The 72089-nt window shown below is 41.6% G+C and overlaps 1 protein-coding gene across 1 annotated transcript; it reads left to right on the top strand.

Annotated features, from left to right (window-relative positions):
* Positions 1 to 28648: 28648 nt before the first annotated feature.
* On the top strand, positions 28649 to 56019 carry LOC127013124 (interleukin-1 receptor type 1-like). Its single transcript, XM_050891786.1, has 13 exons — positions 28649 to 28690; positions 29874 to 29955; positions 32615 to 32884; positions 33989 to 34055; positions 35760 to 35991; positions 38072 to 38261; positions 39327 to 39501; positions 40714 to 40779; positions 44789 to 44909; positions 47945 to 48090; positions 49714 to 49857; positions 50912 to 51076; positions 52572 to 56019. Exons 4-13 carry the CDS (start codon positions 33995 to 33997, stop codon positions 52946 to 52948), a joined length of 1677 nt encoding a protein of 558 aa, XP_050747743.1. The 5' UTR covers positions 28649 to 28690; positions 29874 to 29955; positions 32615 to 32884; positions 33989 to 33994; the 3' UTR covers positions 52949 to 56019.
* Positions 56020 to 72089: the final 16070 nt, after the last annotated feature.

The raw sequence follows: 72089 nt of genomic DNA, 5'->3' as shown, positions 1-72089 counted from the left end.
TAGGAAACTGTTCTTACTCACAGTTCCAAATCCTCTTTCAGTGAGTTTTATTAGATAGTTTGTTAGACTTATTCTTGAACTACAGATTAAATGTAGTTTAATTTAATTTAATTATATGCTGCATATCTGCTATATAACTTCTTAACAATTAGCTGAAGTTTGATGGTCATTGTGTTTGAACAGTTTGCAGGAAAGAAGAGTTTTAGACCGGTCACTACTACTGATCACTATTGTGACCCAGTGGGCTCACAGAAAATTGCTTCAAAACAGAAAATTGCTTCAAAACAGGAAAGCATCTTTTGCAAGCCTGTGAAATGAGACTGCCCGAAACAATGCTGTGTCATGGAACAGCAGGCGCAAAAGCACAGGTTGTCATCTAATAGTATTTTGTTAAGGCAGAAAACTAGCATGCCTGCAGCACTGAAACTGTTGTCAGAGTCACCAGGAATTGGCTGCAGAATAGAGAAAAGGCAGAACAAATGGTCCGCCTTAACCCAGTAGGATTTGGCATCCTAAGAGCTACAGGCATTTCCTGCAAATGACGGAGAGGGTATCTATTGCAGGAACTGATGGCTCCAGACAGCAGTGTAGACCTGACTTACTGTCTTCTGTTTTTATAGAGCTGACACCTGGCAGGGAGATACATTAGAGAAGGGATACTGAGTCTATCTGTTTGTCTAAGAAAATCTGTACAGCGGCCTGTAGACATCAAACATTTCTAAGGCTGACAGCTGACCCTTCCAGACAGACGTTGTCTCCACTTTGTTACCTGGATTGCTTTTGTGGTTGCTTCTTAACAGTCTGAGCTCCATGAGCTGTTCCCACAGATTTTACGCCCTGCTGCTTGTGCGACAGTTTCTGCACGCTGTGTGGGATATGACCATACAGTTAAAAGCATGACTATAGTGTTTGCTACATTGTCCTGCAGAGCTCTTCTAAGAGACCTAGCTCTCTGTCCCAGCTCTCTCCTCTGAAGAAGAGACATAACGTAGGACACAGAACTGTGGGACAGTGGAAAGTAGTCTTCCTGTGCTCAAGCTCTGCCAAAAATGGGTAAAATACAAGAGCTACAAAAAGGGATTAGGTTGAGTCCCAGAGTCCACAGTTCAGCAGGCCTTCCAGGCTTGGGGTGGACAGCTGGCAGGGGTCAGAGACGTTGTGACCTCAGGGACATTCAGCAGACACAGATTTGAGGGCACAGGGTGTTAACAGAACGTGGGAGGGATGCTATGGTGCTCTTGCAAGTGTATATATCCTGCTGAAACTGGAGGCAGAACGGAAGAGAGCTCTTATGGACTCCTAAGCACCGAGCGTTCCCACCATGTGGGCTGTGAACGTATTTTCCTGTGCAGTACATACACTGCAGAACCAGGATTGTGAAAGAGAGTGGAAGAGCTCCAAGGATGAATAATCAGAGAACTTCAAGTACATGCTGTCCAACAGGAAACTCCAAATCTGCACCCTGAACAAATTCTGGGGGAGGGAGGGACTAAAATCATGAGTTTTTAGCTAGGAGGATAGAAAAACCTGTTCAAAGGTCAACTTAAAAAGGGAAAGAAGCTCAACATAGCATAAAAACAATTCTCCTTCACCCTCTTCTTCAGTGGGGCTTCTGTGAGCAAAACCCACGCGTGCAGGCTCTAGGGAATCATTGGGCATGGCAGAGCAGCAAGGGCTTCTTTTTGCTGAATGACGCCCCAGCGTTTTCAGAAGGAAAACTCTGAGTCTCTGGATGAAGTCAGAAGAGATCAGATGAAGTACTAATTGTACTTAAGAGATGAAAGAAAAGAAACGAGATGGAGTGTTGCAAAATGAAAAGTGAAGCACCCCATGGAATTCTCCACTAATTTTCAATGGGGTTTTGATTTGGGATTTTGTGAGTTCTTCAGTTCACCTGGATTCACAGGCGTGGGGGCGGAGATGCAAGCCCTGCAAGTCCTGAAGTGACTGTACGCTCTGTACTTCCACTTCTTGAGATTACTGTTTTCTTCCAAATGCCAGAAGGCTGCCTGCCTGCCCATGCTCTTTCAAAGCCTCTCTCTCCCCTGTGTAAGCAAAGGGAGTCTAGTCATCACCTTGAGTTATTTTTAACCTTTAGCAAGCAAACTGCTAAATAAGTTTGAAACACAGTGTCACAGGAAATGGAATAAATGGGGCAGATTTAAAAAAAAAAAGTGCCTAAAATGATCTCATATGGTTTTTCCCTGTAAATCTTTCTTAGGCTGTATTTAAATATAAAGTTCAATATGTAAACTATATATTATAACCTGTATTATTGCTATAGTTTCTGTTTATGTATTATAAGGTTTTGTTAAAATTAGAGAGAGTTTACTTTGCAATGTTCAAATCAACTGATGGACTGGAACTCAGAGTCTTTGAAAGACACTGGAATAGTTTTGTTCTTGAGAAAATGACATTTCTGGCTCAGCCTGTAGAGACTTACATAGAACTACGACAGTTAACGCAAGGGAGCGTGGCCATGGCAGTAGGTAGGTTTGCTCTGTGCCTGGCTGAGGGCTCTTGAGAATGCACCGGACTTGGAGGAGATGCCGACATCAGTCCTGCATCTTATAAGCACTTTGAACTCAGCCTGAGCTCAGGCTTTGGAGAAATATTGCACATTTCTATGGAGGGTATCTGGAGATGCCTGAACCCTTTCCAAAAGGACATTTCTAGCCAAGAAAGGTCCCAAGCCATCCTTTTTGTCTGATTTTAAAACAAAGGCAGATAGAAACCATACACTCTGCATTCTGGGAGGCTTGAGCACTGGTCACACTTGACATTTCCTCTTGGGAATACCAGCAATTTAACTTTAAACCTTCTTGCGTTACTTTCATATTACCTTCCTTTCTAAAATTAAGGTAAAGATGGTTTTAGGTGAATACTCAACAAACTTTCACAGTGGTGCACTGCAGGCAATGAACTGGAACTGAAGTCAGATTTCAAGTATGGTCTATGACATAAATCCCAATTGAAAGGGTGAGAGGCAAAAACAATGTAAAATGTAGAAAAAATTATGAGGTTAGTGAATAAGCTGTTTTACAAGGATTAGGCTCTGATTCTGATCAGCAGGACACTGATCATTCAAAGATTTTTATAAAAAAGCTTATTGTGCTGAATGTCTTCAAATTGTTAAGCTCAACAAGAAAAATAATAAGTAAGTGAATGGTTCACGAGCTTGTCCTGTATAGGCAAAAATTCATATTATAATTTATAATTCATTCACTTATATTGTGATTTGTATTAGCTCCATGTTAATAGAAGTTTCTTTTCAAAATGTAGAAATAAATCTAAAAAGAAGAAAACTTTAAATTCATAGCAATGTACAAGGATGCAATTAAAAACAGATGTTATTTCTGATGAGATGATGCTATCACTTACACAATATAGTCCCATGGCTCACATGGTTAATGTACAGGATTTCATGATTACTTCTGTAAGTGTTTTAATCAGTGAAATAAAAAAAGATGACCATAAATTATTTATGATTTCTGACTTTCATTTCCAGACTATTCCTCCGTTAAGATGGTTCAAAGTTCTCCAACTTTCATTTATCTTGCTGATCTCAAGCAGTAACAAATCAGTCCAGTGACTCATTTCAGATAGCTGTTTCAGCATCTAACTGGGGAGATCAAGGTCATTCAAATCGTGAGTGCCTCTGTTACAGATTTGGATTTGTTATTTCTGCTGTATGTGCATGCCAAATTAAAGTTTTGATATTGCAGAAGCAGCTTTATACATGGCATCTCATTTAAATCTGTTAAAATATCAGACTGATGTACTCTTTGGCTGTGGAAGCAGACCAGGGATGATGAGATTTCTTCCATTTCTTTGGGAAAGGGATTCATTGGTTTTGCTTTGGAGTTTTTTTTCACAGTTTTCATGAGGAAGAAATCAGCTTACTTGGGAATTAGATTATGTCACGCGCAGAGCAAAAGTAACTGGTGTATTGCTCGGAACTGAATTGATAATGATTTTTTTCTAAATTCCTCCTGTTGAAGGAGTACAAACAAGTAAGTCTTTTTTATGCTCTGTGTGTGCTTGTTTAAGATGTACAAAGCTCTTGGCAGAGGATGAGGAGGACATCAGGTGTTTTATCACTTCCTGACATTTTTCATATTAAACAAAATTACTCCCTTCCCGCTCCATTTTTAAACAGGCTGCAGCGTGACCTTACTCCTGGTTCATTACCAGCCTGCAAGAAACACACGGGCATTATTCTTTTGATTTGTGTTTCTTACTGCATTTTTCTGTTTGTTACTTTCTCTACTGGTACAACACAGAGTGTAATTGCTGCTCGTAGCAATAAGGACATGGCCGTAGCTTCAGCTGCTATGGCTTATCAGACTCTAAAAATCCTTTTGACATGCATCAACAAACTTCAAAAAGAAAAAAAAAAAAATCTTAAAAATTCAGTACCTGCCTATTGCTCTTTCTTTATTTTTCATTCTGTTGTATATGGAGGAATTTCAGGTAAAAGCCTTTGTTTGAAAGGTTATCTGGTGGTGTTCAGAAATCCCTTTTGAGATAGGGAGCCTACATATGTGCTCATGAATGAAAGTGGTTCACGGCAGAGGCACAAGCACTGTCCCACGACCGTCACTTCTACCTGCATGCTCCCTGGCACACTTCTGGCTTGTGCCAGCTAGCACTCTGCTAGGAAATACCCGCTGTGGTACAGGGACTAGCCCAGGCTAGGGACTTCTCCCAGTCAGAAGTGAAGCTGAGGACACCCTTTTGAGGACACCCTTTGGAGTTTAGTTTAGCCACATGGAGAGAGAACTCGGACAACCTGTTCTGTGGCCCATTCATTTATTTGTGCTAAGATAACTGGAGATTGTCATGGTCCATCTGGATCTCTCTAATTTACAGGACAACTTAGCCTGTAAATTAAACTTTATTTCATGAGCATTAGGAAAGAAAAGAAACAAACCCAACAAAAAAGCCTCATTCCCATTTGTGCAGACTAGTCTCCCATGTGAATTCACTAATTCATCACTTAATTCATGACGTTTTTAACTCACAAGTTCTCTAATTCATAACTCACAACTCGTAACTCGTGCACCTATGAGCAAAACAGTTACCTAGCCGATGGTGAGAGTGGTCATCCTTCCTCCTCTGTCACGGTGTGGACGTCCCCTGTATCACACTGGGAAGCATGAAAGCCTCAGCAGTCCAGCTGCTGTTGAATCCGCTTCAAAAGCTTTCTTGGGGTCAGCTGATGTATTTATACCTTCCAGCTTGGAAGTTTGGTCTATACAGTTTTCATGAGTTATTGGATTCTGAAGAAACTGCCAGACAATCAATACACAAGGAGGATGGCAGCAGGAGACAGCAAGCTGCAGGTGACAGTGGCTGCACAATGACCTTTAGTCCTTCCTGGCCACCATATCATGCCTACATGTTGCCCTCGCTTTGACCTAGTGGCACTATTCCCAGCATATATCAGGCCTTAGCATGAGCTGTGTTTTAGCCAAAATCTGAGCAGGAGTTGAGTGAACAGTCACAGGGCTGCAGGTCTATGGAGTAGTTTTCAATTTTGTTGTGAAAGCTGTATTTTCTTATGGCAGAAAAGATAAAGGGGCAGGGCAAGAACATTGTAAAAGGTAAGAAACACAGCTTTGAAGCCTGTAACACAATGTTCCTTCAGTTGGAAAAAGCTGTAACTCCTAAGTAGGGATGCAGAAAAGTTTTTGCATCTAAAAAGACTTTGTGCTGTGTGCTACATTGCTAACATAGGCTCACCCTCAAATTCTACACCATTCATTACACCGGCATCCACCTGCAGCAACATAAAGTGCAATCTGTATCTCTCTCATTTACAGTAAGTTCATCCTTTGTAGTCTTCATAAAAGATATGACGACCTTATTAGCCAGTCTAGGTGTGGTCGACTTTGCCAGTATTGGGCTACCAAGGCACAGCAGAGATTTTTGCTCGGCTTCTTAGGGTGTGTATACACATACCTGCTAGGAGGTGCAAATATTCTCACCAATTAGATGCGGTATTTCGTAGGCGGTCTCTGTTTCTCTCACGAGGCTGAAGGAGGTTATGGGGAAGGGCGAGCTGATGCATGCCCTGATGGAGGCAGCTGCACTAAGGAGCAAAGACGTGCCACTCAGTTGGCAACTTGGGGACACCTCCAGGCACCCCCATGGAGGCAGAGATGCAGTGCATGAGGGGACAAGGAGCACTGAGCCACTTTCCCAATTCTGAAGCTGTTAAGAGGACTAAAGAAATACCTGTAAGGGATGTAAATGTTGTGAGAATTTGGGAAATATTTAGGCACACTGGCAATTTTGTAGGCAGCTAGGGAATTGCTCTCAAGTTGAAAGCTATTGTTCAAATCTAAAAATATGGAGAACTTGAAAACAGAGGAAGATGGTTTGGCAGCAACTTCTCTTTTTCCCTGCTACACATGAAAGAAGGAGATAAAACAGGAATCTCCAGCACATCCCTTTATTGTTATATATTTTTCCGATTGCCTGGAAATGAGGGAGAAAAGCACAAAGAGGTAGAGCCAACACCATCTCAAGAAACTTCAAAACAATCTTAGTCACTCATAATTTGATATACTTGTACAGTGAAAATGACAGTTTCCAACTTCTAAGGGACTTGTAAGTTTTTCTAAGTAAGTTATGCATAGGTTAATAAACTCTAAGGCATGAAAGAGAGAGGAAAAGGATAAGGTGGGGAAGGAAAAGCATGCATAAGGAATGGGATGATGACAGACACTTCAGGCACACGTTTCAAGGTTTAGCCAAAACTAGTTGAGTACTGGCAATGTCACTGCATGATTTAAGTAGTGCCTATTATAGCCTGGACAAAATCCCTCTCTGTTGAACAGCTGGATTTTATATTGTACAAAAATGATCTCATTTAATTACCTAGAAGTATTGTCTAATGTGGTTTGCTGTAATTCTGGAAGAAAATTCTAGATTAAAATGACCGTCATAGTTTATGTTTTAATTATGGAACTTTGACCTTATGTTCACAGAGCTTTTGAATCTTTTTGAGCAGACCTTTGCTGTCCTCCTGGGTTCAGAATAAGTGATGCCATCTTTCACAGCTATTTCTTGTAAAATTAAGGTAAGAAACCATTTGTATTTGAAGTTGGCTCAGCGGTTTATTCAAGATTGACCTACTCAAAATGAACAATGAATCTGATCCGTAAGACAAAAGACTTCACAAAGCATTTCACCTAATGAAAACACAGTCTATTATTTTTAGTAAAGACTTTGTGAAGTGAGCACTTATGCAAAACTACTGGCTTGTTTAGCACTATGTATAAGAAAAATGCCCCAACAAGCCATGTTCAATAGAAAGCACCATCAAGCATCAAAGAAGTCACAGCTATGTCATTAAAATGGGTAAAATACCGATTATATTTAAGACAGTGATTTATAAAAGCATATCTCCTGCTTACTAAATCGGGTCAATATTTCCATCACTAATTAGGTCAGCTAACCACAAGGCACATGCTTCACTTCCTCTTCAAGCACGTCCTTTGGTGGTTTCTCAGAAAGTGACAGCTTGTGTACTTTACGGCAATACTTTGAAACACTCCAGAATCATTAACGTTCCTTTTGTAGCCATCACCTTCCTTCTGTTCTGTTTTTCTTCTCTTTACCTCAGCTAATTCCCCTTTTCTTTTTATCATCTTAAAATAAAATTCCCTTTTTTCATCTTTCATGTGTTCAGCTGCTACTTTATACGAAATTTTAAATGTTTGGGTTTGTTGGGTTTTTTTTACAAAACGATACCTTTTTCTATAACTTCTTTAGACAATTTTTTGTTTCTGTCTATTCTTGCTTATTTCTCTTCTATGTTTTATTTTGCTTCTTTGATAAAGCTATGCACACATGGCATTTCTCCGCTCGTATCCTCAATTCTTTACTAGTTCAAATACTCCTTTTCCCCTCTTCTTTTTGACATCAGGTTTAGCTTCCCATTCTCTTTTTCTAATTTGTTTAATCCAGTCCCAATAGTTTTCATCATTATGAGAAATTAGGAACTTTGAAACTAAAATGCCATAAAATATTCAGTGTTGATATCTCATTTATGAAGTGCATTTGAGAAATATGGTGAGATGATGTCAGATGTTAAATGTCAAATTCCTGCTTTTATAGAAAATGGAAAATCCTACAATACAGTGTTCAGGAGAGTTTTTTGAGGTTTAGCAACCTCCAACTCTGAAGATTTCAGCCTTACTGAACACGCTTCATTGCTTTGTGGCTGTTAGTGCTGAGCAGACAGAACAAGTCCGCAGAGCAATAGGACCCTCCAGTCTAGAAAGAAAATTGGACATTCCCTGTATTTACTCTACTACCCTACAATGAAACTGGACACTACTACTGAGAGAGGGAAACCTGTCTCTCCTTGGCTGTCCATGCCCATCCTGCAGCTGGTAAGCGGGAAGCAGAAATCAATCATCTGCACAACTGCACAGGGAACTACACCTGGGCCAGAGGGAAAGGAGTGGAGAAAAGAAATATGTGATGCATTCCAGAGAAGAGGTTGAGGGATGTGGCTGGAGAGTGTGAGAACTGGGGCAGGCTGGACATGGAGCATAAGACTGAGAAGTGGACTAACTACCATTAAAGTTAGATTAGGAGCAAGTGGTTCATACTCTGGTGAGCAGTTTGAAGGAATAACAGAGAATAGGTAAAGTGGGTAGGAAAGAGAATCTGATAAAGAGAAGTTTTTGAAAGAGGTGGAGATGATTGTCTGGACAGGGAAACTGGTATTAGCCACTTTTGTAGGAAGAAAGAAACAACGTGGGGAGATTTTGACAGGAGATGGGTGTACAGGGAGTGGGAGACAAATAAACAGGTGTAAGAACTAGAGAAGAGGAAACTGGAAACTGGTGAGAATACAGGGAGGGTGTGGTGAAGATGTTGTTTGAAGGAGGAGATCAGTGGAGAGACTGGGAATGACAGCCACTGGGGAGGAGCTCATGGACAGCTGTACTGTGGGAGCCTCCAGAAACAGGGAAATGACAGGGAGACTGGAGGCGTCTGTTTTGGAGGAGGAGGAGGGAATGAGACTACATATGGAAGGAGACTATGAGTGGGGTTAGAGGTCAAAGAAAACAGAGACCGTGGCTAGTGGGGGAGAAGAAACGTATCATTGGCTTACAAAATTTTGAAGTCAACGAGTAAGATGAATGCAGAACTTTTATTCACCAAATCTTATGGTAATAGGATGAGAGGATTGTTGTTTCAACTGGCACTTGGCTTAAAAAAAGACAGTACTTTGCACAGTCAGTACCGACCTTCTGGAAATGGTTGCTCCAGGTGGCTGTGGAGGCAGAGAGTATCAGCAGGTTCAAAAAGGAATTAGACTAATGGTCTAGATACTCTTGGGAAAACACACCAACATGCCCTCTAACTCCACAGCGGCATTACCCCCTTGCCTGACTGTCACCCCCATGGCTGGTTCTGCCTGCTGGACTCTCGTGTGGGTCATGGTCAGGATCCCCTCAGATGTGTTGAGGAGGCCTCTCCCATCAGAGAGGGCCTGGGCCTGTAATTTATGCTTGCCCCGAGGATGGGATTGCATTGCCTGCCAGGGTCTGGGCCAATGGTCTCAGCTTAGGGGTCCTGGGTGGCAAGACTCGACGAGGAAAGGTCAAGGGAGGGAGCTGTCTGCCCTTGTGAGCAGCTTGCTCTCACTTTAGGGTGTCTCTTGTAGCCCCCTCCCCAAGGACCCTGCTTCCTCACCACAAGTAGTTTCAGTTGAGTTGGCCTGCTCATGCTGATCCCATTACCTGGATAGTGGCACAGAGTGAGGGAATGCCTGCGTGTGAAGGGCCACTGCCAGTGGTGTATCTGGGGCCTTCTTTTGCCAGTCCTCCTTCCTGCATCAATGGAGAAACCCAGAGGTGCCATGAAGCCCAGCAGAGGAAGGTGGACAGTGGTGGTAGCACCCCACCCACAGGCAGGCACCCATTTGCCATGGTGCTGGGAGTGGGGTGATCCCAGGAGAGGGGCAACATCCATGCACTTTTTCCATGCAAGGCAGGAGGAAAGGAGGAGACGGGTAGGACGAGAGAGAGCAATTACCAACAGCTCCCAGCAATTCTGGATGCAAGGTTATATGAAAGGAACGGACCATAGCTAGTGGCCAGATTTGCATGATGTCTCTTGATAGCACCTCCCATGGCCATTGCTGGAGACAGAGTGCTGGGCCAGATGGGACATTTTGGTACGGTCCCGCTGGGCATTGCTTTCATTCTCAGATTATTATCAAGATTAACATTATAAAGATCGCAACATGAATGATTCAAAATTATTTGTTGCTTAAAGTTGCTTATGCAGTCCTAAAATTTTTTCCTTTTACATGCATTACAATTATTTAGTCACATATTACTGTACCTTCTAGGAAGTCTTTGGCTCTATTGGCGAGAAAGAAGGTGCTCTCTTTTAATGATCATGTCGTCAGGACATTTTTTTTCTCCCTGGTAATTCAGTGAGCATCCCCATGCCTTATTTCTTGTCTTCTATTCAAGCCCAGCTCAGAAAATATTTGTTTCTACATGGATTTCTTTTTGGTGCTCGCCATTCTTTTTCCAGCACTGACTTTGCAGTCAAGTTCTTTTAACATAGTGAGTTCACGCTATAAATTCAGTCAGGACAAGACCCTGACGTGCAGCTGAGTGCAATTTTTGCTCTTTATAGCTGCTGACAACACTGACAAAGAAAAGAAGAGTACATCATAAATCTGCCAGTAAAACTTACATATTTCAGGTATCTTAGCATCAAGAGACTTATCAACTAAACAGTAAAAACTAGGAGAGGCCAAGCAAAGGTGAGATGCATGAAACTCAGGGACTACAGGTGGTTTCCATCTCATCAGAATGGGGGATGCTCGAGAAATATGACTTTAGGAATGAAAAAGAGCATCTGCCCATGGGTCCCAGCTGCTAGTCCTCACATTCATATTGCATATGTGGACCCAGAGCTGAGCATAGATGTGAACTAACATGTATCTATTGTAGACAACCAGGGAATTAGCATCCTGTTTGACCAAGACTGCCAAATATTATCAAATATCTGAAAGTGTGGAACAAAAAAAATTGATAAAATTGTATCACCTCTTCAACAGAAAACAAACTTGCAAATCTGCAAGTGCTGATGCTACTTTTATTCGTTGTGACTATTACAGTTCTTCCTTTATTGAGTGTTACAGGGAGAGGCAGGAAGCCTGGCAAACCACAGAAGTATAAGCACAGTGTGCTGGTACCTTTTGAGTAATGTTCCAGTTGCAGTCTAAACTGCTGTAGTGCTGCACTGATTGCTACTATGCCCTATATTTGATGTAGTAGACATTATTGCCTTTGTGTAACAACTCCACTTGTGGCTGAAAACCTCTTCAATGAGAAATTCAAAGAGTGTTCTGGTGACCTCTGTGCAAAATTACTCTTACAGTGAGGAGCTGTTTTCCCTGTAGTCTGCTTTTTTCTAGGTTTTCGAAAAAATGTTTGTAATCAATAAAACAGTATTTTTAATCTAATCAATCTCCTTTGAAAATTGTTATTACAGAACAAAACTAGTGACCACTTCAACATTGCAACAAGCGTAGGTTCCCAAAAGCACTGTGGGAGACTCCTTCAACTACTTGCATTACCAGGATGAAACAACTGTTTTTTAAGGAACAGAATTGCTGTCTAGCTTACTTCAGCGCAGGCTTTCCTAAGAATGTTTTTCAAAGACTGTTTTTCAAGTAGCCATTGCAATGAAAACATACAGAAAAACCCATCTAATTTTCATATGCAACTGATTTGTAAATAGAGTGTGTTTTGGCCAGTTTTATTTAAGTTGTTATAACTGGCTGGCATTAGACTTCAGAAGGGGAGTTACAATAGCAATAGTAATTAATAGGTAGTACCATGGATGGAATTGATGAAAACACCATAAGTTTCTGAGTGAGCTCTTATTAATATTGTTAAAATTATAGAATCATAGAATCATAGAATTGTTTAGGTTGGAAAAGACCTTTAAGATCATAGAGTCCAAAAATTAATGTAACACTGCCAAGTCCACCACTAAACCATGTCCCTCAGCACCACATCTACACATCTTTTAAATACCTCCAGGGATGGTGACTCAACCACTTCCCTGGGCAGCCTGCTCCAATGCTTGACAACCCTTTTGGTGAAGAAATTTTTCCTAATATCCAATCTAAACCTCCCCTGGTGCAACTGGAGGCCATGTCCTCTTGTCCTATCGGTTGTTACTTGGGAGAAGACACCGACACCCACGTCGCTACAACCTCCTTTCAGGGAGTTGTAGAGAGTGGTAAGGTCTCCCCTGAGCCTCCTTTTCTCCAGGCTAAACAACGCCAGTTCCCTCAGCCGCTCCTCATACAACTTGTTCTCTAGACCCTTCACCAGCTTCGTTGCCCTTCTTTGGACACGCTCCAGCACCTCAGTGTCTTTCTTGTAGTGAGGGGCCCAAAACTGAACACAGTATTCGAGGTGCAGCCTCACCAGTGCTGAGTACGGGGGGATGATCACTCCCCTAGTCCTGCTGGCTGCACTATATCAGATACAAGCCAGGATGCTGTTGGTCACCTTCTTGGCCACCTGGGCACACTGCTGGCTCATACTCAGCTGGCTGTCGACAAATACCCCCAGGTCCTTTTCTGCTGGGCAGCTTTCCAGCCACTCTTCCCCAAGCCTGTAGCATTGCATGGGGTTGTTGTGACCCAAGCACAGATCCTTTGGACAGAGATTTTCTATGCTCCATAGTCATCTAAGTTTGTTTTTAAAAAAGGAAAGTCACTGTGGTGGGTTGACCCTGGCTGGATGCCAGGTGCCCACCAAAGCCGCTCTATCACTCCCCCTCCTCAACTGGACAGGGGAGAGAACGAAAGGCTCGTGGGTAGAGATAAGGACAGGGAGATCACTCGGCCATTGCCATCACGGGGAAAAGAGACTCGACTGGGGAAAAAAGTAATTTAACTTATTACTAGTCAAATCAGAGTAGGATAATGAGAAATAAAACCGAATCTTAAAAGCACCTTCCCCCCACCCCTCCCTTCTTCCCGGGCTTAACTTTACTCCCAAATTTTCTACCTCCTCCCCCGAGTGGCGCACGGGGACAGGGAATGGGGGTTGCAGTCAGTTCATCACATGTTGTCTCTGCTGCTCCTTCCTCCTCAGGGGGAGGACTCCTCTCACTCTTCCCCTGCTCCAGCATGGGGTCCCTCCCACGGGAGACAGTCCTCCACGAACTTCTCCAACGTAAGTCTTTCCCATGGGCTGCAGTTCTTCACAAACTGCTCCAGCGTGGGCTCTTTCCACAGGGTGCAGTCCTTCAGGAACAGACTGCTCCAGCGTGGGTCCCCCGCGGGGTCACAAGCCCTGCCAGCAAACCTGCTCCAGTGTGGGCTCCTCTCTCCATGGGGCCACAGGTCCTGCCAGGAGCCTGCTCCAGTGTGGGCTCTCCATGGGGTCACAGCCTCCCTCAGGCCTCCACCTGCTCCGGCATGGGGTCCTCCACGGGCTGCAGATGGATATCTGTTCCACCGTGGACCTCCATGGGCTGCAGGGGGACAGCCTGCCTCACCATGGTTTTCACCACGGGCTGCAGGGGAATCTCTGCTCCGGCACCTGGAGCACCTCCTGCCCCTCCTTCTTCACTGACCTTGGTGTCTGCAGAGTTGTTCCTCTCACATATTCTCACTCCTCTCTCCGGCTGCAATTGCTACTTCCCTAACTTCTTTTCCCCTTCTTGACTATGTTATCCCAGAGGCGCTACCACCGTTGCTGATGGGCTCGGCCTTGGCCAGTGGCGGGTCCAACTTGGAGCCAGCTGGCATTGGCTCTATCGGACATGGGGGAAGCTGCTGGCATCTTCTCACAGAAGCCACCCCTGTAGGCCCCCTGCTACCAAAACCTTGCCGTGCAAATCCAATACAGTCACTCAAATCCATTCAGAAATTTCTAAAATGAGGTTAAAGAAGAAAAACACTGTGTCTATATGCTTTAAAGCCAGGAACAGGAACACAGTCTTTGTCAGGAACGTGTAGCTTGCATTTCTGTCAAGTGCTATATGGATTTGGCCAATATATAAATCACTGCATATTTCATCTCACACATGCTCATATATGCTAAGAGTTACCAGCTAAGGCCTTTGAATAGTTTTCTTTTAGGACGTTTTATCTGATTTCTGTCTATGCTCCGGGAGCTCGGTTTCTGTGCCATGAGAGCGGAAGTGCTACGTTACTGCAACATCCTCTTCATAAATCATTGATGCCGACCCTTTCCAGAAAACCTTGATAATTCTGGGTCCTAACTGCTGTAGATACCAGTGCAAGGAAGGTGAGGAGACAGCCTGCGACTGCTCTGTCCAAGGCTGGCTGGGGCCACAGGCTACTTACTCCCACATATTAGGGTGCCTCTGAAAGCTGCCCTAAACTGTAGCTCCTTCAGAGCAATCTGTCAATGCCACTAGACGAATCTGTTTTGCTTATGCTTTTTCTTTCCCCTTCTCTACTCTGGCTTTCCTAATGACTGGATCTCTGAGGTTAACTGCTGGGATGCACAGCAAAGGTCATGGGGTTCCTCCAGAGGAGGAACCTACTGGGCACAGAATCCCCTGGAGGGGCAGGAGACCTCCTCCAAGTGGGGCACAGCCTGCTAACCATGCTCCTTCCCCTCCTCACCAGTTGCATTTGAGCATTGATAAGCAACCTCACCCTGTTGGCATAAAAGTATGTGTCAGATTTGTAATGTTTTCAGTAAACTGAAACATGTCCTTGAAAAGCTGCTCTTGAAGAAAGCAAAACAAGCTTTGAGAAGTTTCTGCTAAGTGAAACAACAAGGGAAAATACCAGTTTTGTAACTTGTTGGACCTGTGCACTTCACTATCTAAAAATGGAGACAAGGTCTGTTCTACAATGAGATCTATGTTGGAGACAGCTTATCTGAAGTACAGGTTTGGCTTCTTTCCTTTAGCTCTGTCCTTTCCCTTGTATGCTTTGCCTTATTTGCTCCTCCTCCCAAGTACGCCATCATTCTGAAACGGTTCCCTGCAACACTGCCAAGCAACACAGCACAAACACTGCACAAATGAAGGGCAGGGAAACAGAGTGCTTACTGTTGAATCACGTGAACAAAAATTATTGTTTCCAGCTTGCCTGCATGTAATATGAGTTTCCACCCTTGGCATGTCCTGTTTAAGAAAAAAAAATAAAAAGCGTAGTGCTGTGGTCTGGCTCCTCTTCCCTCCTTCAGGCTCCTGGTGAAGCTCAAGAAACTGAAATCAGGAGGACGTGAAGCTTGCTCATCACCTGGCAGTATAAGGGAGACTGAGAGAGTTCAGAGCTCAGAACTACTTCTCCCATTTGCTCCAGGGATGGATGAGAAGTTTCCTCCCATGGTATCACCTTCCCAGCTCTCAAAAGAGTGGCCAGAGACCCGGAGGGGCCAGAGGGGATGTGTGGGTAGAAGCCAGTCATTACAGTAAAAGTTGAACAACTTCATGCATCCCAAACAAGCATTAAAAAAGCACAGCTGTTTTGTCCGTTTTAATTCACTTTCAGACTCCATGCTTGGCACTCATGAGAGGTTTATGTTACTAATTTAATAGCTTACACTACCATCAGCTCAAACTATCAGTGTGATACCAGTTAAATGGTAGCCCTAATCCAGATTTTGTGCCTCCTTGTATCAGACATTCTGGTCATCCACTTTGTTTAAGCTAACACCTTCTCAGACAGTGATTTAGCACCAGTTTTAGGGAATGCTCCAAAGGAGAAAGCCTTGAAGTGGCTTGCGCATTCTCTTCTGTTGTTCTCTTGAACTTGTTATATTGCTTAGTCTCACAGGCCTGGACCTTCCTCATCTCAGTGTGGTTGCTTTGAGCTGGAGAAACATCAAGGCTGCTGTGAGCAATGGTGAATGGGGTGGCTCTGAATTCATTACTGAGTCTTGCAAAAAGAGTTGAATCAGCAAAAGTTGATTTCATAATAGCAGTAAAAGATAGCAATTATTGCTGAATGAAAGAACGCACCTAGCTGGAGGTTATGAGGTTGCATCCTGTTGCAAGCTTTCTTTGCAAAAAGAAAGACAAAAAAACCGCCAAACAAATCCACACCAACGACGATCTCCTTGAAGCTGCCTTGGATCCTGTAAATAAGGCCAGGCCCCCTCAAACAGTATTTGCTCTGGCTGGGTTCCCCTGATTATTTAACAGCTTTTTGATACTTCATGTAGACAAATAGTAACACCCTGTGCCCCAAATCCAGAGAGCCCAGTTGAAGTGAACAAGAAATGGAAAGAGTAACAAAGCTCAGTGACGTTTCTCAATCTCCAGCGACACTCGCTTCTAGAACAGTGGTTAACCTCTGAGTCAAAGCTGCGGCTGCTGTTCGTACCGCTCCACCCCCCTGCCACAGCAGCCTGATGACATTTGAATGATGGATTTGAATTAGGATTCCAGTTCAAACATTTGTCACAAACTTGTTCTTGAAGCTCTTGGTTGCTCTTTTGCAGGGGATCATGAGGAAACTTTTCGCTACTGGCAAGCACGGCCTTGCTGTACCTTGTAATGATATTTCATTTCACTTTTCTTAATTTTTCTTCTTGATGTGGCCCCAGAAATCTGGCCTATTCTCCTTTCTTCCACTCCTTTCTCCCTGCTGATACAAACTCTCTTCTCATCATTCACTCAGCACCATAATACCATTGTTTTCAAATGGCTGTCTCTGACTGTCGATGCAGGTCCTGCTCAAATTTTCCTCTTCTTTTTACAAATCTGGCTGACCTGATGAGCTTTGACGGTCTAAGACAAAGGCTGAGACAGTAATACCTTCTACAGAATTAAAATTATCAAAACATAAACAGATTTATCTCAGAACAGGGGGCTTGGAACAAACTGCGTCATCTCCTTTGGAAGACCATAGAGAGAGTCCTCATTTATTGTTATTGCCAACTTTGTCCTCCCATATGAAAATTTCTTGGTAACATCCTTTAATTTTACATGTATTCCATGCTCTTTTGGGCAAAGGTGTACATCACAGCTGTTTGCCCATTGCTTTGCATAATGGGACAAGACATGACGGGGATGAAATATTATAAAAACGATGATCATAATACATATAATGGTAAAGCTCTGTTAAAAAGGCAAGGGGCACTAGAATCAGAAAGCTGTATAATTAAGGGGACTCCAGCACTTGAATCTCTGTTACTTTCTGTTACAGTGTTGACTTAAGCTCTACACTTTGTGGCAGAAAGGTCTGGGTGTTTCAGAGGGAGCTGTTTCCTTCGGTAGGATGCTGGGAGGCAGGAAGGCTGGCAACAGGCTTCTTACAAGATCACCCTCTATTGTGCCTCACATCTCATGAAAAAAAAAGCTTCAGCTGCAGTTTAGACAAGTCAAATTATTTGAAGGATCTTCACCTGTTGTCACGATGAATTATTTGAACTCAGGATGCATATGGGATGTATATTCTCTTTTGTTCCTAAAACTTGTGCAATATAGGAACCTGGTACTTTACTTGGGGCATGAACTGACTTGATATACCATGAAGAGAAGAAGAAAATACTTTAGTATAAAATATGTTCTTAAGTTTAACCTTAACCCTGTAAGTTCACCAACAATATTCAGCTGGTTAGTTGTTTTACTACCTTGAATGCCAGGCCATAGAAATAAACCCACAGATTTTGTATTTAGTCTGATTTACTGTAAAGAGGTAAGCAGCCTCTGTCCGGCTCATTGAAAGAAAAGGTTGGCATTAACAACACAGATGACTTCTGGCTCAGGATGTTTCTTAGGGGCTATGCTTTTTTAAAATACAAAACAGCAAAATCAAAGCCAGAACTTCTCAGGAAACCACAGCCTAAGACAGCCCCAAATGGTTCCCACTTTCCTTACCTCTTTGCTCAACTGAATCATCTTCAGCATTTGCTTTTTTTAGCCAAATACTATTTATCTATCATATTAATTTTCCTCCTAAAAGCATTATCAGAAGACATCCATCACATGTAATTTACTCCCATCAGACAATGACTTGTTTAAACCAGGCACATGAGCTGCTGAAAATTGTAGAACTACTCTTCATCTGTGTGGACCATGCTAGTTTGGGACATGTTTTGGGGGCAAAGTAGCATGGATACCCCTTTTCATTGTTCCCAGCTCTCAGCTGATACCAGAGCCATCCAGGACATTTTTTAAAGTCACTTTCTGTGGGAGAGGATTGAGAAACGTAATGGGACTGTTTGCTGTTGTTGGTATCCACAATAGCACACCACCAGTTTAGGCTGAAATATCTCTGACTGGTTATTAAACACTCGTGAAAAAGAGTCTAATCATTGCTGGCTGGTTGCAAATAACGCTTAGGAAGTGTATTAGCAAAAAGGGTATATTTATAAAGCTCTGAAAGAGAGATATCAGGAAAGGCCATGAGCACAGCACACTCTCTCAATTAATTTCTTCGTCATTCTGTCATTCTGGACAGCCCCTAGATATCCCTCTGAGTTTACGTAGGAGCATCTAAAGGTACTGTGCATGCTTGGTCTTGTGTGCTCTGGATGATGTCCTCCATCTGTGCAAGACACCATGCTTGACGTGGTTATGGTCTCCACAGACTGGGAAGCTGGTCTGGAGGATGGTCCTGACAGGAGCCATAAGATGTAATATTAGATGTACTCAAAGAAATCTTACCATAGAATCATAGAATAGTTTGGGTTGGAAGGGACCTTTAAAGGTCATCTAGTCCAACCCCCTGCAATGAGCAGGGACATCTTCAGCTAGATCAGGTTGCTCAGAGCCCCATCCAACCTGACCTTGAATGTTTCCAGGGATGGGGCATCTACCACCTCTCTGGGCAACCTGTTCCAGTGTTTACCACCCTCATCGTAAAAAATTTTTTCCTTATATCTAGTCTAAATCTACCCTCTTTTAGTTTAAAACCATTACCCCTTGTCCTATCACAACAGGCGTTACTAAAAAGTTTGTACCCATCTTTCTTATAAGTCCCCTTTAAGTACTGAAAGGCTGCAATCAGGTCTCCCCGGAGCCTTCTCTTCTCCAGGCTGAACAACCCCAACTCTCTCAGGCTTTCTTCATAGGAGAGGTGTTCCAGCCCTTTTAGATCATTTTTGTGGCCCTCCTCTGGACCCGCTCCAATCCACATCTTCTAATCTTCTTGCTGGAGAAGCTTTATAACTGGTTTCATCTCCCTAGTACAGACTAAGTGCCACCTTGTTGCAGGTGAATTATTAAGAGAAGTCATCATTGTGGGGTTAACTAAAAGGGGTTTATTAATGATTAAACGGTGATCAAATGATAATTAATCGATGATTGAATTAAAATTAAATGGTAATCAAATGGTGATTAAGCAATAATTGAATGGTAATTAAACAGTGATTTGATGATGACTTAGATGATGACTTAAATGATCATTTAGATGATGGTCAAACACTCTACTACTTACTACACTTCTGTTAAGCTATAGCTAGATATATAAATGTCGCTAGCATACAATATATCCTTAGTCAGAGTCCCAAGATCCCTGATAAGCTCAGCCCAAACCTCCTTGATGGGGAGTAGTCGGCATGACAAAGAAACCCTGATGAGTGCAGGACAAAGAAACTGTGATAACGAACTGACCTTCCAGGAAAACAGGAGTCAGCAACAACTATTCCAGGAACTGATGTCCTACACCCACTTATGTATCTACCAGAAAGGTATTTATGTCAAAAAGGTATAAAAAGTGACTTGCTACCTGCCCAAAATGAGCTTCTCTGCAAGCGATCTCCCAGACAGACCAGACCCTTGCCGGGGACACCTAGCTGACTCCAGACTCCGTGATGTGGATAATCTTTGAAGTGAGACTTCTTCCGTCATCGATTAGCCCCACTCTTGGGAGCGGTTTGGTGAGTGTCATACCGGTAACACCTCGCATAATATATTTATAGGCGTGCATACAGGTAAAGGTTCATAAGTATATGCTTGCTTCACTAGTTGGAATTCTGCAATAACTTTTAATATACATATATTTGCTTTACTCCTGTACTTTATATATACTTGTTTTCATAGGGGTAATTTTGTAGTGGCTTGTAGAATATATTTATACTTTATATTTATATTTATTTGTTTTTACTAATAGTAGTTTTGTAGTGATTTGTAACAAACAAATTCTCAGAAACTCTGACCTCTGTGTACTTGTGTGCTGCAGAATCCTGAGAACCCCACGGTCACCATCTTTACACACCCATGGGTCAGGTAACCCGTGCAGGTCGTGACCGTGACCGCTGCAGTACCCATCTCTGTGGGTACTCACATGCAATCTAGAGAAAAGACAGAGGACAAAAAGAGCACATGGAAATCCAGAGAAGGAAAGCATTTGAATTCAAAGAATTTCAAAAGGAACTTCATTTATTTTGGAACATAGCAGCTTACTGTGCCATCTGCAGCTGTATTTACTGTGGGTGGAGAGCTGGTTTTGATTACCAAAATCCAGGCAAAATATTATCTGTAGCACAATAATTCAATCAACACAGCACCAATATTTTACCGTAACTTTCATATCACAGGTCAGTTGCTAACACAGTTAAGCAAGGACCACGGGAACAGAGGTAACTAGCTAGGCAAAAGGACAGACAATATTTTTTCTTCTACTCCCATAACAAGATAGTCTTTCAGTGACTGCCAATGGGAAAAATGAAGAAATTTTAATGAAATTCAGCAGAAAAGCTCTCTGTGGCTGTTGAAAATAACAATATTGGGTTTTTTTCCCTGTTTTTATTCTTCTTGATTTTTTCCCCCCATCTCCAAAATGCCAATTTATAGCTGTGGTCCAGTTGTGTTTTATAGCAATAAAAACCACACAGAATGAATGTCTCCAAGGGAGAAAGCATAATGCTAGTGGGAGCTGGGATTGGTTAACACCACTGTCAGCATTTGCCAACTCATTTTTAAAGGTTCCACTGACAGAAAACCAACTCATGAACTACTTCTATATTCCACATTACTGTTTGCTTTCTTTTGGCTGAGGAGAACACCAGCTCTTCAGGCAATGAAGTTTCAGCAGAGAACAAAAAACACTCCTGCAGGTACTTTCGGAAGCAACAAGACATTATTAGTTCAAAATGTAATGCAACCCATGAGGGAAATTGTCTTCCTTCTCATCTGTAACATGATCCAATAATAGGAATTATCATAAAATAAATAATTAATTAAAAATGCATAAAATGTATTAGAGATGCTGCAGGTTGTTCAGGCAGGTCTGAGGACTGGATTCATCCCCTCCAGTGTAGACATCTACAGTACAGATAGATTTCTATGGCTGAGATAGATAGTTTTCAAGCAGACAGAGGGGAGCAGGTGAGAGGACTGCTCCCCGCAACTCTCAGTGACCACAGATGGATCATCTGCTGAGATGAACTCTGTCCTAAGTGCTCAAGTCAGGCTTTGCGAAAGCCTGAGAGTCCTGGGAGCTGAAAGTCCTGAAAAGCTTGCCCTGAAAGGAGGGTTATAAGGAGGAATGTGACATGTACAGCTGGGGAATGGAAAGAAGGAAAATCTAAGGAGAGGAGTGTGGCAGGGGGACACCCTCACACCTTGGCAGCAAGAAAGCTGGAGACTGTTTTAGTTTCTGCTGAGGGCTGTAAGACAAAGATAGGATTTAGGAGAAGCTGTGGTGCTGTAATGAGTTAGTCTCCTTGGGGTAAGATGAGAGAGAATTGCAAGGTTACTCTTACAAAGTCTAAGCTAATGTTTGTGTTTGAAGAACACGTGGAAGGAAAAGGAAAGAAGCAAAACCATCTGGGTAGTGTTATGTGTTATGAATGCTGCTGATGACTAAAAGCCTACTGAGAAAATAGGTGTGTCCTGACAAACGTGCTACAATGAATGGCAGGGATGCCACAGGGAGGGCTCTGTCATAGGTAAGCTTTTGTTTATATGTGGGAACAGCAACGAAAATCTGCCTTATAGGCTTTAAATCTGTCCATTTTTAAGTGTCCTGGTTTCGGCTGGGGCAGAGTTAACTTTCTTTTAGTAGCTGGTACAGTGCTGTGTTTTGGATTTAGTGTGAGAATGATGTTGATAACACTCTGAGGTTTTAGTTGTTGCTAAGTAGCGCTTATCTTAAGCCAAGGACTTTTCAGTTTCCCATGCTCTGCCAGCAAGCAGGTGTGCAAGAAGCTGGGAGGGAGCATAGCCGGGGTATTCCATACCATGGAATGTCATGCCCAGTATATAACCAGGGGGGAGTTGGCCGGGAGGCGCGTATCGCGGCTCGGGAACTAACTGGGCATTGGTCAGCGGGTGGTGAGCAATTGTATTGTGCATCACTGGTTTTTTTTTTTCTTCCCCCCCCTTCCTTTTTTTGTTATATTCCTTTTCATTACTATTGTTATTATATTTCATTATTACTATTGTTAGTATTATATTTTACTTTAGTTATTAAACTCTTCTTATCTCAACCCACGAGTTTTACTTTTTTTTCCTTTGCTTTCCTCCTCCTCACCCCACTGGGAGGGGGGAGGGGGAAACGGCTGCGTGGTGCTGAGTTGCTGACTGGGGTTAAACCACAACATTAAGGTGGATCAATCTTAACTAGAGCTAACATGCCGGCACTGAGCAAAAGCTATAGCATGACACAGCCATAGCAGTCTTCTATTTAAAGTGTCTGTGTTCATGTCCCTCCACATCTACTGCTAAGTAGATGACTGAAATCCAGTTTCTACTTCTTATTTCTAATCTGACTCTTTCTACTGTCCTTCCTCTTTGCCTTTGGCTCCTCTTTTTGTAACCTAGGTTTATGGTAAGGGGTGAAAAATCACGGTGTCAAGAACTGCATTTTGGACTTTACAACATGTACTAAAGAACAATGGATAGGTGTTATTAATAGAGAAATAAAAATCTAGTAATAAGTGTAAGTTATGAGCCATTTTCCCTAAGCAGCCTGAGAGTATCAAATTTTTGAGTGAGGGAGCATGTTGTAATTCCAGCTGTGTTCACCATTCCAGATTACTTGGGCTTTTCCTAAGACTTCCTTGCAATTAGGCTAGCATTGGATCCCTATTCAGTTTGTGCACAAAGCTTCTGATGACTAATCAATTACAAACTACTAACAATGGCACTACTGCTTATTTGTTATGACACTTTAGCAAAACCAAGGTGAGCAAATAGGAGAATCAAAGCTTCTGCAAGAACTCAGTGACAACGCCAGCACAGGACCCCTAAACATGCATACAGCAGACAAAAAACCTACTGCTTGGCAAAATATTGATCAAGTGTTGTGCCTAGCCTCTGGAAGCATTTGGGGCAGCACTTAGCACAGTGATTTATGTTCAGCCAGTTAGACCTCAGCCCTATGAAAGACAGTAAATTACTCTCCAAAGGCAAGGGGTTCATGCTCCAGTCATGGGAAATCAATTGACATGGAGAATTAATTATCTTATTTTATCATGAGCATTATCTTCCACACATCTGCTGCTTTGATTTTCTTGCCTTTTTGCTGCAAAGAATGTCACAGCTCAGGCAAAAGTAGCTGTATTTTGTTTCCTATGTCTTGTGCTGTTCTGAGGCTACAGCTTTTACAGGTGGTAGGAGAAAGCAGCAGTACAGTCATTTCTATGTGCTTCTAAGGCAACTAATCCTTCCTTCTAATCTAGGGTGAAATCACCAACATACCCTAGTGTCTCCTGAAACAGAGGTTTATTTTTCAAAGCTCAATCCACTGCAAATTACTGCTCCTAAAGATTCTTTCTTTTTCAGTCACCGTATTTCAGGGTCTGCCATAACTGTGTGCATCCTTTTTGCGCTTTCCTAGTAATTTAAAGAAGAATATTCTTGTATGGGTTTCCTCAGGCCACTTTGTTACTCCATCTTACTTGTTGCTTTTGTTCATGTAATTTTAATGGTATTCTAGCAAGGCACTGGATAATCTCGTTATAGACATGCAGCCATTGTACAGTTTGTCCAGATTTTATTGTGTGCTGTCCCTTTCTGGCTGGGTGAGAAGGCTGAATTTAGGATTCCTTTGCTCACAGTTCCAGGTCCCTTTCCAGCATGTTGCCCTTTATTGTACAACGTTCAAGAATAATTTCTGAGCGCACATTGTACATAGCAAATTGTAAAAGCAGAAGTTAGAGAGCTGCTCCATGATAACAGCAGACAGATCGTAGTCATTACAGACAAGGACATTTCGAACTCACGCTAGCTATATATGAGGGATAAACCACTGCATCCATCTTACAGACCTCACTGCAAATTAATTGCAGCCATTTCAGTTGCACTTCTGCTGACTCCAAGAGCTCTAACCCACAAAACAGGATAAGATCTTGAGGTGGCTGTGTGTCAGGCAGAGATATCAAGTTGTGAAACTTGATTTTCATTTCAATGACTCACCTACTGGCTAGTGAAGCCCTCGCTTTGGCTCTGATGAGTACTGTTAGTGCCAACATACTGTCTCCACCTCAAGGAAGTCCTAAGGAGACCAATAATAACCTTGAAGCCATTCCGGGATCTGCCTTGAGAACTGCTTCAGTTCAAACCAGAACTATTGAGGTAATGTCAGTAATACAAGCACTACTGATTTACTTAAGTAGTAATGCAGTAAAGCCAAAAAAGCAGGGGTTTGGACCTGCTTAGTCACATTGGAAATGAACAAGGCTATAGATCTTCTGCGTGCTGAAGGCAAAAAGGAAAAATCTGCAACAACTGTCAGCATTGCTCTCAGGAGGTATGGAGAAGAGACGCAGAAAAGACAGAAGAGAAGCACCCTATAAAGAAATCCACAGTGATTCTGGGTGGACAGGAGGAGAAAGGCACTCCTAGCATGCATTCCTGGTTAAGTGTTGCAGTGGCAGTCACATAACTGCAGAGCCCTCCTCCACTTAAGCTGCAGTTGCACATAGGAACATGTAGAACTGATGAAAGATCTAGCTTTTTTAAAAAGAAAAATTAAACATCTATTTTTATTTTAAATGAGATTCCAATTATGAAAGCTGTCTTTTGAGATAACTGGTATGTTCTGGTTTTTCACTTAAAATGTCAACCTGAGATCAGTTGCTTTATCCAGTACCTGGATTTAAGCGCAGATGCACTTAAGTATCTGCTTTAAGTGCAGATGGATATACCTGATCAAATAGGAACTCTCTTTGCTTTGTGTGGAAATCCTGGACAGCGTGACTGAACAAGCCTCAATACATAAAAACATGTTTCAGGTTATTGCCATGTGTACAAAATAGGTCTGACATGCCTTTGAAGGAGTAACACTAAAAGCACTATTATGAGTGCAATGTGATGTCTGTGTCTTTGTGTTTCAGTTGCTACCCCGTCCTCTCCAAGAAGAGTAAGCTTTGTACAAGAGGGCATTAAGGGAAGGGATCTAGTGGGATATGTAGCTACTCAGTTTTGATTTATACTTTGGACTTGGCTGACCAGAAAATCAACCACCCCTGGATTTAAGATTTTCTGGAATGAGGATCGTGGTGGGCACAAGCTCTGTTGTTGTGCTAAAACACGTGTTCAGACTGTAGCAGACTCAGAACTGGTTTGTTTTCAAAGATCTATAGCTTTTGCTGCTGCAGCAAGCTGTAGCAAGATTTAACTCAGTATAAATAGGCTCTCTAGCATACATTTGTGTTTCTTGCTTGCTTTCCACATTAACCTATATTAACCTACAAGTCCAAAGAGCCCTGTGGAGAACTTCAGTGGAATTACCAGACTGCCTTTGAATTTACTAGCGTGACATAGTCATCACTTCCAACATCAGTGATCGATGTGTCAGGAGCCGTACCTTTCAGGGCCAACTGGGACAACTTACTGTGTTGCTCTGAAGTTCACCCTGGCCAGTTACTCCAGGATACTGAAGGGGACAAACCTCTGTCTGGCTTCTTGGTGCTGACTGATTTCTGAGCAATGCAGTCTCGCTAGCAGCAACCTGGCATCGGCCCAGAGGTTTGAGCCCTGACACATGCCTCAGAGGCCTGCAGTTGGAAGCAATGACAGGCTTTTCCCAATTACGTGTGAACTCGGCGCCTAGGTACACTCACAGTTGACTGTGTAATTGAGGTAACAGGTTGGGTTGTAAAACTCACTTGGGAAAACAGCTCTACAGTGGAACAAGAACAGAAATTCGTGAAATTAGTCCTCTCTAACTGGAGTCTTACTAGATGTTTCATGATCACTTCATTCATAACACTCTTAGGAAACTCTAGGAAACATCCTCTGCTCTGAGAAAAATGCATATTTTGCCCCTGAATCACAATTTGGCAGTGCTGACACTTGCGTGTATTCTTTTGGAAGTGTACTTTCGGTTCGGAGTGATTAGTGCCTCCAAAATGAGTGCCAGAGAGTACTTCAGGTTTTTACTTTAAAAGTGTGGTCATGACAGATATGGGATATCAGAATTATGGAAATAGTGATGTGTGCCAGATTCTACAAATGACCATTTTATCTTCAACACTTATCAAATATTATATACATCCAATATATGTGTTACTCTTCCTTCATACTGCTGAGTTTCTGGCATGCTCCCTATTCTCTTGCTACATAGTGGAGAGCTTTCCTGGTCATTGCTAGCTACTGGGAGACACTTCTTTCTCTTAACCTCCCTGTGTCACCAACTTTCAAACTTTGTGCAGCTTAATTGGAAGCATTGCTGTTATCCTTTGGATATCGTGGAACAATATATGAACAATTATATCATCGGATAAGCTGGTAAATATTTCACAGCTTTCCTCTCTCAGAGCTCCGTGGCTCAAGCCAGCTCTTCATCCTGATATTGTCAATGTGGAAGAAGGCCAGTATGAAAATCCCTTCTTTCCTCTAACTAGCGTTAATGAAATGAAGAGGGAAGCAAACTAGCTGTTCTACCCAAAAAAGCCCGAGCTTTCCACTTTGGAAAGAGTAATGGTTCTGTGAGTCTGGAACAGAGGATCTCCTCTACCATTTAATAAGTTAAAACATGCCTTCCCACGTTTTTCCAAACGCTTAACCAAGTTGACAGTCCCTTCACATTGGTTTGGAAATTGTTCAAACCCCAAGATGAAGCTTCTTCTTACACTACATTTTCATAATTCACATTAAAATGTATGTTTACTGCAACTGGAATGTAAATAAAGTTAATGCATGTGGATCTTGAATAAAAGCAGGGATGGGGATAAGCAATTACTCTGAGTACCCTACAGTCATGTCTTTGAAGAGAGACTAGAAGTAAGCTTATGGGAACCAAAATGAAGGACATGAAGGCAAACTCAAGGAGGAAGAGGCACTGAATTGAAAACTGTGGACACGGAAACAATTCCAGAGAAACTTCTCCCTGTCTGGAAAAAATTGCATTTCTATGTTTGAACATGTTTAATTTCACCATCAAACTAAAGAATGAGAACTATATAGAGCTACTACCCAAACCCTGAAGGAAGAATCTATTGTTTGAACTGGAAAAGTGATATCCTGGCTCAGTGGAAGGGACAGCTGACCAAACCAGATAAAAAGTAAACACTTAGATGATGGAAAACAAACAAAGCTCTGCTCCGAATAGAGAGGTTGAGCAACTTCAGGTGATGGAATACGGGAATGGTGACTCCAGGCACTCACATGTCTGTTCTGGTAAATACCAGACAGAAGTAAGAGTCCCTGCACTCACTTCACGAGTGGGGTGCCGGATTCACCAAGGACTGGTTTCACTTGTGCTACACAGGTCCCCAGGGCAGGTACGGTTACGTCCGGCACGTCCTGGACGCAGCGCGGTGCGCGGGCAGCATCTGGTTATTTGAAGACATGAAACATCTCCGCTCCTACCGGGCTGCCAAACGGGCGTCAGCCCTGCACCACGGCAAAGCCCGCACACTGAGCTGGCCGCAGGGCTCTCGTGCTTTCCAGGATCAGCCTGGTCAGGGCTTGCCGTGAAGGCAGCTTGAGGGAAAACTGGTGTCCGCACAGCGCTGAAGTCAACTCGGCTGCCCGGGGATCGCAGCCTGAAGGGGAAGTAAACCCAGGCGTGGCGGCTAAAGGAAGTGGGTTGATGCCAGCGAAAACAGGGTTAGCTCAAACGTCGGGGAGATGCCCCAAAGGGGGCCACCCAGGAGGCCACCGTGAAGGCCAGCTCGCCTGCGCCAGGTGCTCGCACGCCCTCGGGGGGTCGGTGGGGGCTGGCCGGCTCGCCCGGCTCTCCACAGCCATGCAGCCCACCTCCAAGCAGCCGGCCGGACCCCGACCCGCCGCCAGCGGGCAGCGGGCCGGCCCCCGGGCGCTGCAGGCGGTGGGGCGGGCTGGGGGCGGCCGCTGGGCGGGGCGAGGCGCCGGCCTCGGCCGCGACTCGCCGGGCGAGGCGGGGCCTGGTGCCCGCTCGCCCGCCCGCTGTGTGGCGCGGGCCGGGGCGGCAGGGCAGGCGCGGGGAGCGCACGGAGGTGAGGAAGGGCGGCGGGCGGCGCCGGGGCAGCCGCCTCGCTCCTTCCCGGGGCTCGGCTTCCAGCGCCGCCGGCGTGACGGGGAGGGCAGCGGGGTGTCCCGTCTGCGGCGGGGGGGGGGGGGGACGACGACGACACACACGCGCAGCTGGGCTTTTCCTTCCCCGCGTGTCTCCCGCCGCTCCGTGGCCCGTTTGCCTCGCGTTTGTCAGCGTGGGGAGCGGGCGGTGGCGGGAGGGCCCCCTCCGGCCCGGCGTCCCCCGGCCGGTCAGGGTGTCCGCGGGTTGCGGCGAAGGCGGGGATCAGCTCCTCGGCAGGTAGGCTGCGGTGCCGGTGGTTTCCAAGAAAACCAAACCCCAGCCCCTCGGTTCCTGCTAGATTTCAGGCGCGTTTTGCCCCCGTTTGTTTTGATGCGCGGTGTGTTTGCACGATCCCGCCACCTCGGCGTGTGGCTGCGGGTTTTCCAGCTTTTATGGCACCAGATAGCTTCCTTGGAACTCACTTCTTATTTTGCGTTTGTGTCTGCTTCCTCGTTGCATGTCGCGTTATACAAACCCAGGTAGGAAGTACGGTATAAAAATGAAGACTGTAGGAGTGCTGAACGCTACCACATTTTTTAAAGTACTTGTAACAGGAAGCAGGATAAAGCTTGGCATAAATCTTCTTGACCCGGTAAAACACTACAGAAACTATTTATTGCATAATCGCGATCAAACAGGGGCTCTTTTTTAACTGTTCGCATGACGACAAGAGCAAGGCTTTGGGTGAAAGAGATGCCTGTAGAAATACCAGTATCACACCTAGCGAGCAGCTGGTCTGACAGTCCCGGACCTGTGCTGGTCGCAACCGAGACGGTGCTTGGCAGCGGCCTGCGGAGCCACAGCTTGGTAGGAGCGAGCGACCCATTAAAAGCTACTGAGCTGAATCAAGGTTCCAGTTTGTTTCCAGCAGCAGCTCTTAAGTTTGGAGAGTTTTCATCAGGGACTCGAGCAAAATGCTGGATGTGTTCTGTTTTTCTTCTCCATAAGTTCGGGAACTGCATGCTTGTTTGACTTGGACCATTTGTATTTGCTTGGATTCTCAAAAAACGAGTTGGAGTTGCTAAATGAACACACTTGCCTTTCATATAGGTTGCGAAATTGGAGTGCTGTAAAAGCTGAGAAATTGGCATAAAACTTGCACAAAAATTGTTTTATAATGCAGGATCCTTAATTCAGATATTTTAAATTAATCCTTAAATGAGAAATAAATACCCATTACTTTTCTTTTGTAAACGATGTTATGGATTTCCTCCCTCCCCACCAAGAGTAATACATTAATTTTTTAATACTTTGCATTGCTGTATTTTCTATACATACAGTTTTATCTGCATGAGCCCTTCTGGTCCTTTTAAACGCCTCTTAACTGTACTTTGAAAATGTTTGTGGAAAAGTAATAACTTACTTTGGACTGAAATAAGAAATATTCCTCATTAAAGTCCACATTACTTTATATTAACAGGTATCAGGAGTTGAAATGACATAGAAAAGTCTTCAAAGCGCTGACTGCGAAATGAGCTCCCTCCACTTGATGCTGAAAGGAGGTACTGTTTTCGGTTGATTTGAATACTGATAAGATCGCTCCTTTCAAGGTGGTTTGGCTGCTCTCGTTGCCTCCAGTTTGACATGAGGTCGAAGTGGGTGGATAGGTAGCTCTTCACTGTGCTAGCATCAACCGGTGGTGGCCAGTTATGTAGAGCTACAGATATCCATCTTTTTTTTTTCTCCTTTCCCCCTCCTCCTGTGCTTTGGTGAAAGTTGAGGCAGTACCTGTAACAAACACTTTGTTCAGATTTAGAACGGTTAATACTTTGTCTCACAGTTGAACTGGAATTTAGCTTATAAAGATTTAACTATTGCAGGCTTCTTTGTGAATATTCTTCTTTGATTTCTGTGACTTCATTTTGGTGTAGCTTCAACAGAATGTCTTGGATAATGGGTTTTCCTTAAAGGTATGGCTTTTCTGTAGTCCTGCAACTTGCAGGATTATCCAGAAAGGAGGCATTTAAGGACTAAACTTTGAGGTCATCACTTCAGTGTCAGAATACCACAGCGGATAACCAGATCCACTTCCAGAGGGTGCTTGTGCATCGTCTTGTGTGACTCAGCGTTCATGCGTGCCCCTGTAAAATGATCAGCTGCATTTTGTTTATATATTGAGCATGTCAGACAGGAAAGTTGGGACCTCAGGAAAGTGATAGACTGGAAACAAGGTATAGTCCATTAGAAATTTTATCTTGCTTTGCTGTCGTGGTTTAACCCTGGTAGGCAGCTTAACAGCTTATGCCTGTTGACAGGAGCAAGCACAACAAGTAGCAAGGTGTGAGCCGTATGAATTGTTGTGGTGGGTTGAATCTTGTCTTGGTGGTTGCACTTTGGAGCAAGTGGCCACACATGGGTTTGGTTCTCCACACCCACTCCCCTCCCCCCCATTTTAATTAAACTGTATTAAAGTTTTACTTAAAAAGTTAATGCAGTTCTTTCATATAGGTATGCCACTAAATTGGGGCACTTTATACCTCTATGCTATCGTGTTGTTTGCAGAGATGATAATGAGTTGCCTTTGAACCACGATTTCTGTGTTCTTCTCTATGGCTCAAAGGCTAAGGATCTGTTGGTTGCCCTTGCTGTCGTGAGTCCCTATAGACAGGGATCAATATTGAAAGTCACTTAAATTAACAGTGACGTGCTGATATGCAATCGAGGGGCTTAGATGCTTTTATGCTACTGTCTTGAGCATTTTGTCATTGTGTTGGCCTTTGCAAGGATCTGTCGTGTCCATGTATTTATAAATTATTTACAAGTAAAATCTTTTAAGAATTGGAGACAGAAAATTTGGAAAACAAAGATACAGGTTTGTGCTTTGCACAGCTTCCTGAAGGACAAGTTTGCTAATTCCGCTGCGTGCAGACGTAGGGACCCAATATGTCTCTAAACCTGTTCTTATGGCATTTAAAGTTGGCAGTGTGCCTAAGGCAAGTAAAAGGGCAAGTTCTGTGAAGATAGACATCCTGCAAAGAACAAAATGTCAGTATCTTAAATTCGGTCCACATGTTTTCTATTTCTGTTTTCAAGATGGTAATTTTAGAAATTTGAAGAAGCAGTAGTAAGTTGTATTTTGACTATGGGAAGATAAATATTGGGAAAGTAACTTGGAAACCAAACCTCTTCTTTTTTAGTAGCTTGAACCACAAAAAATGATTGGTTGGTGGTGTGGGGTTTTGTTTGTTGTTTGTTTGGGTTTTTTTTTTCCTTATTTCTTAAAAGACTTCACGTATGTTTTTGCTTTGAGCCCAGCAAGCTTTGAGCTGAAACGTTTTCCAAACTAAGTATGTAGGCAGTGTCATCAGTGAAATTGCCATTCTCTCTACATAAGTGAGATTTTTGAGCTTCTGTGGTTGTATCACAGGGGCATTTCTTGTTGCTGAGACTGGGATAGAAGGCACTACAAGGCTAAAGTTGTTAGGTATGTGAACAAACATCTGCTTTTTAAACAAAGGTTGCTGTTTCACATTTGTGGATTTTGGGTAGTGTTTCTCTGTATATTCTGCTTAAGAAAAGGTGTAAAAACCTTGTGTGGTCACTTGAAACCGTACTGACCAGAATAGAAATGCTCCGTATACTGTGAGGTATTGCAACTACAAAAGCTAGAGGCTTCTTCCCTTCTTTCCGGAGTTTTTAAGCTTTACCGCTGCAATATGTGAAAGGTGTGTGTGTGTGAATTTTGAAAGAATAGAACTTTAAAAAAGTTGAGCTTTAGCATACAATATTAGAAAGACATCCACCCTTGGTACTGGAGACCAGTAATGGGTGCAAAATGTAAAGCTTAACCTGTTGGATTGCTTAGTTATTCTTATCTTGCCCTAAATTTAAGTATTCTTTGTTTCCTTTCAGTGGTTAAATCTGTCTTACGAAGTGGCTACTTACGTCTGGTTTTGTTGCTTGCTTGACACCTGCGTAATGTTATCTTGTTTTTGACAGAAACTTCAATTTCCAAAGGTCTTTGCTAGAATTCTTGGTCAGTCTTTACTGCAAGTTTTGTTGTTGCTCTTTTGTTTTAAGTCATCTCTCTAGTGTAGGCAGAGGGATGCTCTTGCTTTTACATTTAGGATGTCTGTAGGAAATTTGGTTTTGTATGTGTATGCTGCTGTCCAAATGATGTGTTTTGTAAAAGCCTTTTTTCCCCTTCTCCACTCTTTACAGGTAAACTGAAACTCCAAGAATGATGATCAGCTCACTGGCAAGTTACAGGAAAACCACATACAAGGCAACTAAATAAAGACTATGATATGAGTGCTTTGTCAGATAAACTGTCCAAAAGAAGTACATACTTGGAGGCTGTTACATTGAAGTGTTGAGCTCTGCTCTGTGTGTCCCTCCCTACTACCCCAACACTTCTGCGTATGAAATGTTTCAAAAGAAGGAGCTGGTGTGGCTTATTTGTCACTAAAGTGAACTACATTGGATATAAAAGTAAGTCAAGGCCATGTGTGTTTTTCAGGGAATACCATCTCTTCTTCCAGACATTTCTAACTGGGTAGAAGGCAAATATTAACTGGGACCTGTGCAATGAATGTTTTGCAATGGACTGCTGTGTGGGAAACCAGATTGCTTTAGAGTGAGAGGCAGCAGTGTGCAAAATAGTCAGGAACTGAGGAAAGGCAAGACAGCTAAACGCAGACCTTAACCTATAAGGAGCTGTCAGAAAGGAAAGGGGTTAAATGTTTGCCAGCTGGCTCACAGTAGAAGGCTTGGGAAGGGCTCTGATGCCATCTTGCCAAGGAAAAGCAGGCAAATCTGAGAGGATAGCAGACCTTGGTTAAGGTACAAAGGTTTCATGGAAGCGACTTGCGGGCCATGAGGGCAGTGGGTGTCTGTTCAGTCATGTCTTTGTTGGAGAAAGCTACAAAGAAGACCTGAGGTGTGAAGTGAAACTACAATTCTTCAACACTTTGTTTGGTGTCTGACCACAGCAATTCATATTAGCTGCGGTTTCCACACGTTTGACTTTAGATGCCAATTTAAGTGCCAGATCACACCGGAGTTACAGTGTGCTTGTCCTCCTGCAGAGAACTACAAGTTTATCTGCTCTTAAAAGCAGTGCTGCCTCAACTGTGCAAGAACAGTTCAAAGAACAAAACCTCATACATCTCTGTGATTGTGTCTCTCGTAAGCATGTGAAAAGAGGAGTAGCTTAATCAAGCTTGGTTTCTAAATTATACAGTATAGTTTAAATCACTGTATCCTAGCATAACTTGTCTCTGCTAGAGGGTTGGTTGGGTTTTTTTGGCTTAACTATGCTGGCAAAAGAAAATTACTCTTTATGCAAGAGTGATTCCAGTAGAAATTTGGAAAAATTCCAGAAGAAAGCTGAAAACTGAGCAGCCTTCTGTGGAGGCCAACAGTTGCTGTAGATGAAATCTTCAAAGGCTGGGGCTAAATTACCAAACCCATTTTTTCCCTCCCCAAGATGACTAATGCTTCTCCTGATTTTTTTTAAGGAGTAATGCAGGGTGCAGAGGACAGTGCAGCTTGAACACTCTTACCACACTAACAGAAAAAAATTCTTCTTTGCAGCAGAAGATGACATCTACATTTTCGCTCATTGGTCGTCTCATTCTACTGATACCTCTGTTCAGTGCTGGTAAGTTAAATACGTTGTTGAAGTTACCATTTTAAAAAAGAAAACCTGCAAGAGACGAGTTGTGTGTATTTAGTAGAAAAGAGTTACTGGGAGCAAATAGTGGATTTGGGGTTTGTTTTTGCTTCAGCATATTGAAGATATCCTGAATGCCTCTTCTTGGATTGAAGTTGCACTGGGGATGGAATGGACAAATTGACGTAAATATTTTTAAATCTAGCCACATAAATTTAGGGTACTGAGGCTTTCATTGGGCTCTCCCTGATTCCTGTGAAGAAAGTGCAAAGAGATTGGCTTCCTTGACTTAAAGTTAGTTGTTGAATGCCTTCTTTAAGAGACATGCTGTAGCTCTAGTCCTGAAAGCAGTAGGGCTCAGTTTCCTTTACAATTAATTAGTAGTATTTTTAATGGTAGATTTAATTTTTCAGTAAAGTTTAGGACTACATAAATCAATAATGCTTGTCTTGCTGCTCTTGGCATAAGCAGTCTAATATTAATGTCTCTGAATTAGTTTAAGCTCCATAGGAACCTACTTGGAAATCTTTAAATTAGGTGATAGGAAGGTGGTAGGACTGGAAAGATTACTGAAGACTTTTTTATTTTGAAATTGAATACATTAGCTTTGTATTTATACAAATCTTGCTGAATGACTGCAAAATCAGTTCAGTCAGATGTTTTGCAGTTTGATAGGAATTCAGTGTTGCGCATGTATGCAAAAGTTTGGAAGCTTTAAAAATCTGCTTTATAGCCAAATGGCCTGCTCTGTTTGTGCTAAACTGGTATTCTCCAAGTAGTTTTCACTTGCAGATTTGGGATCATGATGACTTCTTGCAGTATCTGTCCTTCTTTCTCTGGTATTTTTTTGGCTGATGTTTAAAAAACTGCTTGCTAGGCTGCATGGTTATGTCTTGTCAACCTGTTACACAGCCATAATTATAAGAATTCTGTTTATGCTCGCCTCTTATGTGATGTTCAGAATAATGTTCATAATTTAAGGGGCCTTCTGGATAAAGATGACAGAAATTGCAAATGCAGTAAGGAAATAATACATTATAGTCAAGACTTCTTAATCTAAATACTACGCCTCTCCAAATTTTCTTTGTATTATGACATGTTGGTTCACAGACTTCTTTGATGTGTTGAGATCTTGATCTCATTCCATACTGTCTTGTGCTTCAGGTCAAAAACAATCTTCCCGCCCCCCCCCCCCCCCCCCCCCAATTTGTTTTTGGCCCCACAGTCATAATGGCCAGAGTACTGTGAGGAGCTCTGCATTGCTACTATTTGCACCATGCTTTTCATAGATAGTATCTACATTAAGAATCTGGTAATTCTGCAAATGTACTAACATGCTCAAATAACCGGGACATGGCAAGTGAGTTGTGAAGCTTGTGTTGCCTGGTGAATCCCACGTATCTTCTTATACCGTGGTTTGCACTGAGGCTATTGGACTTACACGTACTTGTTGCTGACTGCCTTAATAGAGGGAAGTTGTGGCTTAAGCTTTGTAAAATGTGTGTTTTAGATCCTCAAGCAGAAGGTGCTAAACAAACAAAAAATGGTAGCCTTGCAATGTTTTAATGGTAAATTGTTACAGAAAGTTTACTTTCTAATTCTGTGTAACTTGGAATGGATATTAACACTTCTAAAACATAAAAGTATACAGATTAAAAGCATTGCTAATTTTTTTCTTATTTTTTTAAATAGAAGAATGCATTATTTGTGATTACTTTGTGCTTGTTGGAGAGCCTACAGCTATTAGTTGCCCAATAATTACATTGCCAGTGCTTCACTCTGATTACAATCTGACGTGGTATAAAAATGGTAGTGCTACACCAGTAACCACAGAGAGAGACGCCAGGATCCATCAGCGAGAGGGCTTGCTTTGGTTTATTCCTGCAACGCTGGAAGATTCTGGACTTTATGAATGTGATGTAAGGTAAGGAAGGGAGGAGGGAAACAACTGGCTTGCTAATGCTTACAAGTGTGATAATATATTTTGTGGAGCTTGAGTGTACAGAATTTTTTTTTTTAGGTAGCGAGCTTAGAACAGTTAAAAGCACTGTTTTCACCATGCTTTTGTTTCTGTGCTGCCTTTTTTTTCTTTTCTTCCACATATGTAGCATTGCAAAAGTGGGTCATACAGAAGACTCTGTATCTTAAAGCATGATAATATTAACAATGGTCTGTGTGGGTTGTTTGTTTGTTTTGGTTTGTTTGTTTGTTTTGGATGAAGTGTAAGATCACAGGGAAAAGTCTTAACTACTTCAGCTTTTCCTGTGTTCCGATTGCTGTTTGATACTGACAGATCAGAACATTTTGCTTTCTTCATTGGACATGGTTAAATGGAAGAAGGGTCTAAGAAGAGCAAACTCTGCATGTTATGCAGTATAACCACATACAGACTTTCTGGAGAGCTTAGCAACTTTTTGGGAATCCTTTTAGAAATTTACAAATTAAAAGGCAGAAAACCATTCTTATGTTTTATTTTAAAACATTACCAAATGTTATTGGTCAAAAATGAGAATGCACATGAAGAGCAAAGCAATGTGCTAGACAGCTTTAGAGACAGTGAAAGTAATCTTTCCCCAGTACTGCTCAAAATATCTGGGTGCACAGAGAAGAAGAAAAAAGGAATAGGTTCTTTTCACCTCTTCAGTACTTTAAAGCTCTTGCCATATTTACAGCTCAGATTAGTGCACTGGACTTCACCACTTCAGGTGGTCAGATCTTAATTATAATGGCTGAAATTCACTGTGTGCTGAACAGGAGATTAATTTTGGGAAGGCACACAGAAATTGTGCTTTTCCTCATGGTCCTGCCACAGCACACTGAGAACAGCCAATGCGGGCTTTTTGGGTGACCCAAAATTTGTTTTAGTGGTGTGTAGTTATGTGTACTGGTGTGCATACAGTACGTCAGTTATGCTGAAGGGGTTTGGGTTATGAATGTAGTAACAGTGATCAGCAAAAACTTCCAGTGTAGGCACAGGTCGCAGGCCTGTGTACCTTCCTGCTCCAGAGTCAATAATGAAGCTAAAATTGGAAGTCAGAAGAAATGTAATCCTTTCAAAGCTAACCAGTTAAATAATTTTAATTTAGTCTTTCCTGCTATGTTTCTAGTTACTCTAGCTATGAGACGTGTTCCCGTGGGCACCTCACATCCCTGGCTTGCATAGTGTCAGCAGGACAAAAAACTTGCTAAAGTTCAGTTGTGTTAACTGTAGGCTACATTTTGCGCATCAGTCACTTAAACCGTAATTACAGAGCTTGTCAAGGTGCAGTATATAGAAGTTGAAGCCAGGACTGTCAAAACATGCAGTTCACTCTTCTGGAAACTTCTCCCTTAGCATAGCATTGAGAAGTGAAGAGTTGAGCAATGAATTAATAGAGAGTATTCCTTTACTTCTGGCATAGGCTTCTGGTTTCTAGTGCCATCTCTCCTCTGCAGAGCTACTGTACCACAGGTTCTTGTGAGCTCTTGGTGTGAAGTGGTTTCACATTGATATTGCACCTTGATGTATGTGTTATTCAAAAGGCCTGTCTCTCTTCTGCTAAGAGTTACAGCCTGTTTTTCTTGATACGTCCCTCCAAGGAACGCTGAGATGAACCTATCTTCTCCTGTTCATTTGGCACCGAGGGTGTTCCAGTGCAGATATGTTTTGGGTTATGCTGCAGTACTGTGTGTTGGCAAAAGTAGCACTGAAAATGGCAAGGCTGGGTTGGTGCTGGGGGCTCCGTAGAGTGTCAGCTCTGAGAAGTCCTGGCATCCCCTCTGGTGCTTCCAGAGCAGACCCTGCTTCTGCTCACAACACAAAATCAGAGCTTATTCCCATCTCTCGGTCTGGAACAGGGGGTGAGGAGCTGAGGATGGTGTTTAAGAGCTGGGGGGGCTGCAGCAGGGGTGTTAGAGGCAAGGCTGGTGGAGATGCTGAAGTCCCTCTCTGTAAACTCCCTGACTTGCTGGAAACAAAGAGCCTTGTTGTTAATGACCTGATTTGTCTGCTGTTCTAATTACAGGAGCCTTAACCACTCTAACCAAAAAACTATACATTTAACAGTTTTTAAGAACGATAACGGTTTGTGTTTTAATGGAAAAATGAAGTTTGAACAAAAAGTGAGGAGCACAAATACTGGAAAGATTATATGCCCTGATCTAGAACATTTTAAAGATGAAGACAATAGTCAGCCTGAAGTACACTGGTATAAGGTATTGTGCACGTGTATTTCAGATATACAAGATATGAAATATTCTGTTTAAAATGTGTTATGAAGTAACTGTGAAAAGCAGCTTTTGGAGGGGAAGGTTTATTTCCTCTACAGTTTGAGTAAGGCGTCTGTCTTGCTACACTATTGGGGAGGTGTAATGAGGTATGGGAGGCATATTTTAAAAAAACAGTTGTCCATTTTTGGACTGCAAGTTTTTTCAGAGTCAAAAACGTGTTTTGGTTTGTTGATTTGTGAAAATCTAGTTTATCTTTCAATTATTTTATGTAGATAATAAGTTTAAAAACTTAATGTTTCCTTAAATACAAGGCTCTGCATAATTATTTCAGTTTCGCAGAATATTAGGCTTGTCCTATCTGTTGATCATGGTGTGGTGTTCTTATGCCTCTTGCTCTGATTCTGCCAAAATACTTTGTAGACTATGCAAGCTTAGAAACATGTATTTCATCCGCGTTAAGGTAAAATTCTAAAGTAGTTCAACTCTCAATTCTGATGCTGGTATTAAAGTAGCTACATGGGCCTGTACGTGTAAAATAATCTTGGTGCTGCACCTATACATCTTCTTTTGAGGTGAAGTGATTCTACACTCCTTATAGGTCAGAGAAGAGAAGGAAGTTTTTCACTGTATTTGCATTGCCACAGGAATGGTAATACACCCAACAGCACGAGGTACTGCTACAGCAGCTCTCATTCATCTCAGTGAAGTAGGAGTGCAGGCATGTATTCTCATAAACTCTGCTACATGCGTAATAACTTTTATTACACTCGAGATAGATAACTGTCGAGCTATTAAACGAAGGCAGTGAACTAAACCACAGCATTTGAAAACTTAAAGGATTGGCTGCAGTGATTTTTAAAAAGTGCAAATGCAGCAAGATGTCATCAGGCTTCATGTTAGAGCATAGTGATGCTTGGATAAGAACCCACATCGTGGCTTTCAAAAAAATCAGTATTTGGCAAGTATTTTAATAATCAATAGAGTTCAGTAACTTATTTAATTATCAGATTATTAGTTCCCTTAAATCACAGGTACTTTTGATATATTTAGGAGTGTAAGCCTGGATTTCTTGAAGACAAGCGACTTCTTTTGGCAGAGGGTGAAAATGCTGTCTTGATTCACAACGTAACTGTACAAGACAGAGGAAACTACACATGCCGTATGGTATACACATATATGGGAAAACAATATAATGTTTCACGAACCATGAGTCTAGAGGTTAAAGGTGAGTGCATTGAGGTTATTCTCTTCTCTTTTTGGCTCTGCTGTAAATATTTATATGCAGGCGTAAGCTATTTGGCATGGTGCTTTTCAGCTCTGTGAAATTAGAGTTGCGTATCTTCTTTAATTAATTTTTTCCTGAACGTAAAATTAAAATACAATAATGCATGTTGCTACCCTTGAGCATTGCTTCTCAGGAAGAATTGTCATGGGGAAAAGAGAAATGCAGGGTTGGGAATGAGAATTAGAAGGCAGCAGGGGTTACTGGGGTGTGGGGGGGTTGTTTTTGCTAAAACAAATAATGCACCATTGAATTAAATTAAAAAAAAAAAAAAGAATTTTTGCTGAGATCATTACAGCAAAACACCAGCTTGTGGCCCTGTTGGTGAACTTGCTTGCAAAGTTCACTAGAATCTCAGTTGATGGGAAAGGAGATGTGACAAGCTGTATAAATACTATAAAGTTAATAAATCTTCCTCTGGAAAGGATTGGCTTGCTGTTGGCACTTGGTTGTGCTTTTCTGCACACGGGACTCAGAACTGGCTCTCTCACTCTCCCAGTACTGTCATTTATTGCTGTGATCATTGTGATTGCATCTTTGTAGGCAGCGTTGCTGATGCACTGACCAGTACCGTGATAGTAGTTCTATCAGAAAAGTTGGCTGGAGGTAGAGTGTCCATCTTTTTAGATTAAATCGAAATTCTGACTTTAGGTAGGTGATACAAGAACAGTGGGTTGTTAGCAGCGAGTCCATACATTGTGCAGAATGATACAATTCCAGCCTAGTTTAAGTGTGTGCTTGTTCACTCTTTTACTTAAACAGATATTCACCTGATCTAGGTGTTGATACAATCCCTCTTTCTCTTCCTTATCCATCTCTCTGACAAAGTTAATTGTGTTTTTTGGTTTTGTTTTTGTTTTCTGGTTTTGTATTACTTTTATATCAACTGCCAGTAAATTTGAGATTTTTTTTTTTTTTAAGTATTTTTAAGGTAAGCGAAAGCCTCTTGTTAACTTGGAAGCTAAAATAGAATAATTTGGATAGAGTACAGCAAATCTTATGAGATATTTTCTGTTGTAAATTTGAAACTGGTAGTAAGTATGACACTACAATAGTACCAAACAGTAAAACAAAACCATTGTAAAACTATCAGTTACAGTAAGTTGTGGAACTCTTCTTGCCTGAAGATTTTATTTTTCTCTTTGTTTCTGTTAGAAGGACCACTGCAGATGAGACCAGAGTTTATTTATCCGAAGAACAATACAATTGAAGTAGAACTTGGTAAGTAGTGACTATTTAAGAAGTCATTAACATTCAGTAAAACAAATAAGCTCCTGGTCTTTCTGAAATAACATGTGAACTGTTCCACTGACTTCAGCAAGACTGGGAGATAGGCACATGGATTGAGGATATCTGGAAGACAGATGATAGAACATGATTCCCGCAAGTAATTTACGGGGGGAATAACTGTGTGCCTAAGATTGGAGTCTCTTGACCAGCAGTGTTGGGTGGGATGCATTTATTTATTTTTTTTTTTATTATTATTATTGCCATCTGTCCTTTGTACCACTTCTTAGTGTCTATGTCTTGACATATCCTCAGTATCTGTGGAAATATGGTTACATATATGTAACATGTTAGGATGGTTACCAGTTGACCAGTTCAGTAGTTTTTCCTCCTCCTGTATGTTTCTTGTCTCCCTTCTCTCTCCACAACCTGGATTTTATTCCTCCTTCTAGGGTATTACAAGGTTGCAGATACTGATCTTTTGTGAAAGAGTGAGCTGCTAGTTGATGGATATCCTAGGCATTGTTTACCTTGGAAATCTCTTAAATAAGAGATTCTAGATATAAGGAATGACTTCTTCCCAGTGAGGACAGCCAGGCAGGACAGGAGGCTGCCCAGAGAAGTTGTGCCGTCTCCGTCCTTGGAGGTTTGGGAACCTGACTGGATAAAGCTCTGGGCAGCCTGGTCTGACCTCAGAGTTGGCCCTGCTTTGAGCAGGAAATTGGACTAGAGACGTCCCAAAGTCCCTTCCAACCTCAATTATTCTGTGATTCTATGGGCCAAGTATATGGTATGCAAGTCTTTTCCTAAGCAAACCTATACCTGTTTAGATTGCACCATATATTGGACAGAGTTGTGTGATACTGATGTAGTCCAGAAGAATGAGTTTTGGAGCTGCTTGAACTGTAATTTTTTTTTCTCATTTTGCACCAAGGGGAACTGTTTCAAACAAAGTATTTGATTAAGAAGGGCATTAACTGATTTTGGAGAAGTGTGATTGGCTATTTACTAGAATTTCCTAGTACAGGATCTAAGCTGTCTTGTAATCTTTTGAGGAAGGATTATTACCAATTAGATCACTAGAGAAGCTCTGAGGAAAGGTTGCGTTGGGGCTCTGGCACCATATGGGAGCTGAGGCTAGAGCACTGTGGACTATTCTTATGTACGTCACACCGATGGTAGTCCCACATAACACAGCTACTTTTGCTGCTGCTTTTTCTGACATTGAGCTTGTAAATACTGTGTATCTCATGTTGAGGCTTCATGCTTCTTTTCACATCACATGAATCATTTTGTCTGGCCCGAATTCTAACTTTGAGTATATGGTATTAAACTGAACAGCACTGAAATACTGGTGGGTTTTGTGGTTTTGTTTGTTTGTTTGTGGTTGTTTTTTGTTGCAGTTGTTTTAGGTTTTGGGTTGGTTGGGTTTTTTTTCCTTTCTTTTTGACCTCAGCAGCTTGTGAAGGATATCTCATTCTGAAGTTGCCAGGTTCTGGTGAGGATCAGTAGATTTTGACCAGAATAATGAGTGAGCTTTAATAGAAATTATGTTCCTCCAAAGTCCTGAAGGCTTTGTTTTAAACAGTGGGAATATTGAGGATCTGATCCAAACAGTATTATTTTATAGACTTCAAGTCCTGTAGTCTTCAGATGGTTATTTAATTCTGTTGGAAATACTCTGAAGTGGCTCAGCAGCCTCTTCTTTTCTGGTAATTACATCTTCTCTAGCTTCATTACAATTACATGCTTGAAAAGCTTTTATTTGTGCTGTTCCACTAATAAGGGAATTTGTTCACCAGATCTTAGATTGAAATAGAGAGACTTTCAACAGTCATTTTTTTACCTCACACAACCCTAACCTTTATGTGTGAAAACTTTCCTTTTCCTTTGTAATTGAAACTGTGGAAGAAATGAAGTAATATTAATGGTGGGGCTTCCCTGTACTGCATCTCCCACCCATTAAAATATCATGTAAATCTCATCTGCAGTTCTGACTGGTAATTAGTTATGACTTCCCATTTAATTCAGAAAAATTCTTACCAATGCAGCTTCTACTCAGAAGTCTGATCTGCATAGGCCCTTAAAAGGCTCTTTAATTTACTGAAGACATCCTTTAGGATTTTCTTAATCCTTTATAGTACTTGCCAAGAAAATGGAGAATTGAGCAATTATTAGTCTAGGGGCTGCCTGTGACTTTCAGCCTATATTAAGATGTGTTATGGGACAACTTGTTTAGACTCATTTTAGAATAGCATTTGGTCCATATTTGTTATGGCTTGGACACTGCATTAATTAAAAGTTGCTGATGTATTATTGGATGCCTTAGACCAGCTAAGGTGAACAAACCTTGATTGCCTTGCAGACATTAGGAAAGCAGTCACACGTGAGACTAAAAGGAGACACAAAGCCTTTGCCCACAAAGTGGGTTTGTTGCGGCTACTGAACAACTACAGACAATTCCCTACTAGAGGGCGGCCTTTTAAAGGAAGTTGGTGAAGTTTTTTGTGTGTGTTTTTCTGGTGGTTGTTTTTTTGTTTTTTGTTTGTTTGTTTGTTTGTTTTGTTTTTGTTTTTATTTTTAAAAAGGCAGTGTCATTCAAAAGTAATATTCTCTGTCTGGTACCTTTAATGGGATGCTGGAAAAAAAAATAGTCTTTGCTCCTATTAAATGCTTGACTCTGGGGCAGAACCTGGAAACACGTGCATGAACCTGGAAAACCTGTGTGCTTTTTGAATGAGAAATGGCAGGAGAAGGTTGTGTAGCAACTTAACAGTGCATTCATGAATGTATGGAAATGGAGGGTATGGAACACTTGAGGGGTTTTCTTCCTTTCGAATTGCTGTGCAATGCACTAAACCACATCTTTAGAAAAAATCATTTTTGTGGTGGAAGGACATGAGGGAAGAGACTGGGGAGCATCTGTGATTTCTAGGTGAACTTTTGTTCAAGTAACTGCTTTGCATGTGAGCTAAAGGTTTATTCCATACTTTTGATAGAGACTATCCCTTGGTGGAAGCATCTAGATCTGATGAGGTTCTAGGAAATTAAACACTGAGATCGTTACATAGGTGAACTGAGAGCCCACCTTCTCCTGTCAAATCATAGCTTCCATGGGTAAAATACAGAAGGAGAGGACTCCAAGAAAGCTGCTTACCTTTCTGTAAATGGAGTTCTCTGAGGTACGTCGGCAATAAATATATTCTGCAGCTTGCCTTACTTTCTTAATACTGAGGCATTCTGTAAGATTTGGACTCTTGGTGGCAAAGGAGCCGAATGACGGGTGAGCTTGCTCTGGGAGCAGAGCGTGAGAGTATTCAGAAACCATCCCAGTGCACAGTGTTGGCCAAAAGACTCTGATCTGGAGTAAAGATGTGCATGGTCACTAAGAATGGGATTCAGCTCCAGGGTGTAGTTGTCTACATATAAGTATCTGCATATGAGCTAGGGTCTTTAATTCCTACTATTATCAATGGGGGCTCAATTCAGTTGCCTACACATAGATGTCTAGTGCTGTTTTGGGTGGTCTGGCTCCTCTAGCAGTGCAGGTTTCTTGAAGATCTGGGGTCCTATCTGCCAGCTCTATACGGTTGCCTTGGATGCTGGAGAGCATCTCAGATGTCACCATACTGTGTACATGCAACTGATTTGAGCCCTGGAGGTCTTTCAGTGGAGTCAGTGGAGTCTGGAGAGCCATTCAGTTGATAAGGTCCAGGTGTCTACTTTAATGTGAGTGGACTTCAGCAGAGCTGGACTCTGTTATAGCTTAGACATCTAGCTTACATGTAGACGTGAACATTTAGACATCTACATTTAGGGTGGAATTTATATCCAGATCAGAGACACCCAAGTGTGGATTACAAATGGATGAGTTTTAAGGACTCTGCTTTTCATAAGGTAAGTGGGTTTTTCGATGTCCCTCCTTTTCCCAGCTGTTCCTCAATCACTTGATCCTGCTTCTGTTACAAGACCTTCAATTGCCGTATTTAAATGTTTTTTGTAGGCTCTCATGTAGTTATGGAATGTAATATATCAAGTGGCATAAATGGCTTGATTCCATTCTGGCAAGTTAATGATGAGGATGTTGATAGCTTTGATAGCACCTACAGGGAACAGTTTTATGAGTAAGTATCCTTATACATTCAATTGTAAGTGCATTTGTAGGTGAAGTAATCTGCAGTAATTTGCAGTGAATTCACCATAAAGTTGACTACTAGTCAAATGTCAGTAGTCATTGAAAGACTGATTAGAGGTCTGCATCAAGTACATTATATTCTTATTGCTTGGTTTAAAAAAAAAATAAATTATTATAAATACTGATGTATCTGATACAAATGTAATGAAGCAATCATATGTAGGTTTTTATAATGCTGTTGTGAAACATACAATTTTGTAAGGCTTATTTATGCATTTGTTCTTACATAATCCTTTTTGCTAATAGATTAAAGCCTGCCTTCTATCACTAATATGGGAAGGATAGATTGTTCCAAAACGAAAGATCACCCAACTTATTTTTATTTGTGAAGTTGGTCCTTTTCTAAGTAGAGACACAGCTGCTAATCCTCAAGAACACAAAACAGAAGCTCTTGTTGCAGGACATTTAGGGTTTTTTTATGTTCAGGAAAATTAAACACAAATTAAGCTGATAAAACCAGCAATTCTTTCAAGAGAGCAGGACCTTTGTTACTCAGTGACTGGTCTATGCTGTAGCAGAGTGTGGATGTGCTGTTTTCTTTCTCATTGTATCAATCACTGCTGTTAAATATAACCCTTAAAATGTAGTGCAAAGAAGAAAGAAAGAAAAAAATCTCAGCTGATCAGTTCACACTCATGCAGAAGCATTGCTGTCCCACCAAGTGCCATCATCAGTGCAAAGTATGGCTAGAGAGTTAGGTTGCAGACTGCTTTTAAAATGATCTTTTTCATTTGTCTTTACCTGGCCTCCAGAAGGAATCTTAGTTCTACTTTGTCCCCAAATTCCTTTAGGGGGAATTATTACTTTCGTTATAGATCTGTATACTTGGTTGTTTGCCTATAAATATTAGGTCCCCAGCTTATGGTCTCTAAAGCACAGCTAAGTCCATTATTCTTTAGGGCGTGAAGTTTCTCAGCTTCACTAGTTAGCTACACAGAGCTGCACATGTGTCTTATGTTTAAAGTTATAATAACTGCAGCTTCTTCTGAAGCCAACTCAGTGCTGCTATTAAACACATCTTCCTGAAAAGCATTTAATATATTTAACTTAAATCTTAACAGAGAATTGCTTTTTGGCTTGCTTGGAAGTGATCTGCATTTCTAATCACTACCCTGCCTGATAATTTTCCCATGCCAGAGATGGAGATATGCAAAATACATCCTGTGCAAGTTCTAATTAGGATTAATAGTTGAAAGTAAGTTATCCAGTATCAGAGAAATGAACGTAATTGCAATAATAATGTTTTATTTAAAAAAATAGTAGCAATGTCTCAGCAATTAAATTTGTGGAGCATTTGCTAGTAGCAAAGCACACTGTAGGCATGGTCAACATTATGGACTTGAGGGCTTACACCTAGGAGGTAACTCTTTCCTCTGCTGGGAGGAAAGTTAAAATTGACTTGAACAAATCTGCACGTGTTGCAAAATGATGAGGCTTGTATTGGCATCCCATGACAGAAGTTGCTGGCAATGATATATGTAATAAAAACTGGTCCTTCAGGATGTTCTGCAAGTTTTCCTCCTTGAGTACATAAGGTGACATCACTTTGGTATATAGAGTAGGATGCCAGTTTGTAGGTATCTTCCTACTGTGGCCCCTCCCGCCTTATACTTGTAAATCTACCTTAAAGCAGGATGGTATTTAGCAGGATAGCATATTATATCTCCAAGCCTCTTGTGGCAATAGATATCAGACATAAAGGCAGTATCACCATGTTTGTTTGTCATTTGACACCAGGGTCACCCAGCTTTTGTGAATTTTGTTCATCGTTATTTCCTAAGTTGGTCGGCACCATTGACTGTGGACACTGTGGGCTTGGGGAGTCTGTTAGTGTATTTAGAGAGGTTTCTGCTTCATCATCAGTGTAAAGAATCCTGGTAGATGGTTTTTCTCTTGACACTTTTATTACTAGTTATTACTGGTTTGAATAATCTTTCATTCACAGAATCATTTAGGTTGGAAGGGACCTCTTGAGATTGTCTAGTCCAACCCCCCTGCTTAAGCGAGGTCAGATAGAGCAGGTTGCTCAGATAGAGCAGGTTGCTCAGGGCTGTGTCCAGTTGGGTTTTGCATACCTCCACAGGTGGAGACTTCACAACTTCTCTGGGAAACCTGTTCCAGTGTTTGACCACCCTGACAGTAAAAAAGTGTTCAGAAGGAATTTCAGATGGGAAGGTGTTTCAATTTGTACTCACTGCCTCTTGTCCTGTCAGTGGGCACTGCTGAAAGGAGCCTGGCTCCCTCTTCTCACTCCCTCACAGTATTTACACACATTGATAAGATCCACCCCTCACCCCCTGCCCCCGAGCCTTCTCTTCTCCAGGCTGAACAGTCCCTGCTCTCCTGTGTGACACATGCTCCACTCCCTTAATCATTTTCATGGCCCTGCACTGGACTTGCTCCAGTAAATCCATACATCTCTTGTACTGGGGAGCCCAGAACTGGCCCCACTACTCCAGGTGTGACCTCACCAGTGCTGAGTAGAGGGGAAGGATCATCTCCCTCAACCTGCTGACAGTGCTGTTCTTAATGCAGTCCAGGATGCCTGGGGACTGGTTATTCCTCCTCAGGTGCAGGATTTGCCTTTTGCTTTGAACTTAATGAGGTTCCTGTCAGCCCATTTCTCTAGCCTGTCAAGGTTCCTCTGGATGGTAGCATGACCCTCTGGTGTATCAGCCATCCCTCTGAGTTTTGTATCATCTGCAAAACTGCTAGTGGTGCGCTCTGTCCCACCCAGCAAAAAAACCTCAACAACCCAATGTGTATGAAAAATGCCAAGTCACCTCTGGTCATGAAGCTGTTTGTTACAGGGGTGATGTATACTGTGCTTCACTGGCTTCTTACATTTATAGAGGTAAAAAAAGAATGTTGTTGTATTTGTGGATAGATGAATCTATCCCATGTTAAGCACTGATATTTCAATTTCTGTATAAATGTTTCCTTTTTACCCTTTTTTAATGACAGAGAGGGGATGCCTCATGGACTTGCTGTATCTGGAACAAAATTTAACATTTCAAAAGTGAAAGTAAAGGATTATGCTCATAAATTTTTCTGTCACTTCATATATGGTTCTCAACAATTTACAGCCTACATCAAATTGGAACGCCCAGGTAAGAGATCTCATCTTGATAAAACGGTGATCATTGATGCTTCCTTCTCAGTTAGTTTGACAACACCCTACTGAGAGCTAAAACTGCGTGATGTACTGTTGTGCAAAGTGGGCAATGCAGCTCAATACCTTTCTTTGTGAGTTTTTTGTTGTATTCTTAGAAAAATTAAAGAAAATAAGACTTTTAATTTGCTTTGTCTTCTCTCATTCAGTGTTTTAGGAAACATTAATGAAAGACTCCAATTTATTTGAAGCAAGTATGAGACCTCAGTGGAATACTGTGCTTCATTTTACACACTTGTACTTAAAGAAGCATGTGGATCAGGGGAGATCATGTGTGTAGAAGAGCAGTGAAAAAGGCCAAGTCTCTAAAAGAGCTGGGGGGAAGACATAACTAAGTGTGGAACAGACTGTCAAAAGGACATGAATGTATACGTGGACCTGGTTGTCCTATCCTTCAGTAACAAATAATGGGCTCAGATTGCCAGGAGAAAGAAAAAAGAAAATCTGTTTATATAGTAGGAGAAACTCTAACAGTGATGATAGTGAAGAAGTGAAATAGATTGCTTGGAAAGGTTATGGACTTTCCATTACTGATGCATGTGCTGTGTTATCACCTTCTAAATAGGCTCATGCATGTTGATTGGGAGGATCCTGCCACTTGTTGGAGACCCCAGTCTTGTGCTCAGAGACAAGGATAAGTTTGACCTATTGCTGGCTAGCGTGAAATTTTCATTTTAGTAAATGAACTTAAAGGTAAAGTGAGCTTTAAAAACTCAAATGCAAGGCTGAATAAATTAATTCTTTTTATTTAAAAATAGATACACAGAAAAGCAAATCACCAGATATTATGAGTGCCCATTTTTTTTAATTTAGCTACAATAGCTCTGGTCTATTGTGCTTGTATTGAGCTGGCTTTGTCAACTATGAGCCAATCCTTTGACAAATGTTATTCTCAAACTTACCTTTAACTGGCCACGTTGTAAACAAATAATTGACTGAAAGTGGATCTGAGTTCTAGCTTGTTACATAACTATACATTCTTCATAAAGATTGTCAGGGTAGGATTTAACCTCAGAAATATTTTAATATGCATGAACTAAAAAAATGCAGTTTGTAGAGGGTGTTTGTTTTAAGGACAACAAATCTATTAAGGACAACAAATCTATTAAGGACAACAAATTAGTAGGTTCAATGACAGATCTTCGAAGAGGCTAGAGACAATGGAAAGCTGGTTGGTCTGGGGAGAATAGCATGGTCAGGAAATCGCTTCCCCACTTCTGAATTTCTTGCTTTCTGACTGATAAAATTTCGTACAAGAATTCTCGCTCCACTGCTGCACTGGATATATGTCAATATTTTGGTGTTTCAGCTGAAGAGTAGCCTCATTTGTCACATTGCTAAAGTATCTTTTCTCTGAAAGATAAAAGTAGACTTGTCAAATAACAGTATTTGCAGAAAGCACACATGAAAAACTTTCAGTCCTATTCATTCATTCCTTTTTTTAAAAAAAAAAAAATGTTTTAATGACTAAACAATTTTAAACATCTCTTTTGTCTTTCTTTGGTTCTAGTGTATAACTGCATTTTGTTTGTTTGTTTTCTCTCATTCCACTCTACTGCAGCTCAGAACATTCAGGGTTACTTAATTGGAGGAGGAGTTTCTTTGGTATTTTTAGTATTTTTTACTCTCTTTATCTACAAGATCTTCAAAATTGATATTGTGCTTTGGTATCGGGACTCCTGCCGTCCTTTCCTGGGTAAAAAAGGTACGTTTGTGTAACATTGCTGTGTGTTGTAATGAGCCTCTGCCTTCCCTTGCAAAGCAATGAGTTAACCTCATGGAGTGTGATTGGTCTTCCTTGGGATTTTTGGAAGGATAACATGTTTTTAGGATGTTTAGAATTAGTTCAGATAACAAAAGCATCTACAGGGGAAAAATCAGCAACTTTGCAGGAATCCACTACTATCATTCCTTTCCCTGAAGACCCACTTCAGTGGTTTGAATGCTGTTCTGACAGCAGTTGTTCAGATTTCTTTTAATTACTGTTCTTACAGAAAGGAGTAATACAGTGGAATTGTTGGGTGTTTTTTATTTTCCATAGACGAACCAGGACAAATTTCACTTTCTTTTGTTTTCTATTTGAAGGCACTTCTGATTATTTTACTTTCTGTAAATTCCTGGCGTTCAGAAAAATGTTGATAGGGGTGCTGTCTGTGAGAGTATGCTGAAGTACGGGTCATTTCCCAACATCTGAGAGGAGGTACATGGCTAGAGAAACAGAAAATATCTTCTAGAGGTATTGAGGTTCTGTTAGATTTCTTTGCAGTCTTTTAAATTTGGTCTTTCTGAAAAGTTTGTTCGAAAATATCTAATACAATTCAGACCTGGAAATTTGCCAAATACTTTTTGTTTTCATGTCTAAGTGGTTGCTGTGTTTTGAAACTCCAGGTTACAAAAATGACCTATGAGTTATGTGGCAGCTGGAATTTTAAGTGTTCAGTTGTACTACTGGAACTGCTATTTTCCACATAATTCAGTGATAACATTTTTTTATTTAGAGTTCAAAAAAGAAGATTCAAACCTACGTAATTTTGCAGATCTCTTTTGCCTATTCAGATCCAGCATACTGAATTCTAGAAGGCCTGATTCTGCAAATATTTCAGGATTGGTATAATTATACATGCTTAAATAATAGCAGGATTAGGACCTAAAGCAATGATTTAAGTGGGGAAAAAAGAGTTTAGAGATTTTTTGTTTGCTTGCTTGCTTTTGTGTCTTTAGAATCCATTTTTATATTACTCCTATTGCTCACTCTTTAGTTTCAGATGGGAAGATCTATGATGCTTACGTTCTGTATCCAAAGAACAGAGAGAGCTGCTTATATTCATCAGATATTTTTGCTCTGAAGATACTGCCAGAGGTCTTAGAGAGACAGTGTGGATATAACCTCTTCATATTTGGGAGGGATGATTTACCAGGAGCAGGTAAGCTATCTGAAGACAAATTGCACTCGAGTTTTCTCATTGGCAGCTGCAAATAGAACTCAGAAACAGGCAGTCAATCAGATGTGATTCTAAATATCTCTCACCATCAAATGAGTTATGATTTTCTTATTCTTTCTGATGGAGAATGAGAAATGCAGCACTGGGTGCTCCCATGAAGTCTGATCTCAGCCTTTCCCTTGTCATTATTTAGCTCTTCTAGGTTTTTTCAGCGTCTGGCTAGCCTAGACATCTGGAGATGGAAGGATGCTGAGGGGAAGAGGAGTTGAAATTGTGGTTGTGAATGATAACTAATGGCAGGAGACATGGAGAAGTAGGTCCCGTGAGTGGTGGGAAAAGAGCCTGTTGCTTTGAGGTGCCATTTGACAGCACGACCTCTCTACTGTTTCATTTTTATTTGCTCTGAGAATTGCTGTCAAACCAGCGGGATGTAATAAAGGGTATAACGGATGCTTAGACAGTGCAGGTGGAAAAAAAAGAATACAAAGCAACACTAAGTTATCAGGAACGATCAGCTATCAAAGACTACTTGCCCCTAGTGAAAGTTCTTACAAAGCATTGCCTTCCTTGCAAGGCTTTAAAATCCTTGTGGAGGTTTCCTCTGTGTGTGTATGCGCATCAAATTTGCATTTCTAGCATCTGACACTGAAAATTCTAAGTCTGTCCCACTGACTACTTATGTGAGGTAAAATGATGAAAGTCTTCTGAATCCTTCCTGGTCTTATGACTTTAAAAAGACAATACTTAGATTGAATAAATTTGCGGAGTAGGCCTTAAATAGAAGGTTTTGTTTTAAAAAAAAACAAAACAAACGGGTGTGAACAAACCTACATGAGGTGGTTCGTGGATCCCTTTTTTACATCTGAAGGCTTTTGGTAGTGGTTTGAGAAGGAAGGGTTCCCTGAGAAGTAGAATCTAAAGTGCTGCTTTATTTTTCCAGCTTGAGAAAAAGCAATAGTCTGTTCTTAGGGTTAACTCATATGGTTTTTTGTGGTATTTACCATATTTTGCTGTTTTAGAATTAATTGTCTGGAATGCCATTGAAGGGAGGATTCTTTGCTTTCTCTTCCACTTATATGTAGCAAAAAACAGTTAAGCATATCAGAACAAACTGTTTAGGCAAAAAGATCGTAGTTTTATCTAGGCCTATGATTTTGGAACTTGTTTTTTTGCAATTGCACCTATGATGGTAATAAAATGGCATTAGCGAGATAAGTAGTAGATAGTTGGTAGCTCTTCCCTGTTTATGCAAAACAAGAAAGTAGACATGCAGTCTGATGGGGTCAGATTGTGTTGCATTGTCCAAATCTCTACTTGTTGGCTAACTCAATGTAACTGCTCCCATGCTCTTATCCTGTCCCTATTTGTGAGGTAAAGTGTGTTGGCTCAAATATCAGTGAACGAACCAGCTGCAACATGTTAGTAACAAAAAATAGAAATATACAGCCTTAATTTTGGACAACCTTTTTCTCTACAGCTGTGATCAGCATTGCTGATGAAAAAATCCGTCAAAGTAGAAGAGTGATAATTGTTTTAGTACCAGAACCCTCCTGTTACAGTATTCTAGAAGATGTGTCTGAAAAGCAGCTAGCCATGTATAATGCTCTTATCCAAGATGGCATTAAAGTAATTCTCATTGAACTTGAAAAAATACAAGATTATGCAACCATGCCAGAATCCATCAAATATATTAAGCAAAAGCACGGGGCTATCCGATGGAAAGGGGACTTCTCGGAAAGGTCTCACTCGGCAAGTACCAGATTCTGGAAGAAAGTGCGCTACCACATGCCATCCAGAAAAAATGGATCTTCATTAGGATTGCATTTGTTACCAAAAGACTTTAATTCTCCCTAAATAGCAAAAGAAAAATGACACTTAATGACTAATTCAGTTCACATAGTTGGTGATGGATTGATTGAAAGTCTCACGTATCTGTTTTGTGCAGACAATCTTATCCAAGTTTTCTGGATTGAAGGTACTACAACTTCATCTGCAGATGTGAATCATTTTTTCTTCTGGCCAGATCAACAGGACACCTTGAAATGTTGTCAGTAGCACAGTGATGACATGGAAACCACATAGGAAGTACATGAGGCCTTTTGCAAGAATTGCACTGTGATTTGGTGGAATTCTTTTGGTATTAAAAATGGAAGGGGGAAAAAAAAAACTATCAAAAAACCAGAAAACTTGTTTTTTGCAATTAAAGGTTGAATATGAAGGGAATTATATTAATTATAATTGTGATATTATGTAATGGGCATGGTTGATGCCAGTAAATGTTTTTATTTCAATCTTTTTAATGAAATGACACGAAACTTTTCTTTGTTACAAGTTCATTATTTACCTTGTTCAGTTTGCTGAAAGATAAATCCCTCTGTTACTGCATTAATGTGTTATCGTCCAAGAGAAAAGGTAAGAGACAATCCCAGCCCCCCAAAAGTACTAGTGAACCTGACAAAGCATAAATACTCTTCCCTGATCTTTTTTTACATTTTAAAGAACTGTACCATTTTTAGTCACTTGGCCCTTGCAGACATCGTAAAAATACCATTGTAATGTTGTATGGAGTCAAAAAATTAATCTCCAGAGGATTCCGCTCCTCCCCGCCCCCCCAGTTAAGTGACTTAGTATTTTTGTTCTTATTTTACCCAAGTGGAACAATTAGCTAATGACATAGACTCTCTCATGGGGAGTACAGGATGGTTGGCTTCATCCGCCTTGCCTTAAGGACCAGATCAAGGGGCTTCAGGGCACCCATTTCTCGTGGGTCGCTGTTGCTGAGGGAGAGCAGATCTTCCCTCCTGTTCCAAGCCAGGGTGCTGGCTCAAGCATTTGTCAGCTCTGAAAGCTGAAGCTGGCTGAACAGACTAATGTGGCAGAAATCGTTCTTTTCCTTGGGATAGTATTCTCCCAGACTAGTGAGTTTATCTGGTTCCCAGAGGGTTCAGAGTGCAACGGGAGAAGAGGAGGGGTGGTGGGACCATGCTTTTTGGCTCCAGATGTGTTTAGAAAATAGAGCTAAAATAGCATTGTTGCCCAGTGCTCCTTAAAGTGAGAGAGAGAGAGATGCCCTGTGTTACCCCCTGCAGCTGCTTACTTTCCTCTCTCCCTCTGCCCTGATGATGTAAGGAATCTGAGGTGACTGTACTGACTTTGGCTGAGGCTGGAGTCACAGCTTCCAAACAGCTGTTTGGGAAAGGAAGTTGTTAAAACTTACTGTACATGTTGAATCCTTTCTCTTTCCTTTTTTTTTTTTTTTTAAACAATATTCTGTATGCCACAATTGTTAACCCTGAAGTTATATTTGACTTGTTTGTAGGCAGTGATGTAGTTTGTAATGATCAATTCTTTTTTCGGGGGAGGGAATTGATTTAAAAAAATTATCAAATCTGTTTAATGCTATTTTTATAGCTATGAATTTTATAGGAGCAGGAGATGTGAGAGCCAAATTGCCTGTGCTTTTCAGTCTGTCCTTGAAAGTTACGTTTTTAAGTTATGAGATCTAGTTGTATATGGAAGCTTCAGGATTTGACTGTTGCTGCCTTTAACTGCTGCTTGCAGCTCTGAATTCCTGTGTGTGTCCTATCAGCTTCTCTCCTGCAGCACCTTTTGCTCTCCTGTCATTCAGACTCCAGGCTATCTTTTCCCACGCAGCTCCCTTATCTTGGAACAAGCAACCTACTATTGTGTCAAACTCCATCACTTTCCAAGCTGTCCTTGAAGGCTGTTGCTAATACAGCATTAGGCAGAAATTTTCCCTTTGAGTTGGTCCTTTGATATCTCCACTTTTTCATCTGAAAAAACTCATGTTCTGCATCCTTCAGATTTCATCTACTCATTTTGACGCTGCAGCGTTGGCTTTTTCTTCTATCATGGCTCAAGCATTTATCTTATGCCTCCATCCTCAACCAGACAAAACCGACAGTGTGAGGTGCCATCCCATGGAAGAACTGCCCAGTGAATGTGGGATGGTGTGACCCTCGTGTTCTGCCTGATAATTGACAAAACCAGTGGAAATAAGTTCTTCTCCCAGCTAAAGTGCTTTAGTTACCTCAGTGTATGCTGGAAACTTGAAACTCTGCTTCTGAGACACAGTGCCTTCTGAGCTTTGTGAGTTGAGTGTGTGTTTGGCCGGAGTGGAATAAGAATCTCTTCATTTCAGGATAGGAGGGAAAAAAGTGCATTTGAAATGTCCGACTGTTTCAAACTGTCTTGGTACTGGAGTTTTTATTGATGGATGTCATGTATGTATAGACCAATGCACATGCATATATTCTGTTCTCATTCTGTGTTTTAGTCAAGACAGAAGTGTCAAGGGAGGATCAGTTCTGGTCATGATGTGCCACATTCACTTAGCTGTTGCACACAGTCTGCTTTTAAATATGGTGTGTGTTCAGTGATAGCCTGTTGTAGGGTAGAAGAGCCTTGAGATCCATCTAAAGTTACTGAGATCCATCTGAGCAAGGCTAATTGTTACGGTTCACATCGATAGAAGAATTTAGTAGGACAGAAGCTGTATGGTTTGGTCACAGAACTCTTCTGTAAGAAGATCCCTATATCAAATGTGAAGACTAGACACTGGAAGTAAGGTATTTGTACTCTGAGGACTATAATACTGACTTTATGCTTCCACCTTGACAGCTCGCAGTATGCAGGCCAGCCAACAGAGTTCCAGTGACCTTGGGCCTCCTGAATTATTTTTGCTGACTGGAATAGATTGAATGAAAAACTGCTACTTGTTATCCCTACCTTTAGGGATAGGAAAGTTACTTTACTGAGCCAAAATACTGTTTTTTAAAGAAATTTGTTCCTTTTGATATATTTATACAAATGATGCTAAAGTTTTCATGTGTGTTATGTAAAGGCACTTTGAAGACAGGTCCATTTTTTAATTCAATAAAGGCACTACATATTTTTTTCTTACAGCACTGCTGTTTTTTTTCCTCAGTCCTCCACTAAAGCATGCTGAGAATGAACAACGGCAAGCAGCAGTCCTGAAGTGTCTTAAACAAGACTGCTATATTAGATCTTCATTTGGGCTGCTGAATAGGGGGCGGGGGGGGGAAAGGGTCTCATTAACCATTGTGTTAATCTGGTCTTGGCACAACATGAGCACTAACCACTTCGCCCTGCCTCGGCAAACAGGAGCTGTGAGCTTGGCTCTGGTCTGCCGTGTACTCTCCTTGCAGTAAGGGGAAGCTAGAGCAGCCCCAAGGCTGCTGCCTTGCTCTCTGGGACCAGCACGGCCCCTAGCAGTGCCCCACTGAGCAACCTTCTGCTGCAGCTCCTCAAGAGCTGGGGGAAATGCAGGAGACCTCAAATGGAGAAAATGTGAAGGGCTTCTCAGCAGTAGCGGAGAGGCAGCCTTCTCTGCTTGTCTCCTTGGGCAGGCCCTGGCTCTCTAATCTGCTCCAGGAAAGCCAGAGCCTTGGCAGTGGGGCTGCAGGGGCTGGTCTCGCACAAGACCTCATGTTGATTTCAGAGGGGCTAATGTGCTTAGCATAGGGTTTACAAAATAACTTTCAATCCTAATAGATAAAAGGAGCTTATAAAAATAGGAGTTTTAAATTTTGTCTGGACTTTTTGCATTCTGATTGTTTTGAACTTCTTGAAAGCTGTTACTGAATACCATTTCTGACCCTTTTTCTGGTACGAGTAATGCCAGCTCTGTTTACTTGCTAGTTTAATCCTGGGCTTGTTTTTTCATGCAAGATAGATAAGCAGATAAGGAAGCCATTAGAGGAGTTCTTCTGAAATGAGTTTTTATATACCTGTGTAACTCTCACAGTACTTGTTTTTCAGAATCCAAGAACTTTCGTTAACTTCTGTATAACCAGCAGCAATAAGTCTAATTCTACATTTAGACTGTATCAGCATTTTCATGTGAAATTTCCCAAATGAAGTCTTTTCAAGACCTGTGTTGATAATGCATTTGCTTTTTTTCAGGCCTGACCTATACTATACACCTGTCTAAAACCCAGGCAAGGGTTCAGGCTGTAAATTAATGTGTTTGAAGGTCTTATGCATTTGTTGCTTCCCCTTAGGAAGGGGATCGCTGTAAGCGTCACTTCCATGCTGACAGCAGCACAGCACAAATTCTTTTTAAACAGGAGGTGGTGGATGATTTGCTTCTGCTAAGGTGCTCTTCATTCCCCACCTCTTCCAAGATACAGCACCCTTGAACTGAGTCTGTGTACTTAGAGATTAAAAGATTGCAGTGGGAAGAGTCAAGTCAGAGAAAATCACTGTTCCCTGGTAACTGGGCTCGGCATGGTTTACTGTGAGAGCTGAAGCCAGCCTGACCAGCAGGTTTCTTGCCTGGACTAGAGGAACAGTAGGAATGTGGCCAGTACTGTGACAAAGCCCTCCCATATGAGCTTTTCAAGTCTTCTACATTAGTTTAGTCCTGTCCTCCTCAAAGCCATTGCAAGCAAAGCTTTCCATTCAGTAAGGCAAATAAAGAAGATCTCCATGTGAGGCAAGTAAAGCTAATGTAGTTCTTGGATGTCTTCACTGGTAATGAACTTAAAGGGAAGCAAGTTAACCAAACCCTAAGCCCCTGGATGAAGCAAGAGAAAGAAAAAGCGGGGGGGGGGGGGGGGGGAAGAACCATTGACTTCAGGAGGACACTAAAGCAGACATCTAGAGAATCAGTCTAATTTCTGCATGTAAAATGAACTCAGGAATAGGATTTTAAAAAGAGGTTATGATGCTTATGATGTAAAACTTACAAGTTTTGTTTATTATATTTTGGGTTGTGCACATTCATTGTTTGAATGTTTGTCTTGCAAGAGTATTAAAGATACTCTTCAGCACCTACATACTTTTTTCTGTGGTTTTCTCCTTGCTCTTTTTAAAGTTCTTGTTTGGTTTTGTTCCCATGAAATGGATACTTGCACTCTCTAAAAATATATAGAGGGATGATTTGAACAAGGCATTGCATAATTCATGTTTAGTGTTTGCAGAGAATGGGCAGTCTCTTCTTACTGATTGTCTATAAACATCAGGGCCCCGAGGGCGCTAATAAGCCTTACTGGCCCTCATCAACCGCACCTTGGGCCTGGGAGGCCCTTTTTAGCCCACCCTGCTTCCTTGCTGGGGACACTGGGATGGACCCTGGCTGGGAGGGAGCTGCCAGCCCACGTGGCATCCTGACAGTTAGGTAGCGAAGTGTCTCATTATCAAATGAACTTCTCGACTTGGTACAGAAGTAGAAGCCAAATGCCTGCGATGAGAGGGAGCCAGTCCAGAGCGCGTCCGTGTGAGAAGCTGCTTTGGTTGGTTCTTGCAGGTGCAGACTGGGGAACCTGTGCAAGTGTCACACAGGAAGGAATGTCTCTTTCCCTCTGGGTTGGATTTTGTTCCTAAATGCAAGAAAACAAAACAAACCAACCAAAAAAACCCCAAAGCCCAAACCCAAAACAATGACAAAAGGAATTCTATTTAAAACCCAAATGGGTTTTGTGGTGGTAATTCAGGAATACTTTTGTGTTTCTGTTCCCAAACACTGGTGGAGCCTTCAGTTCTGATTTTAACAAGGTTAATTTTGCTGCAGCTGGTACCCGTCAGAGACGAGCGTCTCTAACTACTTTAAGAATAACATTTCTGTGGTGAGAGATGTTTAAGCAAAGTTATGGTTCCAGCAAAGCTTTTTAAATTAAAGGTGATTTTATTTATTTTTATTCCTGGCAAGTTCTCTATTTCTCTCCTGCTTTTTTAGAAAGCCAGGAAGAAGGTGATGACTGTTATGAGCATTTAATTGCATACAGGAGGACGGTGTCCCATTTTCTGAGCATGCAGCTTCCTGGAGATTCCTTGGGAGCTGGAGCTCTCTTAACTCCCAATCTGCCATTTGATAGACTTAGGAGGTAAGCTTCAAATGAATGTGATGGATGACTAGCAGACTTATCCAAAACATCTTCCAGTCAGCAGCAGCCCAGAGGAGATAACCCTGATATCAAAAGACCATTGTTCTACTGATGCAGGGGACTGTAGGCTTTGACTGGCAGACCAGCAAGGACAAGCAACCTGGCCAGCTTGTCCTTGCCACCCGCCAGCTCGAGTCTTGCACAGGCTCACGCAGCTTGCACACTGGCTCCGGTGCATAGACGTGGAGCAGTGCAAAGGGGAGTGCTGCACTACTGCGCCTGCCTGCTCTGCAGAGTGGTTTCATTGCAGGATTCAGTTTTTCAGTGGGTATGAGTGGTTTGTCCCAAGTTATACCTGATCCTGTTTTTCTTCTTTTGTCTGAAGTTTCTTACATGATAGAAAAAAAAAAAAAAAAAGTAGTGAAACCAGAAAATGAAGATGTGAGAGGGAGGGGAGGATGGCAGGAATGGTAATTATTCTTTTTTATAAGATTGCTTGTCTTGTGTTGGTACATCAGACAGCAGGGAATTTGCTTTTGAATGCAAAGATACTGCCCTAACCTTGTGCACTGATTTCATTAGAAGTTAATGACAAGATAGTATTTAGGAAACCAGGATGAAATAATATAAATGTGACATACCAGAATGCTTACTCAATGGTTTTATTTTCATTACATGCCAAGCTGTAACAAAATATGTTTAAATATCTTTATATAATGGCTTCCATTATCGTAATGGATTTTATTATGATCAAGTGATACCAACACTGACAAGCTTGAATATTGTGTGTCCTTATCAGTATTGTTTCAGAGATGAGAAAGAATACTTTGCCCATTCACTGATTTAGAGTGTAAGACATCACTGTGACTGCCCCTACTTAATTTTTAATTGCGGGATTTATTTTATAATGTTTAGAATTCAAAACGGGGATAGAAAGGGAAATGAATAATCATGTGATGTTTTTTATAAACAGTAGTGTAAGTAAATTATTTTTTATTATTTACATGCATTGTGATTAAATTGAAACTAAAGCCATTTTCTTTTCAGCTTCTGCTTAAATAGTAAATGTATCCTACTATAAAAGGCAAAGGTGGTGTTTATGTAAGAGGGGACTTTGTATATCAAGCTTTTGTATCTCTGGTTGTTTAGATATGCTTAGTTATTTTCTCTGCCCCTCTTCACTTTCTAAATTACATTTAAAAAGGATACCTTAATTTTATGTACATATATCCTCACGAATGTGGGTGATAAAGTGATACTTCCCTTGGCTAGAATGGCTCTAGAAGCAAAGGCTGCTCAGTGCATCTGGGGCGCATCACTGAGCCCCAGTACTCTTTCCTGCATGCCTTGTCTTGATAGACTGCTCTGGCTTTGCAGAGTTTGTAGCAGGCTTGTCGGCATATCGTAGGAAAAATCAGCAGTTATCTATGATATGCAAAGTGGAAAATAAAGAAAAAAGTTTTCAGAGATGTCTTAATGTGAAACGAATTATATTGTTGTCAGCAAAATTACTTTTTGCATTCTTGAGAAGGAATATTATAGATTTTGAATTAAGTTCTTTATTTGTATCATCTGTCCATGTTTTAATAATTAATTGTTATTGCATTTAGGAATGTAATCCACTTAAAGACAAAAGGTTTCTTAGATTGAGAGAGGATCTTGTACGAACCGATATGACTGTAAAAGGAGCAGAGGGAATTACTTATGCAAAATCACATATAATTGCTTGGGAAAACAATATAACATTTATGTAAAAGTTATTAGTCAGTATACTTTTCAGTCTTTTGTGTAACAAAGTGGTGCGATTCTATGGATTTTTCTATAATCTCTTTATCTAAATCCAAAAGTTTGACGTGATGATTCTCTGTATTCATGAGGAATGTTGAATTGGAACACCCAAGAAAATGTTTTTTTTTCAATTATAGTAATCCTTTCTGAAATACAAAGTTATAACAGAATTATTAACAATCTATTAATAGTTTTGTGTTTTGTGTGTTTAGAAGCATATTCATTTTCAAATTCAGAGCCCAGGAACCCAGCCATTACCCAGTGTCCTGGTTTCAGCTGGAATAGAGTTAATTTTCTTCCTAGTAGCTGGTATAGTGCAGTGTTTTGGATTTAGTATGAGAATAATGTTGATAACACGCTGATGTTTTAGTTGTTGCTAAGTAGTGTTTATACTAAGTCAAGGATTTTTCAGCTTCTCATGCCCAGCCAGCAAGAAGGCTGGAGGGGCCCAAGAAGTTGGGAGGGGACACAGCCAGGACAGCTGACCCAAACTGGCCAATGGAATATTCCATACCATATGATGTCATGGCCAGTATATAAAGTGGGGGGAGTTGGCCAGGAGGGCCGGATTGCTGCTCAGGAACTAACTGGGCATCGGTTGGTGAGTGGTGAGCAGTTGCATTGTGCTTCACTTGTTTTGTATATTCTAATTCTTTTAGTATTACTGTTGTATTATTATTATTATTATTATCGTTATCATTATTTTTCCTTTCTTTCTGTCCTATTAAACTGTCTTTATCTCAACCCAAGTGGATTGGTTTGGTTTGGTTTTTTTTCAATTCTCTCCCCCATCCCACTGCAGGGCCGGGGGGAGTGAGCAAGCGGCTGCGTGGTGCTTAGTTGCCAGCTGGGGTTAAACCATGACAGTCCTTTTCTGGTGCCCAGCGTGGGGCCCAAAGGGTTGAGATAACGACAAATCTGACTGGAATGCGTTAGAACAAATTTGTTATAAGCATTCATTGTATTAGTTCAATAGTCGCTGGTCACAATGTTGATTTATTCGCTCTCAAAGTTGGTGCACTTGTTCTTAAAGTTGCGTTATGTCATACCTTACTTGCAGTATATGCTCCCTGCTGTGCTGTTTATCACCCATGGGAACTGGGCTAGAGTTATCATGTTGTTGTACTTTGTAACGCTGGCTTATGATATGATAGAATTGCTGGTCATGAGACTAATCTGATATTTGTAGTCAACATTGCAGTCATCTCCATACTTCGGTAGCCATCTATCAGAAACTATTAATAATTACACCTTTTACCTTTTCTTATTGGAAAGCCAGTCCATGGGGGAGAAACATTTCTTCATCTTCCCCTTCTCCTCCAGGCAAATTACAATAGCTCTTGAGAATTTTGAATATCCTTGGGATGTTCAAACCAGCATATTCCTATTGCTATATCTCCCGAATGTGTTCCAGGTCTTGTTTTAAGGTTAAACAACTATTTAAGAATACCACCCAGAGATCTGCCCCAAGGCTGGATAGCCATGGGTGGCATGGCATGTGGGCAGGTATCTAGAGAACTTTTCACCTCCAATGGTTTGGAACTTCACTCCTGAACAACTACAGGACCCTGATAAAGTGATAGAATATTTGAAAGGAAAATGCTGTGGCTATTCCAAAGAGGCACAACTTATCGCACTGTGCTGAGCCTTGGCCAGTATTATCCAAACACTGCTTGATATTACACAGCACCCTCAAGGGGAAGGGAGGGGAAAACAGACCGACAGACACTGTGGCTACTCCAACCCCGCTGACAGGCACTGCAGCTGAACCAGAGAACCAGCCTGTGCTGGTATCAGTTGCCCCTATACAGAAGAAGAAATATACAAAAAAATCAGTTCACTTAGTAAGGGATGAAGGTGAACCAGGGTCATCACGAGAACAGGAGGAAGAGGCAGAACCAGAGGTCATCACTCGATCCCTATCCCTGAGTGAGCTGCAGGATATGCGAAAAGATTTCAGCCGTCATCCAGGCGAGCACATTATCACCTGGCTGCTCCGATGCTGGGATAACGGTGCTAGAAGCCTGGAATTAGAGGGTAAGGAAGCCAAGCAGCTGGGATGCCCTTCTAGCAAAGGTGGCAATGACATAGCGATTGGAAAAGGGACACAAGCCCTCAGCCTCTGCAGGTGACTTCTGTCAGGCGTGAGGGCAAGGTATCCCTTCAAGGAAGATGCTATATGTCAATCAGGCAAGTGGACCACCATGGAAAGAGGTATCCAGTACCTGAGGGAATTAGCTGTGCTAGAGATGATATATTATGACCCGGACAACGCACAATTACCCAGAGATCCAGACAAAGTCCAATGCACATGACCGACGTGGCAGAAGTTTGTACGGAGCGCACCATTGTCATATGCCAACCCATTGGCAGTACTGACCTGGAAAGATGAAGAGGCACTGACGGTGGATGAAATGGCTCGCCAATTCCTGCCATACGAAGAAAATCTCTCTTCCTTGCTACGAGCCTGCATCTTGGCTGTGGGAAAACTGTCCAAAAAGTCCGAAAAAATGATCGAACTGATCAAAAAGTCCTACTCCCTGCCTGTACGTACCAGTGTCTCAGCTATTAGGAGTGAGTGTTCCTCTGCTCAAGAGAGAGCATATAGAAGGTACACACCACAAAGTACCCTGTGGTTTTACCTGCGTGACCATGGAGGTGACATGAGGAAGTGGGGTGGAAAACCTACCTCGACCCTAGATGCATGGGTATGTGAGTTGCAAGGAAAAATAACCACAGAAGGGGATTCTTCCAGGAAAAATGCTGCTCCAGTTTCCAGCAGGCAATTCCCCAGAGTATAAGGGCTTCTGACTCTCTTGAAGGGACTTCTGAGTCATTTTTACAAGATGTGAGTAATGAATACTCTGACCAGGATTAGAGGGGCCCTGCCTCCAGCCAGGTGGAGGAAAGGGACAACCGGGTTTATTGGACTGTGTGAATTCGATGGCCTGGCGCATCAGACCCACAGGAGTATAAGGCTCTAGTGGACACCAGTGCATAGTGTACCCTAATGCCATCAAGTTGTAAAGGGGCAGAACCCATTTGTATTTCTGGGGTGACAGGGGAATCCCAACAGCTAACTGCATTGGAGGCTGAAGTAAGCCTAACTGGGAATGAGTGGCAGAAACACCCCATTGTGACTGGCCCAGAGGCCCCGTGCATCCTGGGCACAGATTATCTCAGGAGAGGGTATTTTAAGGACCCAAAGGGGTATCAGTGGGCTTTTGGTATAGCTGCCTTGGAGACGGAGGAAATTAAACAGCTGTCTACCTTACCTGGTCTCTCTGAGGACCCTTCGGTTGTGGGGTTGCTGAGGGTCGAAGAACAACAGGTGCCGATTGCTACCACAGCGGTGCACCGGCGGCAATATCGCACCAACCGAGACCCCCTGATTCCCATCCATAAGTTGATTCATCGACTGGAGAGCCAAGGGGTGATCAGCAAAACTCGCTCACCCTTTAATAGTCCCATATGGCCAGTGCGAAAGTCTAATGGAGAGTGGAGACTGACACTAGACTATCATGGCCTGAATGAAGTCACGCTGCTGCTGAGTGCTGCTGTACCAGACATGCTAGAACTTCAATATGAACTGGAGTCAAAGGCAGCCAAGTGGTATGCCACAAGTGATTTTGCTAATGTGTTTTTCTCAATCCCTTTGGCAGCAGAGTGCCGGCCACAGTTTGCTTTCGCTTGGAGGGGCGTCCAGTACACCTGGAATCGACTGCCCCAGGGGTGGAAACACAGCCCCACCATTTGCCATGGACTAATCCAGAATGCACTGGAAAAGGGTGAAGCTCCGGAACACCTGCAATATGTTGGTGACATCATCGTATGGGGCAACACAGCAGAAGAAGTTTTTGAGAAAGGGGAGAAAATAATCCAAATGCTTCTGAAAGCCAGTTTTGCCATAAAACAGAGTAAGGTGAAAGGACCCGCACAGGAGATCCAGTTTTTAGGAATAAAATGGCAAGGTGGACGTCATCACATCCCAATGGATGTGATCAACAAAATAGCAGCTATGTCTCCACTGACTAATAAAAGGGAAACACAAGCTTTCTTAGGCATTGTGAGTTTTTGGAGAAGGCATATTCCAAATTACAGTCTGATTGTAAGCCCTCTCTATCAAGTGACCCAGAAGAAGAACAATTTTAAATGGGGCCCTGAGCAACAACAAGCCTTTGAACAAATGAAACGGGAGATTGTTCCATGCAGTAGCTCTTGGGCCAGTCCAGGCAGGACAAGATATTAAAAATGTGCTCTATACCACAGCCGGGGAGAATGGCCCTATGTGGAGTCTCTGGCAGAAAGCACCAGGGAAGACCCGAGGTCAACCCCTAGATTTTTGGAGTCAGGGATATCGAGGATCCAAGGCCCACTATACTCCAACTGAAAAAGAGATACTGGCAGCATAGGAAGGGGTTCAAGCTGCCTTGGAAGTGGTTGGTACTGAAACACAGCTCCTATTAGCACCTCGACTGCTGGTGCTGGGCTGGATGTTCAAAGGGAAGGTCCCCTCTACACATCATGTAACTGATGCTACATGGAGTAAGTGGGTTGCACTGATCACACAACGGACTTGAGTAGGAAATCCCAGTCACCCAGGAATTCTAGAAGTGATCACGGACTGGCCAGAAGGCAAAGATTTTGGAATATCGCCAGAGGAGGAGGTGATGCGTGCTGAAGAGGCCCCACTGTGTAATAAACTGCCAGAAAATGAGAGGCAATATGCCCTGTTCACTGATGGGTCCTGTCACATTGTGGGAAAACATTGGAGGTGGAAGGCTGCTGTGTGGAGTCCTATATGACAAGTTGCAGAAACTGCTGAAGGAGAAGGTGAATCCAGTCAGTTTGCAGAGGTGAAAGCCATCCAGCTGGTTTTAGACATTGCTGATTGAGGAAAATGGCCAGTGCTCTATCTCTGTGCTGACTCATGGATGGTGGCAAATGCCCTGTGGGGGTGGTTGCAGCAATGGAAGCAGAGTGACTGGCAACGCAGAGGAAAACCCATCTGGGCTGCCCACTGTCGCAAGATATTGCTGCCCAGCTAGAGAATCTGGTTGCAAAAGTACGTCACGTAGATGCCCATGTACCCAAGAGCCAGGCCACTGAAGAACATCAAAACAACCAGCAAGTGGATCAGGCTGCTAAGATTGAGGTGGCTCAGGTGGATCTGGACTGGCAACATAAGTGTGAATTGTTTATGGCTTGGTGGGCCCATGACACCTCAGGCCATCAAGGAAGAGATACAACACATAGATGGGCTCGTGATCGAGAGGTGGACCTGACCATGGACACTATTGCACAGGTTATCCATGAATGTGAAACATGCGCTGCAATTAAGCAAGCCAAGCGGTTAAAGCCTCTTTGGTATGGAGGACGATGGCTGAAATATAAATATGGGGAGGCCTGGCAGATTGGCTATATCACACTCCCACAAACCCGCCAAGGCAAGCACCATGTGCTTACAATGGTGGAAGCAATCACTGGCTGGCTGGAAAAATATCCTGTGCCCCATGCCACTGCCTGGAACACTATCCTGGGCCTTGAAAAGCAAATCTTATGGCAGCACGGTACCCCAGAAAGAATTGAGTCAGACAATGGGACTTGTTTCTGAAGCAACCTCATAGACACCTGGGCCAAAGAGCACGCCATTGAGTGGGTGTATCACATCCCCTATCATGCACCAGCCTCCGGGAAAATTGAGCGATACAATGGGTTGTTAAAGACTACATTGAGAGCAATGGGGGGTGGGACCTTCAAACATTGGGATACACATTTAGCAAAAGCCGCCTGGTTAGTCAACACTGGAGGATCTGCCAATTGAACTGGCCCTGCCCAATCAAAAATTTTACATACTGTAGAAGGGGGTAAAGTCCTTGTAGTCCACATAAAAAAAATACGCGAGGGAAGACAGTCTGGGTTACTCCTGCCTCAGGCAAAGGCAAACCCATTTGTGGGATTGCTTTTTCTCAAGGACATGGGTGCACTTGGTGGGTGATGCGGAAGGATGGGGAAGTCTGATGTGTGCCTCAAGGGGATTTGATTTTAGGTGAGAACAGCCAATGAATTAAACTGTATGATTTTAATTGCTATATAACCCTGCCACTCTATGTCATCACTACTATAGTTGTTATATACTATATCAATGGTATTACAGTAAGAATCACCCAGATTAATGAAAAATGAACTTTGATAAAACTGAGCAAATTGCAGTAGTGATGGAACCAGAACTGACTGCAGCATGCAACAATCCAACACTACACACCGTCCTCCTGCTGCACCCAATGTTTGCAAAAGTCTTCCTTAATGTTACAGAAAGCACTCATCTTTTCAGATGGATTATTTACATGCATCTGAAAAAGGCAACAGGGAGTTACCGAAATCTGGAAGCTGTATCAATACCATGCTGGTCCTAAAAACAGATGATTATTCAAACAGTAAAGGGTGATGATAAAGGTGCTTGCTTGTTTCTGGCTTAAAAAGGAAATAATGGAAAGGCAGTAGCTTGGTTGAGATGATGAACTGACGAGCAGATAAGGTACTAACCAGCCAAAAGGCTATTTTTTAGTTTTCCTTTTTTTATTAACTGAATAATTTGAATATTTGTCTACTACATAGGATAGGTATTTCACAAGAAAGCTTTATTTTCATCTAAAATAATATCGTTCAGGTATTTCTAGTCACATAACAATGCTTTCTCCTCTTCTTCCCTGGTCCATAATACTTTTGTTAGATTTTGTGGGGATTTTTTTGGTCAATGCTACATTCTAACACAGCAGCCCAAACAAGTAGGAAAATACCTGGGGGGAAAAAAAAAAAAAGTCATACCAGATGCAAAGAACAAGAATTCAGGTGCAGACCTGCTTTTTTGCAGTTCATTAGCGTAACAGAATGTCGCTCAATCAGCTGCTAGTGGTATTTCTAGGCTAGTGCTATCCCACTTGTTTTGGTAGATATTTTTAGGCTAGTGCTTTTTTTCAGGTAACATTTTGTATTTGTGGCTAGTTTTTGTTTGTTTGTTTATTCTTAGAAACCCTTCCTTCACCCCTTCAGGAAGAAAATGAGCTTCTTTTTCCAAAAAAACATATGATTGAAATTAAACTTGGTAACTACTTAACGTGTCTCTTCCATCTGCAGGTTAAATTTATCTATTTTAGTGATGCACTTGATGCATTTATTGTGACTGTTCAGACTTGTTCTTATTAGAAAACCTTTTTCATACTCTGAACAAATTCTTGGATTTCCCTTTGTGTTCACAGATAAAAAAACGGTTCTTTGATTATCTATCTTGTGATATACATATGAAGATAGGGGGTTTGTGTAGGCCTCCTGCACAGCAGAAGTAATTTGTAAGTTTTGCCTCAGTGGAATATTGGGAAACTCGCAGTGAGGAGCATATAAGGGGAAATGCCAAAGAGACATGTGTGATGGGGAACATGCAGAAAGATTTCTGTAGAGGAAAATTAGTACAGGCTGGCATCTGGTAGAAGGAAATTAACAGATGATGTGCTGAAACATCTTACCTTTTACTTTCTCTTGACTTTTTCTCCTTTAAACAGAATTTTGCCTTCAGAAGTAGAGATATGCCAACCAATGCATGAAATCTGCTAGATGATTTGCTATGGCTCATGTGGGATGCACTGGGATGCTACAGTGACGAGTAAGAAACTGTGGTCCTAGAAAAGATAAAATTTATTTTATCAGAGCAGCAGAGAAGGGTACAGAAGACATGAACTGGGAGTTTATTTGAATACTAATATCCACAGTGACCATGAGTGATGACATATTTTTAGAAGATAAATTAAACTTTCTGAATTTCAGACTTTGCCTATCCCTAATCATTAAAAGAGAAAGTGAGGTCTAATGGTAGTGCTCAATTATCCTAAACCTGCTTCTTCCAGTTAGTAAATTTCTCTTACAGTCTCAGACTTTCATACAATGTACTGTTTTGCTTTGCTATATAGTGTTTGCTTAAAACCATCAAGGCCAGTTTGGGGACAAATCCAAATGACTTTGTTGCATTGTGTAGTCTGCCAGTTAGGGCACTTGTCTAAGACGTGGGAGATGTAGTTTCATCCATCCCCTCATTACACACAGAAAAGGAACACCTGTGATTTTTTAGCTTTTAAAAAGTAACTGAAAAAATGTGAACACACATTGTTGTAGCTATCTCCAAGATAGCTTTCCCTTTACAAATCCCCTTTAAAGGCCAGATTTAGTACTCAAACATGTTAAATGGGCTTATTTGTGTGTTAACTTCAAGAACTGGAGAATGTTTACCTGTGTAGATACTAAACAGAAGCAAAGGCAGTGATTTCAAAACAGCCCAAATGTATTAGATGCTGAGTCTGAGAACTTACTCACATGAGTAATTCAGGTTATCTGTGTTACATATTGTATTGGCCAACCTTCCACAGGAGCTACTTGTACCAGGATGTTCCTGTTTGTGCACAGAAACCCTGGGTTAGTCATGTAAGATCAAAGGATTGCAAAAGTTCAGTTTAGGGAGTGTTGGGCTTTCTCAGTGTCCCTTTAACACTTAACTACATAAATGCCATTGGCTCTGGCTTAGGTGCCAAAAGAAGCTTTCTGAATCTTATGTTAAATAAGAGAATAATATGCAGGACTGGGGTCTCAAAAAGCAAACATAATCTGAAAAGGGAGCTAGAAAAGACTCATATTTCTAAAAAACGGTTCCTTTGTTCTGTCAAATTCCTCTTCAGCTTCTTGCTGTTTCCTATCATGTGAACGGCTCAGACTATGTAAAATTAAATAATTATTAAGGCCACACTCTAATGGTGGTTTTTAGAGTATAGTCTCATCATAAACCGCAATGTATCAAGCTTCAAAGATAACTTACTTGCTGTATCCTGGAAAGTCAATAATACACTAATCAATTTTTTGTAGAAAGAAGAGTCAGAGAAGAAGATTTGTAGCTGTATTTGTATGTGGTTATCAGATGTTTCTGAATAAAAACATTTTGCTTTTCACTTTTGGCTCTGTTTCACAGAGTTTGAATTTGAGAAACACGATCTCACTGATTCATAACAGACTCCAGCATAAAACCAACATGATACTTCAGAAGGTATGGCTTTATAAGAGGGCATTTTGTCAAAAAGAGGATGTGACCCCTATGCATTATCTTCCTGCTTTGCCTTTACTCTTCTCACTCTGCTTCCCCCACACACTCTTTTAGGCTTTAACAGTCTGACAGTCCCCTTCATTTAAGGATTTGGTCTGACATCTACAGGTGCAACTCCCGTGTGCCATGGGGCAGGCAGAACAGCATGGGTATCACCAGTTCTGCTGGTACTATTTACCTATATGCTGGTAGTACCAGCATGCAAATTATTTTTAAATGGACTTTAAAAAAACAAAAATATTTATTGTAGATTTGGATTCTTTTCTTTGTCTTCGGGTTAGTGAGCATCAGTTGTCCACTCAGCTTACATTTTTAATTATTTTTTTTTTTTTAAAGGAAAATCTAGGCACATTTGGTTGTCTTTGAAAGAGAGATTAAATTTGTAAGAGCTGGACATGTGTTGACATCCCAAGAATTGTCAATGCTGTACAAGCCAGTTTCTGAGTCTCTTTCCTCATTGGACTACGATACCATGACATTTTTGTCTATTTTGAATGCAGTCTGTTTGGGACAGTGGCTGTATGCAGCTATGCAGTACCTAGCCACAAAAAGCTCTGCTCACGGTTAATTACTCATGGGTATACTACTGCAATGGAAATATTTAATATTCATAATCTTGGATCTCTGTTCTCAGTATGTTTTGAAAAGGTTTGAGTGACTTTCAAGTACTTAAGATGATAAAACATGTCTTCACCACTGTGCTCTCAAAACAGAGCCGTTTTCCTAGCATCAACTTCATTGCTTTCCTTTTTATATACACGAGTCTTTTCTTGATGGATGCTTCTTCTTTGCAGTGAAGCTCAATATCACAGAAGTGCAGACAGAAGGCTACAACCATTGCTTTGTGTGACATACTGGCCATGTTGCAGCATACATTGCTTTAAAATGACTAAGTTATTAAAATAGTGAACACTTCCGTAGTTAGGAACAACAAAGTTACCCCTAATGCCACTAGTGTAACTGAGAACAATTTATGTGGAGACTTGGACAACCAAACCTCCAGAAGGAATATTAATGAAAAAGAGAAAAATTTAAGGCAAGTATTAAATAATGAAGTATAACTAAAATAATTAATAACTATAGAAAGAAAACATTGAAGTTGTACCAAGCACTTGATTCTAAGACTTTTTTTTCCCAGTAAGTGAACTGAAATGCTCTGTTCCTTTTCTTCTACTGAAGAAGCTCACGTTTTAATGACCTACAGTGAAGTTCTTACAAAGAAGCTGGATTAATATCTTGACTAGTTTTAAATAATAAACCCCACCACAAATGGGAGATTTGACTCTCTATGAATTGCCCAGAGAACTCCCTTTAGGCAGCTTAAGGAGACCTAAATTTGCGTGTTGCATTTGCTCGAAAGTTCCAGTGACTGATGCAATACTTTCATTATGTCTTTCTTTTCCTTTGCTGGTTTAGCTCAAAATTGTCACAGTTGCTTGGTTGCAGGACTCCTTGCACCAGCATTTTTAACTGTTGCAAGACAGAAGTATTACTCTACACGTTTTTAAAGACTGCTGTCATGCCTTGGCATTAAACCCCGTCATCTTTGCCTGCAGAAAGGGGGTATGCTTGTGTAACCACACAGATAAAGTGCAGTACGCACTCCTAAGACTGCTAAGAACTTTTTAACAAAGTAAGCAATTGTGAAGACTTGCAGGAGACGACCTCATGGAGAATTTTGTTTGGTATTTCCTGTGTTATCTTTTCGCCAGCTAAATTGTAAGCCCTGGCTCTGCCCTCCAGTTTTCAGAGGGCTTCATCTCAAGCCCCCTAGACACAACTTTCTGCCAGTGAGTGTCATGTGTATTTAATTATAAATGCATTTTTTCCCTTGTCTGTGACCAAGAACTTGGTTGTGTATACCTGTGCAATGTGTATATAGCACCTAGAAGGCCTGAGCTTGGGGAACACAGGATAGAAAGGGGCTTCCTCTGCCCTTTGGCTAGTTCATTCCTATCTCAGTTGTTCAGTTATGTTGTTCTCTCTGTGTTTTATCATGCTTAATCCTAACAAAGTAGTTAGGTTTCTCATCTCCATTATTACTGTTCAAGAATCTCATTCGATCCAATTCTTAGAAACTTATAAATTTGTAGCTTTAATGTATTAATTGACAGCTGAGATATGTTCATCTCCTTCATTGGTATCTACTGGATGTATTATTTATAGACAGCAGTTGTAGTCTGTCTTCAATTTAACC

The sequence above is a fragment of the Gymnogyps californianus genome, chromosome 1 (assembly GCF_018139145.2).
Source record: "Gymnogyps californianus isolate 813 chromosome 1, ASM1813914v2, whole genome shotgun sequence".
Lineage (NCBI taxonomy): Eukaryota > Metazoa > Chordata > Aves > Accipitriformes > Cathartidae > Gymnogyps > Gymnogyps californianus.
This window is presented reverse-complemented; position numbering and strand designations above follow the sequence as displayed.

What these genes read in the sequence shown, in the direction of transcription:
- LOC127013124 (XM_050891786.1), top strand. Translation starts at nt 33,995, where the DNA reads ATGACATCTACATTTTCGCTCATTGGTCGTCTCATTCTACTGATACCT. An exon ending in GATACCTCTGTTCAGTGCTG is followed by an intron (nt 34,056 to 35,759) that starts GTAAGTTAAATA and finishes TTTTTTAAATAG; the next exon opens with AAGAATGCATTATTTGTGAT. An exon ending in TCCTTTCCTGGGTAAAAAAG is followed by an intron (nt 49,858 to 50,911) that starts GTACGTTTGTGT and finishes CTCACTCTTTAG; the next exon opens with TTTCAGATGGGAAGATCTAT.